General features: G+C 39.0%; 1 protein-coding gene across 5 annotated transcripts; it reads right to left on the bottom strand.

The window, feature by feature from the left end:
* Positions 1-19,046: 19,046 nt before the first annotated feature.
* On the bottom strand, positions 19,047-59,878 carry LOC121876510 (protein UBASH3A homolog). Of its 5 annotated transcripts, XM_042381653.1 has the most exons (6): positions 59,677-59,852; positions 49,787-49,924; positions 40,234-40,474; positions 37,907-38,102; positions 37,502-37,585; positions 19,049-20,327 (listed from the first exon to the last, which is right to left on the bottom strand). In XM_042381653.1, exons 2-6 carry the CDS (start codon positions 49,894-49,896, stop codon positions 20,083-20,085), a joined length of 876 nt encoding a protein of 291 aa, XP_042237587.1. In that variant the 5' UTR covers positions 49,897-49,924; positions 59,677-59,852; the 3' UTR covers positions 19,049-20,082. The 5 variants fall into 5 exon arrangements, with proteins under 5 accessions (XP_042237588.1, XP_042237587.1, XP_042237585.1 ...); XM_042381654.1 differs by lacking the exon at positions 37,502-37,585 and having other exon boundaries at positions 19,047-20,327; XM_042381651.1 differs by lacking the exon at positions 19,049-20,327 and having other exon boundaries at positions 37,200-37,585; positions 59,821-59,878.
* Positions 59,879-72,089: the final 12,211 nt, after the last annotated feature.

Genomic DNA, 72,089 nt, shown 5'->3' with positions numbered 1-72,089 from the left:
GTACTAGTAGGGGTGGTTAGGTGGCACTAGTAGAGTTGGTGAGGTGGTTAGGTGGCACTAGTAGAGGTGGTGAGGGGATGGCACTAGTAGGGGTGGTGAGGGTGGCACTAGTTGAGGTGGTGAGGTGGCACTAAGGGGGGGGTGAGGGGTGGTACCAGTAAGGGTGGTGAGGTTGGCACTAGTAGAGGTGGTGAGGGTGGCACTAGTAGGGGTGGTTGGGGTGGCACTAGTAGAGGTTTTTGAGGGTGGCTCTAGTAGGGATGGTGAGGGTGGCACTAGTAGGGGTGGTGAGGTTGGCACTAATAGAGGTGTTGAGGGTGGCACTAGTAGCGGTGGTGATGGGTGGCACTAGTAAGGGTAGTGAGGGTGGCAATAGTAGAGGTGGTGATGGTGGCACTAGTAAGGGTGGTGAAGGTGGCACTAATAAGGGTGGTGAGCCCGGCACTTGTAGGGATTAGGAGGGTGGCACTAGTATGGGTGGTGAGGGTGGCACTAGTAAGTGGGTGAGGGGCACTAGTAAGGGTGGTGAGGGTGGCACTAGTACGGATGGTGAGGGTAGCAACTAATAAGGATGGTGAGGTGGCACTAGTAGGATTGGTGAGGGTGGCACTAGTATGGGTGGTGAGGGTGTCACTAGTAAGGGTGGTGAGGGTGGCACTAGTATGGATGGTGAGGGTGGCACTAGGAGGGATGGTGAAGATGGCACTAGTAGGGATGGTGAGCGTGGCACTAGTAGGGGTGGCGAGGGTGGCACTAGGAGGGGTGGTGAAGATGGCTCTAGGAGGGGTGGTCTCTGTGAAACTAGTAGGGGTGATTAGGGTCGCACTAGTAGGGGTGGAGAGGGTGGCACTAGGAGGTATGGTGAAGATGGTACTAGGAGGGGTGGCTCCTGTGGCACTAGGATGGGTGGTTAAGGGTGGCACTCTCTAGTATCTCAGGACCAGGCATCTGACGGGCCAATGCGTCATACACACACCAAGGCTATCATCATAAAAGCCTTGTCTAATAAGAGGCGGGGAGAGGTCCATTACGTAGGGCGACGTCGAATGAGAGGAAGAGGAGGAGGAGGAGGAATAAGAGAGTAAGAGGGAGGAGGATGGAGGATGTGGACGAAAGGATGAAAAGGTAAGTGAAGGAGGGGGAGAAAGAGGAGGGAAAGATATACAGATAAGTGGAGGAGGTTTAGGAGAAGGTGGAAGAAGGAAATATGAAGAGAGTAAGTGGAGGAGGAGGAGGAGGAGGAAGAAGAAGAAGAAGAAGAGAGAGAAAAAATGAGGAAGGGTTATGACAAGATATATTCACTTATCTCCTGAAAATCACTAAAGTAGATGATAAGGGAAAGTTTACAACGAAAGGAAGGAAGAAAGGAGATGTAGAGAATGGGACGAGATGAAGGAGGAGGAGAAGACGAAGAGATGGGAAGAGAGGGGGAAACAGGTTTACAATGCAATAACTGCTGGTATTAATTGTTGGAGGAGAAGAAGAAGAAGAAGAAGAAGAAGAAGAAGAAGAAGAAGAAGAAGAAGAAGAAGAATGCTGTCATTATTGTTGTTAAGTAAATCACTGGTCACACTAAGTTCTCCAAAACAGTCCCAACTTAAACAGAAAATGAGAGTAGTTAGGTAACAACTTTATTGGCCAAGTTTGGAGTACAATTTGCCTCTTCTGAATAACTAAGTCAGGACAGAGGTTCATATACAATATAAGTCATATTCATTAGTGTTGTTTCTATTTGAGGATACCCGTCTGTCTGATCTACCATACATACATAGTAAGTCCCACATAGTGACATTACTCATACAGATACACTCAAAATAATGTACTATTTGGTGAATTTAGCTGTACTTCAAACGTGGTGAGAGTACATGTGCAAATGATGTACTGAAACTAATGATGGGTAAATGGAGAGAGAGAGAGAGAGAGAGAGAGAGAGAGAGAGACACTGTTTACCTCCCCCGGCACCGTAATGTGAGGTAGTAGACACAATAAATGGATTTAGTGGTGTGGCCTCCTGCGCGAACTATCCTTCCCCTTCACCCTCCTGGAACACTGCTAGGGCTGGTAGAACACTGCTAGCTGGTAGAACACTACTAGGATGTGGTAGAACACTGCTGGAGAACACTGCTAGGGCTTAGAACACTACCAGGATTGGAAGAACACTGCTAGGCTGGTAGAACACTGCTAGGATTGTGATAGAACACTGCTAGGGCTGGTAGAACACTACTAGGATTGTGAAGAACACTGCTAGGGCTGGTAGAACACTGCTGGGCTGGTAGAACACTGCTAGGATTGTGAGAACACTGCTAGGCTGTAGAACACTGCTAGGGCTGGTAGAACACTGCTAGGATTGTGGGAACACTGCTAGGTGGTAGAACACTACAGGATTGAGACACTGCTAGGGCTGGTAGAACACTGCTAGGATTGTGGTGAACACTCTAGGGCTGGTAGAACACTCTAGGATTGTGAAGAGCACTGCTGGGCTGGAGAACACTGGCTGGAGATTGTGCAGAACACTGCTAGGCTGGTAGGACACTACTGGATTAGAACACTGAGCGGTGGAGAACACTGCTAGCTGGTAGAACACTGCTAGGATTGTGGAGAACACTGCTAGGCTGGTAGAACACGTTGAGAATCTGGTGGTGAACACTGCTAGGCTGGTGGACACTGCTAGATTGTGGAAGAACACTGCTGGGGCTAGGACACTGCGGGATTTGGTAGAACACTGCTAGGGCTGGTAGAACACTGCTAGGATTGTGATAGAACACTGCTAGGGCTGGTAGGACACTGCTAGGATTGTGGTAGAACACTGCTGGGGCTGGTAGGACACTGCTAGGATTGCGGTAGACCACTGCTAGGGCTGGTAGGACACTGCTAGGATTGCGGTAGAACACTGCTAGGGCTGGTAGGACACTACTAGGACTGTGGAAGGACACTGTTGGACTGTGGTAGGACACTGCTGGGATTGCGGTAGGACACTTCTGGGCTAGTAGGACACTGCTGCTAGGACTGTGGTAGGACACTGCTAGGACTGTGATAGGACAGTGCTAGGACTGTGATACGACACTGATAAGACTGGCAGGGCAATGGAAGCACTGTGGTAGGACACTGGCTTGACCATGGTAGGAGACTACCATGGCTATGGTGGGGCGATGGTGAGACTATTGTAGGCCCAAAATATTATTGGATAGGTTGGACTTCTTCCAGCACGATATGTGAGGTGATCCCAACATATAGAGTGTGTGTGTGTGTGTCTCTCTCTCTCTCTCTCTCTCTCTCTCTCTCTCTCTCTCTCTCTTCACTTCCCTAATACCCCCTCCTCCCTCTCTTGCAATTTCACTTAACTAAACCAGCAGCTTAAAGGGGTATATCCACAGGTCTCAGTCGGATGAAAGACTGTAAAAGCCATCAGGATTAATTAAAACTGGATGACTGTACGTGATCACCAGTTAGAAGAAGGCCAGTGCATCCTCTAACATCTAACTGTATATGAGGGTACAGAAGATACCGACTGTATATAAACTGTACAGTCTAGATACATAAATCTGATTTTTATCAGTTAGAAAAGGGCCGGGTATATAAACTGTATAGACACGGGTACAGATACAGACACGGGTACAGATACAGACACGGGTACAGATACAGACACGGGTGCAGGTACAGACACGGATACAGACACAGTCGCAGACAAGGGTACAAACAGGTAGAAGTAGTTTGCTTTGATGACTGCATGAACGTTACTCGGGATCACTGTATGTCGGCTGCTGTCATGTCATGTTGCACAAGCTGTTATATTACACACACACACACACACACACACACACACACACACGACCCATGTACAGTACAGTATGATACCAAGTCATTTGTACTTAATAATTACAAACAGTACAGAAAAGCACAACCCAGGATCAGTGTACATCATGTTTTATCTTGTAAATCTTATTATGCAAAATAAGGACAATGAAAAGAAATTCACCGCATCGGACATCAAGGTTAGGTTAGGTTAGGTTAGGTTAGGTTAGGTTAGGTTAGGTTAGGTTAGATTTAAGACGCCAAGCCCACTTCCTCCTCCCCAGTCTTGGGAGAACAGGAGAGGCTACTGGAGTTTGATCACTCCACACCCTGCTGAGACCACCATCCACACTCCCTCACCTGTGAATCGCGTATAGAAGCTTGGCACACACACACACACACCTGCTGACGGGGGTCCTCAGCGGGACAGTTTGGCACAAGCTGTACGATTTTTTGCGAAGCTTAGGTCTTGTGATGACGTGTTTGTGTGTGTGTGTGTGTGTGTGGGGTTCAGTTTGTGTATGTATGTATGTATGTATGTATGTATGTATGTATGTATTTGTGCGTTTCTGTATTACCTTCCCATATGTACCTAATGGCCACCCACTAGAGGTGGCCATGAGGAAGGAAAGAGGCCACTGGCTTATGTAGGATCCCTCCATTGTTCTAGATAGTCTTGTCAAGGGCTGTTATGAAGCCCAGTACTGGTTTCTATACCACAGCTGGGGCTGGTAGACCGCTCCATAGGTCTACCAGCCTCTGTGTGAAGAAGTGTTTCCTTGTATTCGTTCTGGAGGATAACTTGGCGAGCTTGTAGTTATGTCCCCTCGTGTTGGTGGTGCGAGACAACACAGAGAAATGGCCTAGGTTCACGTTTTTCATCCCTATCAGGAGTTTGAAAGTTTCAATAAGATCTGCTCTATTGTTCCCTGTCTGAATGGTTGTTTGTCTGTGGGTATTTCGCACAGTGGTACCCATATATTGTCATTAATGAAAAGGGAAACATCGACTTTGAATACAAACAAAAACTTGTAATTTAAATACATTGATATACACAAAATAAAGTTGGAAACAACACAGTAATCGGACGAGTCAGACATACACAGTCCAAGACACAGATAATTTATATTCGTTTAGGCAAGTTCGTGCTTACGGCCAGACAGCACCCGAGAGACTCACCATGCAGGGGGCAGAATACCTGACCAACATCTAATATTTACAGGTCAGACACCACCACTTGGGTGACGCAACACACACACACACACACACAAAATCGTAGACCAAGAGTATCTCTCACCCATCTATCTCTAAACACTGCTATCTCTCTCCATCTATCTTTAAAGACTAGTATCTCTCCCCATCTATCTCTAAACACTTGTATCTCTCCCCATCTATCTCTAAACATGACTATCTCTCCCCATCTATCTCTAAACACTTGTATCTCTCACCGTCTATCTCTAAACAGTACTATCTTTCCCCATCTATCTCTAAAGACTTGTATCTCTCACCATCTATCTCTTAAGACTAGTATCTCTCACCATCTATCTCTAAACACTACTATCTTTCCCCTCCTATCTCTAAAGACTTGTATCTCTCACCATCTATCTCTTAAGACTAGTATCTCTCCCCATCTATCTCTAAACACTACTATCTCTCACTATCTCTATCTAACGACTAGTATCTCTCCCCATCTATCTCTAAACACTACTATCTCTCACTATCTCTATCTAAAGACTAGTATCTCTCCCCATCTATCTCTAAACACTACTATCTCTCCCCATCTATCTCTAATGACTAGTATCTCTCCCCATCTATCTCTAAACACTACTATCTCTCACTATCTATCTCTAACGACTAGTATCTCTCCCCATCTACCTCTAAAGACTAGTATCTCTCACCATCTATCTCTAAACACTACTATCTCTCACCATCTATCTCTAAAGATTAGTACTTCTCACTATCTATTTCTAAAGACTAGAATTTCTCACCATCTATCTCTAAAGACTAGTATCTCTCACCGTCTATCTCTAAACACTACTGTCTCTCACTATCTATCTCTAACGACTAGTATCTCTCCCCATCTATCTCTAAACACTACTATCTCTCACTATCTATCTCTAAAGACTAGTATCTCTCACCATCTATCTCTAAAGACTAGTATCTCTCCACATCTATCTCTAAAGACTACTATCTCTCACCAACTCTCTCTAAAGACTAGTATCTCTCCCCATATATCTCTAAAGACTAGTATCTCTCACCATCTATCTCTAAAGACTAGTATCTCTCACCATCTATCTCTAAACACTACTATCTTTCCCCATCTATCTCTAAAGACTTGTATCTCTCACCATCTATCTCTAAACACTACTATCTCTCACTATCTATCTCTAACGACTAGTATCTCTCCCCATCTATCTCTAAACACTACTATCTCTCACTATCTATCTCTATTGACTAGTATCTCTCCCCATCTATCTCTAAGCACTACTATCTCTCACTATCTATCTCCAAACACTACGATCTCTCCCCATCTATCTCTAATGACTAGCATCTCTCCCCATCTATCTCTAAACACAACTATCTCTCACTATCTATCTCTAACGACTAGTATCTCTACCCATCTATCTCTAAAGACTAGTATCTCTCACCATCTATCTCTAAACACTACTATCTCTCACCATCTATCTCTAAAGATTAGTATTTCTCACCATCTATTTCTAAAGACTAGAATTTCTCACCATCTATCTCTAAAGACTAGTATCTCTCACCGTCTATATCTAAACACTACTGTCTCTCACTATCTATCTCTAACGACTAGTATCTCTCCCCATCTATCTCTAAACACTACTATCTCTCACTATCTATCTCTAAAGACTAGTATCTCTCACCATCTATCTCTAAAGACTAGTATCTCTCCACATCTATCTCTAAAGACTAGTATCTCTCACCAACTCTCTCTAAAGACTAGTATCTCTCCCCATATATCTCTAAAGACTAGTATCTCTCACCATCTATCTCTAAAGACTAGTATCTCTCTCCATCTATCTCTAAACACTACTATCTTTCCCCATCTATCTCTAAAGATTTGTATCTCTCACCATCTATCTCTAAACACTACTATCTCTCACTATCTATCTCTAACGACTAGTATCTCTCCCCATCTATCTCTAAACACTACTATCTCTCACTATCTATCTCTATTGACTAGTATCTCTCCCCATCTATCTCTAAGCACTACTATCTCTCACTATCTATCTCCAAACACTACGATCTCTCCCCATCTATCTCTAATGACTAGCATCTCTCCCCATCTATCTCTAAACACAACTATCTCTCACTATCTATCTCTAACGACTAGTATCTCTACCCATCTATCTCTAAAGACTAGTATCTCTCACCATCTATCTCTAAACACTACTATCTCTCACAATATATCTCTAAAGATTAGTATTTCTCACCATCTATCTCTAAGCACTACTATCTCTCACCATCTATCTCTAAACACTACTATCTCTCACTATCTATCTCTAACGACTAGTATCTCTCCCCATCTATCTCTAAACACTACTATCTCTCACTATCTATCTCTATTGACTAGTATCTCTCCCCATCTATCTCTAAGCACTACTATCTCTCACTATCTATCTCCAAACACTACGATCTCTCCCCATCTATCTCTAATGACTAGCATCTCTCCCCATCTATCTCTAAACACAACTATCTCTCACTATCTATCTCTAACGACTAGTATCTCTACCCATCTATCTCTAAAGACTAGTATCTCTCACCATCTATCTCTAAACACTACTATCTCTCACAATTTATCTCTAAAGATTAGTATTTCTCACCATCTATTTCTAAAGACTAGTATCTCTCACCATCTATCTCTAAAGACAAGTATCTCTCACCGTCTATCTCTAAACACTACTATCTCACTATCTATCTCTAACGACTAGTATCTCTCCCCATCTATCTCTAAACACTACTATCTCTCACCATCTATCTCTAAACACTAGTATCTCTCACCATCTATCTCTAAAGACTAGTTTCTCTCACCATCTATCTTTAAAGACTAGTATCTCGCCCCATCTATCTCTAAAGACTAGTATCTCTCACCATCTATCTCTAAAGACTAGTATCTCTCTCCATCTATCTCTAAAGACTAGTATCTCTCCCCATCTATCTCTAAACACTACTATCTCTCACTATCTATCTCTAAAGACTAGTATCTGTCACCATCTATCTCTAAAGACTAGTTTCTCTCACCATCTATCTCTAAAGACTAGTATCTCTCACCATCTATCTCTAAAGACTAGTATCTCTCTCCATCTATCTCTAAAGACTAGTATCTGTCACCATCTATCTCTAAAGGCTAGTATCTCTCACCATCTATCTCTAAAGACTAGTATCTCTCCCCATCTATCTCTAAAGACTAGTATCTCTCACCATCTATCTCTAAAGACTAGTATCTCTCACCATCTATCTCTAAAGACTAGTATCTCTCCCCATCTATCTCTAAAGACTAGTATCTCTCACCATCTATCTCTAAAGACTAGTATCTCTCACCATCTATCTCTAAAGGCTAGTATCTCTCACCATCTATCTCTAAAGACTAGTATCTCTCCCTATCTATCTCTAAAGACTAGTATCTCTCACCATCTATCTCTAAAGACTGGTATCTCTCACCATCTATCTCTAAAGCAGTATCTCTCCCCATCTATCTGTAAGCACTTGTATCTCTCACCGTCTATCTCTAAACACTACTATCTTTCCCCATCTATCTCTAAAGACTTGTATCTCTCACCATCTATCTCTAAACACTACTATCTCTAACGACTAGTCTCTCTCCCCATCTATCTCTAAACACTACTATCTCTAACGACTAGTATCTCTCCCCATCTATCTCTAAACACTACTATCTCTCACCATCTATCTCTGAACATGTCTATCTCTCCCCATCTATCTCTAAGGACTAGTATCTCTCACCATCTATCTCTAAAGACTAGTATCTCTTACCATCTATCTCTAAACACTACTATGTCTCACCATCTATCTCTAAAGACTAGTATCTCTCCCCATCTATCTCTAGAGACTAGTATCTCTCCCCATCTATCTCTAAAGACTAGTATCTCTTCCCATCTATCTCTACACACTACTGTCTCTCACCATCTATATCTAAAGATTAGTATCTCTCACCATCTATTTCTAAGCACTACTATCTCTCACTATCTATCTCTAAAGACTAATATCTCACCATCTATCTCTAAACACTAGTATCTCTCCCCATCTATCTCTAATCACTAGTATCTCTCCCCATCTGTCTCTAAAGACTATATATCTCACCATCTATCTCTAAACACTACTATCTCCTCTCATCTATCTCTCTTGGGACAATGGCAGAAGCTTCACTTGAGGGAGTCCATTACGCAGTGAATTAAGGCCAGGTGCATCTCCAGACCTCCGAGGCGTATTGTTGTATACTGGATATTGTCATATAGTCAGTGTTACGAACCACGCCATCAATTGTCATGATCTACCTACCCAGCACTACGAACCACACCATCTATTGTCCTGATCTACCTACCCAGCACCACGAGCAACGCCATCTAGGGACGAAACCCGAGTATGACTACTCTTAGTTACCACTCCGGGGTTTCCCTTCTCCATATCCTGGTTGTTGCGTCACCTCCTCAAAGTCTTCTTCGTCAGCTCCAGTTCGAGGAGAGTTCAGTTCACTCTGGGAAGTGACCACAGGTTCACCTATTCTGGAAACCTACGGCACAGTGACTACCTACCGTCTTCTACAATACTCAGCCTTACTCGTCAGCCATCTCAGCTCCGCACTTAAGTATTTGTAATCTTATATTGCCTCCCCACCTCCACCTTGCTTCAAATTATTGTATGTTGTATAAATATGTTTATACTGTTAATGTTTAGGTTAAGTATGGTTAAGGGTAAATTATAGAAAGCTGAATATTTTGTTAAGGAATTTATGGTACTTTATTATACACAACACAAACTCGCATCCTTTGTCTACCCTTTTATAGTCCGATTGTCTTTGTTTTTTATTGTTGTTGCCTGTTGGGATCTGGGTAGACTTTTAACTATATTCTAAATCCCCCAACTCGTAACATCAGTAACCTACGTAACACAAGAGCAGCCACACTGTGTACGACCACACTATAGGTACGGTCATACTACATGTACGGCCACACAGTTTGTATGGCCAAATCACATATACCCCAAACTTTTTTTTTGCCCACAGTGGGTGAATATAGGACAAAATGATACAGAAATGAAAATGGTATTCTTGGAATCAGAAATAACTCCTGAACACCCAGAAAAGTTGACCACTTCCAACACTGAAGGAGACTGTCTAAACTGACCATAGTGTGAGCAAAGTCGAGGATTTTTTGTCGAGTATGACAAATCTTAATTCATGATGCGATATTTCAATCCAACTTTAATCACTATATTTTGTAATATATCAGTGGAAAGAATTTTATCCCATAAAATAAATTTATCGTAGAAAATGTATTAAATTTCAGGAAAACATATCACATATTTGTGTGGACCGATCACTTACAGACAATATCGTGCTTTATGCTTATTATATATTAAGTTACCATTTTGATCTACACAACATTATCACAGTATAAAGACAAATATACTGCAGCCTGGAGAAAAGTAAATAAATCATGTTATATATAAAATAATAATACATATTAGAGCGGAACACACTTGAAGTATCACATGGTTGATAACGTAACCCATAAATGTGAAACAAAAGAAATGGTTAACCACCACAGAAGGGATGTGGAGCAAATAGCTGCATAAGCGATGTACAAACTCGTATAACACAGTTCGTTGTACGTTATTAACTTCATCATCCTCACAGAGTTCATGATTGCTGACTTCCTCTGCTTTTGGTAAGTTAATACAGCCTCAACCTTGCCAACTTCCCCATGCTGAACAACATTCCATATTGTTCTTCCTTCAAAAACATCTGTTTGTACTGCAGTCTGTTGATAATTTACATCTGTTAATACTGAGTGGTGTTTCAGTAGCAGGGGGACGGTCTGTCACAAGAGGCACGAGACGACCATCAGTCTGGTGCCATCCCCAGTCAACAGGCGGGTAGGTCACGTGGACCTTTCCTTGCTGTGTTTGTAGACAAACTCGCATACTGTAATACTGTGCAGCTGCGGGTGTTGGAGGTACGGTCTGGGGAAACAGCCTGGATACAATTAGTGGTCAATTTCTCCCAAAATTTCTTGTACCGCAAAGTGTCCAAACTTTCGTCAGCTTTCCCATTATAGAGGTTAACAAGTACTGTTTCCACTGCCTAAGTAATTCCATCAAGCGACTTGTTGGATTTCCTGAATATCCAGAGTCCATATGTTGTGGTCAACATTATCGGCTGTGTATTGGACGAATTCAACTGTATGAGACGGGATATCAGTGCACTCATTGCAAATGACTTGGCTTAACTGTAAGAAGTATACATAATCCATGTTTGTGGAGAACTTCCATCACAAATCGAGTAGAGTAATGGAGGTGATGTTGTATTCCCCGGCCAGTTTGGAGTGATACAGTATACCTGCACTGCAGTATTCGCATGTCTTGATCGATGGATGCCAGTTTCACTTAATCTTTATTGGTCATGATACCATGATACCTTGTAGCTGAAGCATCAAGCATTCAGTTAAAAACTGCATTGCTGTGTCGAAACAATTTGTTCTTTCGTGGATGTATATGTCATATGCAGCGTTGTAAAGTAACAAAATAAATTTACTTGAGTACTGTACTCAAGTAACATTTTGGAGTATTTACTTTTTAAAAAAGTACTTATTTTTTTTAGTACTTTTACTTTTACTTAAGTATGGTTTTCAAATACTTTTACTCCAATACAATTGAAAAGACAAATATGGTTTCTCGTTATATGACCCAAACAAACAAACAGTTTTAATGTTTGTGGTAAACTAGTCAGATATTTTGTAATTAATTATTAACCATAGTAAAAGAGTTGTGTGGGTGGAGGGTATGCTGTGGATGAGCAGTGAAGGGTACAGTGTGGGTGTAAGGCCGCGACTTTCCTTACTTCATATTTTATCCTTCAGATTTATCCTTCTCTGTTATTATTCTTCAATACTGTACTATTATATTCTTTATATTCTTGCTTATATTCTTATATAAGTAGCTCTTATATTTCTCAAGTATATCCTGTTTAATTATATTCTAAACCTTGTCTTAGTCTAGGGAACCATGTCATTCTTAGCATAACACTTATTATACTTACAACGGTAGCCTGCCACCACCCAGACTTTTATTAGAATATAACATATCTCAAGGAATGGTTAGGTAGCGTGGTGGTGAGTTTAGGCACGTGAATTACAATAATTATTTTCTGAGAACCAATTGTGCAGAAGGAATTGAGTGGTGATACTCGTAGTTTACTAATTTAATATTTATTAACAGATGGAGTGAATAAGATGTTAATAAATTACACTCAGATCAGACTGGACCGCTTCGGTCTTACTCTACAAGTAACAAATTAAATCTTCAATTCTGGGTTACAACATTAAAACAAGCATTATATTATTTCATTGCTAATACAGCGGGCGATATGACACACTTGTCAATATCCCAAATTAACTTAGTTCCAAACACATCCTAATAGTTCGGAATGAACAACATGGAACAACGTGGTAGTACACCGGGTTGGTGAACTCAACTCCTACAATCAACAGTACCGCTGTAACACCAAATTCATGGGTTCAATACTTAACCTGGGGTCATTATAATTCTGCTAGTTAATCCCCAATTATCAATACCAATACTGCTCAATACAAATAGCTGGTTCAATGGACGGAAGACGGCGTCCACCAGGGACGAGAGTTGTTTACTGCACCCAGCTGAGCCGAGGCTCGCTGGCAAGGGAGCGCCTGGGGGTTAGACTCTCTCTGCACTGGGTTCTCTGGGTAATCTTGTCGTCGGACTCTAATCTCGCCATATTAAAGACATCCGTCAAGAATCATCTTGCCCATAGGCGGCTACCTAACCTCAGTAGTGGTGCCAACACAAACAGTGCCTGGAGATGCGTTGAGGAAGAGTCACGAATGTGTATGTCTAACTTCAACTATACAAAACATACGTCTGACAACGATACAGACTATATTTACTTTACTCGACTTATTTGGCACAGGATTATTTCACTATGTTAAAACATGAACACTGATATTCACAAAATCGACTAAGTTAAACTGACTTAACATGACGGCGGGAAAAAATCATTCACATACCTGGAGATGCGTTGAGGAAGAGTCACGAATGTGTGATTTTTCCTCATGCATCCGTATATATGTGAGCCTGGGGCACTTCCGGCCCACGTATACCTACCAGAAAGATTAATCTCACCAACAACTGACCTTCTATACAAATTGGTTGCTATACACCTAGCTGTGACCGTCAGTGTCACAGGTCAGGCTAATTTTCCACGTCTATCTTTATAATCTAATCCGAGATTGAGTTTATCGGGAAAGAAGTGAAATGGACGTTACATACGCACTAACAACTCTACTTGCCGGACACCACAGACCACAGCCAGGGAGTTTCTTCCGGCGAACAGCTGTTAGGTCTTGGAGATTTTGAGTTTGACAGAATCTTTTCGGTAGATTAATGACTTTCTAAAATAGACAACTGACACTAACTAAACTACAAACATCAGCTTCCCTGATGTTTCGGCAACAAAATAATATAACTTCAGTAGCAATCGGAAATTCATGGTTATCCCTAGGGACAATATGAGGCTGTGCAATTCAGACTGACAAACTCGACACTCACTGACAATTTTACTAATAATAAGGACAGTTGAAGCTTTCAACACCACTCACAATGGATCTTGAATGTTCCAACTGTAAGAGACATATCTAAGTTGCCTCACCAATTGCACCCACAGTTGCAATTTCAAATTCTGTCATTACTAAGGAATAGTGGAGTCTCAGGTGCACTCTAAGATTGAGAGAAAACGGAGAACTCAGGCGTCCTGAAGCGATGAGAAAACGGACTCCTCAGACGAGGGACTTAAATGAAGGCCTAGCTACGTGTTTTGTGGGCTACTGAGCGTAATATGAATCGTCTGATTTTACGTTAACTGACGTGTATGACCGTGATCATTACATGGGGAGACACCACGCGGTCACATACCTAGAGGTCTAGTGAGGTGAGGGGAAGTCAGGTCAGGTGACAGTGGCCATGACAGCGGACTTTCCCTTTGGTCTTCTTGTGTCTATTAGCACCTTGACCACCCACCTCACCCAGCCTACCCTCTTATCTCCCCTTCCCCATCGAATACCCTCTCTTCTCCCCCACCTTTCCTTCAGGGGCTTAGTCTTCCTGTTAGACTTCAGTGGCTCTTTGCATGTACTATACCTGTACCTAAAATGAATTTCAAAGAGGCTGTGAGACTGAATGTACTTAAAATCCTGCTTAAATAACAAAGTACCACTGCCCCCCCCCCCCAAGCACCCGCCAGATGTTACGTGGTGCGAGAAATTCAACCACTCATCAATTAGAATCGAATAGTTATGTCACCACAACCACTCTCAATTAGAAGGACAATTCACGGTGAGTCGTTTTAGTTAGACTCAGTCACTATGGGTATGGAGGCAACAATCATCCACAAACTCCTTAACTGAAGGAGCTTGATAGCTGCTTCGAATGGCCATGGGATTGAATGGAGCTACTGAGGTCTTTCCCGACATTATGTGACTTATCTCTGAAGTTTAACACCCCACTACCTGCATGTGTTGCTTGTAAGCCAGGGTTGCCAATTGCTCCTCCTAAAAACAGGACAACCTCTCCGTAAAAAAGGGACATGTAAGGGGGAAAAAAGGACAACTACCAGCACAAGTTTGTGGAATTAATCAAAAAGAGAAATCATATGTTATTTTTGGTTGCATAGGTCTTACAGTCAGCCGCAGGTCCAGAAAACTGTGAGGGCAAACTTTTTCGGAGTGAGAGTTTTGAATTCTTGGAACAATCTGCCAGAAAGTGTTGTGGTGGCCCCGAGTGTGAGCTCCTTCTAGACCAGACTTGACCAACACTGGAGCAGGTTCAAATACATTCAGGAGACAGGGCATGCCCAGTACTTGCCAACAGTGAGTAATAGAGACGTGATCTATGTCAGGGCTGAAACGAGCAGGATGGTTGCTGCCGCTCGTTTGCTTGTTCGCGTCCCCCACTTGGGGGTAGATGGAGGTGAGAACGTGACTGCTGCCTCGACACACAGATCAGACGAGTGGGCTGTTTCCCCAGACCTTCACAAATCGACTGTCAACCTCCGGACACCTACCCCAGCTACTACCTCGGCTGCCACGTCATCGCCACTTCCTCCACACCTCCGTACACCTGGCATTTCTCCTGTGTAGCAAGACATCGCCCGCTGGCGCCAAGTGAGGAAGCTGACTTGACCTTCCCCCTGAGAGCGGATCACTGCTTTCCAGAACCTTCCACAGGGCCACCGCGGTACGAAATATCTGTTCATTGTTTGACTTCAATTGTTTAACTTCAATTGTTTGCTCCAAATGTATCAAAATGAACTGCATGAAATAGTGCTAATGTTCTACAAAGTCGTTACTATTTCGGCCACAATTCTTGCAATGTCATGTTCTGTGGAGCGGTCGTTCAGTGGCTTACGGTGGCTAAAGGCTTACATAAAGAGTGCCATGGGTCAAAAGCGACTTAATAGCATTGGGATAATTAACAATGAGCGTGCTTACACAAATCGAGTAATTAAATCAGAAACGCACAGTATTATTGTCATCTTTGGCAGACGTAAAGGCAGGGACAAATTCTTTTTCTAAGACTGTCCAAAATGCTCATCCCTTGATTAAGGGACAGTTCCATAGACACCTTGTTCACATTCCATTCACAACAATGAGTGTTTTGAATTTCTTTTCATGACAGTGAGTAACCAACAGAGTTGTAAAGTAATGAAATAAATTTATTTGAGTACTGTACTCAAGTAACATTTCTGGGTATCAACTTTTTAAAAAGTAATAAAATTTTTTAGTACTTTTACTTTTACTTAAGTAAGGTTTTCTAATACTTTTACTGCAATACCTGTACAATTAAAAAAAAAACATTACTCGTTACATGCCCCAAACAAACACACAAAGAGTTTCAATTAATTTATTATTAAGCATAGTAAAAGAGTTGTGTGGGTGGAGGGTATGGTGTGGGTGGAGGTGTGAAGGGTATGGTGTGGGTGTGGGGAGACACCACACGGTCACATACCTAGAGGTCTCGTGAGGTGAGGTGACGTCAGGTCAGGTGGTAGTGGCCATGACAGCGGACTTTTCCTTTGATCTTCTGGTGTCCATTAGCACCTTGACCACCTATCTCACCAAGCCTATCCTCTTATCCCCCCTTCCCCCATCAAATCCCTTCTCTTCTCCCCCACCTTTCTGTTAACCATCAGTTGCTCTTTGCATATTCCTGTACCTAAAATGAATTTCAAAAAGGCTGTGATTGTAAAATGCTTGACATATGCGTGAGACTGGTTGTATTTAAAATTCTGCTTAAATAAATAAGTGCCACTGACCCCACCCTCACCATTACCTGCCAGATGTTATGTGGTGCGAAAAATTCAGCCACGCATCAATTAGAATTGAAGAGAGACGTCACCACAGACACACTCCCAATAAGAGGGACAGTTCACGGGAGTCTTAGCCAGACTCAGTCACTGTGGAGGCAACAATCATTCACAAACTCCTCAAGTGAAGGAGCTTGATAGCTACTGTACTACTTGGCATGCCCAGGGGATGGAATAGAGCTACTGAGGTCTTTCCCGACTTTATGTGACTTATCTCTGAAGCTTAACACCCCACTACCTGCATCTGCTGCTTGTGAGTGTCTATTTAATCATGCTGGGCTTATTATTTATTAATTAATTTATTACAACCCAGGGGGCAACAAGCCTAGTCACAAGACCATGTGGTCAGACACTAATATATTGATACATTACTCGTGTCTTGCAGGACACGCTATGACTTATGGTATGGAGACAATATTGATATGATTTAAGGACAATGGGAGTTAGCACCCACCAAAGCATGGATAGAGTACATGAATTAAATCTAAATTATTACAAATAAGTTGGTGGTGACATATAGTGGTTAGTGACTCCCTGTGGTAGGAGGTCCCTGACAGTGGGACAGTCAAGGCAATAGTGTTGAAGGGTGTTAACATTGGGACAGTTACAGAGTTTACAGGAAGAGAAGTGTGGGTCATCCCCCGCCTCAGATACTTGCCAGATAGGTCTGTATCCTAACCTCATGCGAGCAGAGACAACATTATGTCTGGGGACCATAAGTCCACGTCGACGATACTTGTGTGGATAAGGAAGAAAGTGATCATAGTGTTGGATGGATATATTTTCAGTCCATTCACTATCCCTGAGATGGATTGTAGGGAGAAGAGTGGCTGAACATATTCTCTTTTGGTAGGTCATGCTGCCTGCTGGGCTTACATTTAGGCCTAAAAGATCCTGATTGGACAGCCATAATTTCGATAATCAGTTATTGATTAATCTTAATAGAAATTTTTTATTTATACTTGAGTACATTGACATTTGGATACTTTTACTTCTACTTGAGTAACAATTTACCAATGTAATAATACTTTTACTTAAGTAACAAAGTTCATTACTTTTTACAACTTTGGTAACCAAAATATGTGGCACTTTTTTTTTTTCATTCAAAATATGTGGAAAATGCCAAGACTAAATTCTGGTATTATTCCTTGTAGCTACTGTACACTGCAGACACTGAGGGAGCACTTCCATTACTTGACATTCTGTGATTTTAGTTCATTGCAGAACAACTTAATATAATATTACCAGCTAAGAAAGGGAAGTAGGAGGCACCAATCAGTTCCAGTTATTATGCTCAGTTGGCACCCCAAAGGGAACACTCCTACAGTTAGTTCTAGAGAAAGAGAGAAAAATAAATCCTTAAGCTCCCCACAAACACACAGTCCTAAGGTATTGACCCAGTAACTGTTGACTGAAATAACAACTACAGAATTCAAGTTCCCTTTGAAGGATGGACTCAATAAAGGATTATCTACTGGAAGCCCAACTAAGGTCCCACCAACCATTAGGGACAAATCAGTCTGTACTTTACTCCCACATTTGTGAATCATCACTCAAACTGAACACCACTTGTTCATCTAATTTAAGTTCCTGAATTCACACTACTGTACAGTGAAACCTCCATATCATACACTTCTCTCTCCATATATCTGTGAGATAAGCGTTTCACATTTAACGAACTCTCGATATAACGGACTTTCATCTCTATATAATCATTAGATGGAGGCTACACATCTAATGGACCTTCGATTTTATATACCCTGTACTTACATCAGTATGCAGATCATTAGATGGAGGCTTCACATCGAACAAACCCTCGATATAATGGACTTTCCTCTCCATGTAGTCCATTAAATAGAGGTTTTACCTAAGTCAAACTTACAAACAAAATCCATAAGTTAAACTAAATTATATTATCCTCCAATCAGAAAAACAAATTTCATAACAAACATCACGTTACAAATGATTGTCAACCAACACCTCCTTGTGACTCTATGGGTGTGTACTGAATCAATGATAAATTGCAAAGTATGCCTGTAAGATCTCTCCTCAGAGGGTGCATTATAGTACTTGGTGAACTGAGCCTGGGAGCAACAGTGGGAAAATACCACTACAATACTAGTCACTTAAGAAATGACTTAATTGCTCCCACTGAATGATTCAATTCCAGATTGCCAGCTTTCAAATTCCTTAAAGGATCCAATTATGTTCAACCACTGAAAATAAAGGAGCATATTATTGCAGATTTTATGACTCCAGATATGGGATGAACAAAGTAAGCTTCCTGATATTCCAAGACAGACAAGTCCCACTCAAGGAACTGAAATACTGTATACAAGTACAGCTCCTCCCCGACCTACGACCTACTCGACTTACGACCACCCGCACTTACGACCTGCCTCAGTCGTACCAAAATTTGGTCAAATTACGTATTTTCGAGTCCCAAAGTCAGTACACAGACAAAATTTTTGTTTGTAATTCACTTTAAATGGCTGGCAACCTTAAAATGAGTGTTTTGTGGTGCTGAGAAGAAAAAGAGACACATATTTTAGATTTTCTATGTATTATTTAAGCATTTCCGACTTAAGACCATTTCGACTTACGACCAGAATTTGGGTCTTAACCCGGTCGTAAGTCGGGGAGGAGCTGTACTGCACTGTACCCCTATTTGTTTCAGGCCAAATCCCAGATTTAGCATACAATTATCTGATGAAATATAAGCTGTTTTACTTGCTAAGAAAATATATGACAAGTGCCTTGGGGTATTGGTCCCACAACCAACTTGTTCACTAAAATGCAACTTGGGTCGTTAAGCATATTAAATACTCATACGTACACTGAAATATATAACTTCTGTGTGTATATAAAACTAACATCTAGAACTAGATGACAACATTACACACTGGGTACTGTACTGCTTAAAATCACACTTAACAGGTGCTGAGCAAAGCCACTTTGGGTGACATACAACTGGATCTAAATCTTCTCTCTTCACAGTGTACCTTCAGGCCAGTGGTACCCTTATGGAATCTGGTATGAAGGTGAAGGATTATCTAATTTCTATATCTTATTCCTGTATTTTACTAGATCTCACTCAGGGGTCGGTTATTTAATCCCCTCAACTTTCTGATTAAATAGATTTACCTGTACTCAATCCTAATGTACAATTATAACAATACATTACCATCAGGTTATATTAAATGTACAGTCACCCACCAAAGTCCTGTTATCTCTTCTGCTGTTCCATGAACCCTGAGACTCAGACTCATGAACCCGAAGCAGTAGACACTGATGCATTATTCTATCCACAAATACTTTGGAGGAGAAGCGACAGGACTTTTGTGGGTGACTGTACACACACTCCAAAAAGAATCTTTATGGATGGGTTTGATAAATTTAAAATGAACCCTGTAACTCCTGTTGTATTGGTAGGATTGTCAAAATCCTTCATTCGTTGTGTCATATTGTCTCACACAAAATCATAATGATACATTTTGGAGCGTATGTACATACAACTGGTAAAAGAATAACCATGCAAAATTCTTGAGAAGTGGATGCAAGATGACAGAACATGCAAGTTATAAATGTTAATGATAAAGTACAAAACCTAAATCCATACACATAAAAAGATTTTGCTACAACAGACATATTAACAATCGCAAGCAGTATAAAAGAGGTGGTATAGTAAATGTGGCAACCTTTGGCAGTACCTCATTCCCAACTATTCTTGTGTCCCTCGAATACAGCCGCACCTCCCAAGCTGATGGTGCTCTAGGGTCCACTATGTCCACCAGAGATTCAAGACGAGAAAATTGTGACGGTGGGAACTGGTACGCTAAAGTGAGGTGCAAGGCTTTAGTAGCTGCCTCACCTGTGGTACCTGTTTAGAAAAATAAAAAAAAAATTGTGAAAAATACAATGTTATTTCATTAATGCTTTCTCATGTATAACTTTAAGCCTGAAATTGCAAGTAAAAAAAAAGTACAGTATATAATACAACACTTTTAAAAGTGCTTACACAGTGGTATGCTTTCATGCATCACTGTTTACAGGGTAGTCATCAGTTAGTGTTCCAGGTCACTGTGGGTTTAAGAAACAACAGCCCCACAAAATTTACCATTTTTAGACATATCCAAATGGAGGCTTAAGTCAGTTAATTTTTGGCTATCAGAACAAAGAACCTTTCTTAACAAAACTGCCTGTTGAATTTTTCCTTGTTACCTTTTCTTTTTCAAGAGTGTGAACATAATATTGTACTGCATTCAATAATTGTGGGGTTAAAGTTTTATGAGGCAGTAGAAGCACAATGATAAGAAGTGAGGAGATTTTTAATTTCCTTCACTCATTCTCATACACTCACTGGAGAGCTGATGACAGTGTGCACAGGCAGTAAGTGTTATGCATAAAAGTGTGGTAAAATGTTTTATATACTGTATGTACAGTCAGCCAAAGATGCACCGACCCCACCCTGGGTCTTGTGCTCGCAATTTTACCTGACTATACTTGGTAAAGGAAGGCTGTATGTAAAGGTGATTGTATCACTGTCAGGACAATTATTAAACAAACCAAAGGTAGAATTATTATAATAATAAACTATTCATTGTTATTTAAGGTCATGACAAGTTTCCAAATGTTCATATATTTGCTTAAATAATGAAGAAAATTATATTTATGAATTGGCAACTGAACTACAACCACAGCTTCCACAAGATTCTCACATCAAATTTTTTTCATCATTTAAGCAAATATACGAACATTTGGAAACTTGTCATGACCTTAAATAACAATGAATAGCTTATTATTATAAAAATTCTACCTTTGGTTTGTTTAATAATTGTCCTGACAGTGATACAATCACCTTTACATACAGCCTTCCTTTACCAAGTATAGTCAGGTAAAATTGCCAGCACAAGACCCAGGGTGGGGTCGGTGCATCTTTGGCTGACTGTACATGTGTTAATTTTGAACTTATTTATATCAGCATGTTATTAAAAGAAATGTAATTTATGGTGATAAGTAAATACAGTACTGTATGTAAATAATGTGACTACAACAGCATGCAGGAGAAAATATTCATCTGGGCAAGTTAGGGAGCAATGCGAAGGTGGTTGCTAAGCAGGTTACTTCTCTTAAAAATTAACTATTCACATTCTAGATAAGCATTTGTGAAAATGTTCTTTCATGTTATAATATATCTGCATGCAGTTTTTTGACTGAACAAAATGAGATGACTTGCAAAATACATTTTCATGTCTTTTACTGAACTGTAATTCTTTCCTATCATCTTCTTTTAAGGTCATTCATCCTAACATTACAGTAGTGACCTGGACTAACCTGTCCTCAACTACTGCAGCTTTCACATAGAAAAGAAGTTGAAGAAAAGGTTTTGCTTCTAGTGAAGCAATGGTGGGAGGTCCAATGAGCAAGTGACATCACATTAGCTGGTGTGCACCTCACCTCTCTTCTCTGGTTGGCTGTTATGGTTTTCAGGCTTCTTCCCTTACTCATTCCTGGCTACATCTTTCACCACACAGGTGGTCTCACTACTTGCTCTAACCAGCAACTTTGGCAGCTTTGAAAATGATTTTTTTGTTTCTGTTTATTTAGCCCTGTTTGATGTGTTCTGGTTGAGCAAATGTCCTCAGTGTTAGTATTTAGCTAAAGCTCACTGGGCACTTAATATAATTTTATAAGTGTTCATGATCATCCATTAATGATCCAATTAGGGCACAACCGACAAGCCAACTGGAATCTGGCAACAAACATTGTGATTAAGGTATCTGCTGATTTCAGTGGGTAATCCAATCTTTTTAACAGGTTGTATTTCTGGCCTAACAAGAGTCAGGTCAGGAGTAAGGAGGTAACTCTCTGGTGTGTGCTGAACCAGTATTACAGGAAATTCTGTCATACAAATGGTTTGGGAAACTCACTTGAGATTTCAAGTCTACATTATAAAAAAAATTATTTCAAGGGGATGTTAAATATTTTTCATTGTTCCATACAAGAAATTAGAGGAACCAGTCAAGGAGTCTTTTAGTCAGATATTGGATTTGATAATTCCATGTCAGCTATTAGGCCTCCCAAGTTCTGGATCTAAGCCCTCCATACATGTGCTTAGTGGGACTTCCATATGGAAGATATAGTACAGTAGTTCCAACATCTTGAGCCCAGGTCTTGTAAGAGGGATTTTCAAACTTAACCCCTTGTGTTTGGGTTCCCCTCTAAGCTGAATAAAATCGCCTGGCATTTGGTTTGGTTCTTCTTGATCTGACCTCAGTACCTGTGCCTGCTGGCAGTCCAGGTATCCCTGATTTGGCAGATGTTCCTGATCGTGATTGACAGGTGATGAGGAGGCCAGTTTAGACTATTTCAAGTCACAAGGTCCCTGTAGGTGAAAGCCTTCTGTTTGGTCTTGGGATCCAAGGGGACATTTCTCTATACTCACTAGATCAACTATGAGGAGGAAAGTTTTTATTTATATAAATTTCCTTCTTTCTCTGATCTAGGTAAGGGGTTTTGGAGCTGCTGGCCTTGAGGTGGGGCTCTTGTTGGGATGTAATGTCACAATCACAGCTGTACACTTAGTATCTCATACTTCCATTTATAGCTGGCTTCAGTAAATGAGTCACAGGAAATTTGCTGGGAATGAACTGGGTTTCATGAGTGAAAACCATCACTGCCACACCTAGAATGGTGAAGAGTGAACCAGCTGATGTGATGACAAAAGCTCATTTGAACTCCTCCCTCCAGTTTACTATAAAGTAAACCTTCACTTCTATTCTCACTTCCAGAGTAGTGCTTGCAGTTGGGGAGTGTACACTAATTGTAAGATTAAATCTGGCCACTTTTGTCAGGTCTCCTAGGTCTTGACCGATGGCTTTAGAGGGCCCATTACGCATGCTGCATAGTTTTCCTTAAAATAGGATCTCAGGGTCAACTTTTATTTTTTTTAGTCTTAACACTGTACAGTAGTAAACTGTATATAACTAGTGAGAAAATATGTAATATCATACTGTCATTAATGTAACCCAAACACAGTATTGTGTTATAAGTATAAAGCTTCAGAAAAAAGGGTTATGACCAAGCAATTTCTGATATTGTTAGTGGAGAACTGCTCCAGCTTCAGCTACAAAGCAACAGATACACATCCTCCTCTATACATTATGACCCCCGGCACATATCAAGAGTACTACACTCTTCTCACGTCACCATCACTTCATTGTTCCATCTTTATTAATCACTCGAGTTCCTTCTACATAAGACGCTTTCTAATGATTTTCTTATTCCTCTCTCTTTCCACTTAACTTCAAAATCATTTCTCAGAAAATACAGTAAATCTCAGCAGTACAATTTATATTCTGCTGCTACACCATCCATTTGGTAAACCTCACTGTGCTTGAAGACTAACTTTTTTTTGCCACAAATCTGAAATGCCTGGATATTTGCCTTTCTCACAATTTTTTATGGTACTCTGCCGAGTAATCCTATTAATTTTCCTGGCTAAAAATTTTACTCAAATATTCAAAACTTGTATCCTCTCCATTTCCTATGTAACCTACAACTTCCCCATCTGAACTTCAAATCACACATTTAATGTAACATTAAAGCTTTTCTTTTCTATAATTCAATTTGTGTTGGCAGTTTTCATTCCAATTATGTTTATAAGGAGGAGGATTATGGATATGATGGCATACAATACTTGGCTACTGTACTCAGCCAACAGCCAACATCCCAGTGGTAATCCCAAGTTTGAAGTCCTCTGAGGAGATGATGTACAGTACCAACATGAGCCCTAAGGTTGTACCTGTGGTATGACAACAAACAATGAAACTTGTCATATATGTCTACACATTAAAAGGGATACACATTATACAGTACCTATCTGCAATCACAGGCAACTTCAGGTTCAGGTTCTTAACCTGTAAATGCCCTCGGAGGGGCAACTCACAGGAAGGTGACATGTTAATGTCTATAGTGGCAGCTATACAATTCTTAAGAAAAATGTAGATCTGTGTGTGATGAAATTGTGTGTGATTATAATTACAGTATATAGAAGCGTGTTCATGTTTAAGTGCATGAATTATTGTCCAAGTTTGTGACTATGTTTAGAGTTCCTGTGGTGGAATCTTGGGCAAACTGTTTTGATCAGTTTACTTCTGTTGAGTTAACACTGATTGAGAATTTGGATTTAAAGCAACTAGAACACTGAATTCTGAAGATAATGTTTACTTAGTGTTGCTGATTGGTAGCCAAGTTTTCCTGACCTATTCAGTGACACTGGGAAACACATCAATCACAAGGAGTGTACTGTACATGGTGTTGGCAACAGCTATTTGTATCTTCTATGCTGTAACTGGGAACCTCTGAATTTTGGCAAATTTCTTCAGTAGTTTGTATTATACGAAGTTGGAGAGCTGAACCTCCAGGCCTTTGTAAAAGTTCTGTGCTGCTATATAAACTAGGTAATAATGTACAGGTGTACATTACTGGCCCCTCCAAGTTTAGACACAATAATCTACTTTAAACTCCTGAGAAGACATGTTTCATTGACATGAACTTCATGAAACTAGTGAAGAGACATGTGGTATACAAGGAGTGTAATAGTCCAGTGACTCACTATATTACCCTGAGAATTATGTTTGTTTTTATGAATTTATGCATTTTCCTGTCATGATAAAAGGTAACCAGTCAAAGACAGACCATCTAATTCTTACATTTAGGAACTCCTTTAACAAATGGTTGTTCCATTATAATCAAGAGCCCCTGATGATGAAGTCATTTTATTGCCAAGTGTGCAGCACAATGTTGGTGCCAAATGAGGGGAACTAGGTGCAACAAATATTATCTAAAAGCTTGGGGATCTTTTGTGGACTAAGCCTGTCCAGTTAACACCCTTCTTTCCTAGGCAACATCTACCATCTTAGAATTTCAAGACCAACATGTTACTCATAGTTCAATTCCTTGTTGACTACCAATGATAACACAGCTTCAGCACTCTCTCCCCTGGTTTATTGTACTACAGCTACAGCCCAAATGTGACATTAAATGACAGCTGGCATGGAATACCGCAGTTCTAAATGTAATCATGCAAATTAGACCATTATGTGGCTTACAAATATGACCATTTTTGTGGTTTATGATTATTGGTTACATATAATTTTTTTACATTTTATATCTACTTTCTTTAGTTGGTGTTATCCTTATGGTGGGGTAGTTTTAGCCTTGACCCTCAGCCTGTTACTGCCCCTCTCACATGCATGTACCTGAGTCCATATTATTGGTGGTGTTCTGGGAGGTTTGGACTTTGCCCCAATGGGGTTGATTTTATAAGAGCTTGCTTATGGATGCAGGAAAAGATAGGAGCATACCGGGTACCTGACATAAACAAACTCACTCACAACAGGATCCCTGAAAAGCTCTCCAATTTTCTGACAGAAAAAAAGAGCACACATTAACTCCAAAAAAGATGTTATGTCCAGGACAAACCAGTACTGTAGTATCTCCTGACTTGGACACTATTAAAAAAAAGGCCACTCACAAATGGGCCAGAAATCCCTCCCTGGTTATCTAAATTACCTTAACAGGACAAGCTGAACCCCGAAGGTGTCCTTGAGTTACATCATTAAATATTATGTGTGTGATCTCCACATTAATGACTTGCCAATAGATCTGAATTATCACCACCAAAATACAACTAAAGTGATATGAAGTAATAAGACTATACTTTTTAAAGGGAAACCATCTTACCTAAAGGAAAATGCTATGTGCTGTGTGTCAGTAGCCATGAATAACTTTCATAAGTACACAGAAAGCTACCAGGCACTTATCTAGTCTTAATAGGAAAATCTGGAACCAAGACAAATATATATGTCCACATTCAAAGTGTTCATGACAGACTGCTTGTTGGTGGTGTTACCAAACACGTGACCAGAAGGATGCACACTGCTTATATGACAGTGGTACTTCAACCTGCTGCTTTGAATGGCAACAGTTGTCTCTGAAGAAACCTTTGAAACACTCTGGTTATAAGAAGAAGGAATTGCTAATCTTTAGTACGAGGATTATTCTGGATTCCAACCCTTTAGATTTAGCTGACAAAACAACATCCCAGTTGTAAGGCTATAAAATGAATGTACAGTATGTTTTGGGAGTTTCTTCAATGAGCTTAGGGGTGTCCTTATGTACACTGGAAAAATAAAATGCACCATTATTGATATAAAAATGTAACAGTGTACAATACTGTATTGTCAAAAACTAATCAAGCATAAGAATATGAAACTAATATCTTCAACAATCTGCTACAATTTATCTACTGATGAAGCACACAGTAAAAATAATCCTATGCATTTTATAGACCTGTACAGCAGTTTAATATATTCTCAACACATTTATACAGGAAATATTAATTCATTTCAAATACCATGGGAACAATTATGCTATATACTGCAACATAATTCATCTCTGTTCAGTAATTAACCTGTAAGGTACTACACATAACCGTGTAAATTTCACATTACAGTACCTGTACTGTACTCTATCAGCCTATTTTCACACTCAGTACTTTTTCATCTTATCTACCAATAGTGTAGTTTCCTTTACTTTCTATCAGTCATATAGCAATGTCTACAAGTGTTCTTTCTGTATACTTGTAACATCTTAGTACTGTACTGTACTCCATCTTCTACTCCAGTAATTTTTTATTTCATAAAGTTACATAACATTTATTTCATAAATTTATATAACTCGTATCCTTATACTATAATTCTCTGTTCTAAGTCAAAACCTTCCTTTCAGGTTATCCAACAACAAATGCAGCCAGATGACTAAGCCTTTGTGTTTTGGCAAATAACAATGCCACTACAATTATACAGTTCATTTTTCAGTTGTTGCAGCATTAACTCTTCTGTATTTCTTTGTAAAGTGAATAAAATTTCTTCTCTCTATGGTTTAATTTCCTTAAGCAATTTACCACAACTTTAAACAAGTCCCTAAGACAATCTCAACTTCAACACCAGCTTATAAAATAATTAATGAAAGGTTTTCCTCAAGGAAATCTTTGTACCATGTCTGTCCTTTACAAATTTCCTTGGGGTAAGAAACTTTGGATTTTGAAGAACAGCTGTTACTCTTACTTATGATGCTGCAAGTGGCTGGAAACAAATATTGAACATCACATACTACTGACAGTGTACTGTGTCTGGCAGTAATTTAATAAGGTAAAATATTTTAAGCTGGGAAAATTTTAGCATAATATAAAGAATCCAATGTTGGCACCACCACACCAAAACAATTTAAGGATAATCCTATCATTGCACTTTTTGGTTTTCTTGTTCCTGATGTTAATTAACCTTCTGGATTTGGAATGTTTCACCCTTGCTGACAGTTAAAAATCATTAATGTACTGTATTTGTAACTAAATTCTATTTATTTATACACTACTGTACAATATATCAGATGCGTTGATTCCACAGGGAATTCTCCTGCAACAGGCAGCCAAAGGTAAACTTTTCCCCAAATGTATTAATGACTGGCCATCAGCACTCCTTCAATTGTTATTAATTTTAAACTCGGCAGACATACATTTGAAATGTTTTCTGAAAAACTGCACATGGTAGTGTGACTATAACAACAGTGAACCAATCACCACTTGCTGGTACTGACACACTTCAATATGGGAAAACAATGAAGGTTACCACAGAAAGCATAAATAAGAAAGAAGCAGGAAGGAAGCAGAAAAATGCAAAAGACACAGGCAGGGGAAATAATAAATACAATAGAAACTTTTTCACTGAAGAAACAATGCATAAGTCCATATACTGTGACAGGCCCACCAGATGGTGGTACAGGTATTGATAGTAGTCAAAGACAAGGTTTTGGTGGAAGAAAGAGATAACCCTCATGTCTCTCAACAGTGCTCCCGTGGGTGGACAAGGCCAACCACTCTCTTATCAGAAAAAATTATTTATCCTCAGTGATATGACAAAAATCAGGCTGTTTTCTGGAAGTTTCATTTTAAATCACAGTAACTTTTTCTCAGTAAACAGGAACTTCTACAATCTGGTAACTAAATAAATACCGGTAAAATAATTTTCTTGAAATATCCCAAACACACTCACACATTGTTGTGAAACAGCTGTTGAAAGATATCATCTAATTGAACAAGAATCTCTTTCCAATTTTTTTTTCAAAAAGTATTTACAGTTGGACTATTTTTGTAATACTGTACTACAATATTATTTTGCTAAATACTGTACAGTATATCCAATAAATTTGTCATTCCATGCAGACATCTTGTTCCCACAACCCATCACTATGGTTTTGAATTTCTTAAACTTATTAAAGGTACAATACCTATTACCATTACTGTGTGTACGATCTAGACTAACATAAAAAATCCACATTAAGCTTAACAAACAACAATCTTGAAATGATTACATGACTATTTTCTATACAGTGTACTGTACTGTACTGTACTGTACTGGACTGTACTCATATCTACTTTTATTGCATGATAATTTGAAAGAGGGTAAAAGCCCCTTCTTACCTTTCATACACTACCAAGAACTACATAACCCAGTCAACACCCCCAGTGCACAACACAAGGATCAACTCTTAGCTTCTTTGCTGCAGTAGAATTGGATAATTGTTTTGACTGAGCTCCAGACACCAAACTTATGATCCCCATAGGATATGAAAATCCCTGCAGAGACAGGAAATGGTAAAAATCAAATACAGTATAGTTTTTTAATAATTTTCATCACTTATCAGCAAATTAGACGTTCGGACGGATGGTCTATCTAGTGTTAGTACAGGAGGAAACCTAAGTCCGGGAAACCTGTGCTGTTTGGTAGTGAGGGTCACATTGGGTAATGTTATTCTCATGTGTGTCTGGGTCAAGCAGGACTCTAACCTTTGACGTATTGGTGAGATACGTGCATTACCGCTGTACCAGCAACAAAAGGAAGCTTCATGCGAGTGACTTTATAAAAGAAAACTAATGTAATTAACGAGCATTTGAAAAAGATGACCAATTACTTTTATTAACCCTTAGACTCAGGGCGACGTTCCTGAAAGTTCTTAATTTTCGCTGCATAGTATTTTGAATGTCCAGGTGGAAGGAAATACTTTGGATGGGATATTTATGTAACTGGCAACTCAACTCACGTGTATTTGTCTCAAGACTCGAGCTTCATGGTTAATTACCCGCCAGATATTGCAAGGGGTGCACCCCCTTAACCCTGTCTTTTGACCCACCTCACTCCTCCACACCCAGGTGCAGGCGAAGGCATTTCCCTGACAGTAGTGCTGTTCATCAAGACTTGTTTGATTTAAGTGGCATTGATGGGGAGGAAATAGAACCCATATGATGTTGAGTTTGTTGAGGTGGTGAGGACAGTGAGAGACCTACAAACTGGGGCTCTCTCCCCTCCCCACCCCGCCAACCATTGCGAACCACCACGGCACAAAGATATGGTGACTTAGTGCAAGGAGTGTGGAGTTGCTTTGTGCACTCCATGTTACAAAAACTTCCACACAATCAAGAAGTTAATATTTGATAATAGTGATAAGTTTTGTGCTGCCTGAATATTCCGACTGTTCAGTATGTTATAGTTCTTTGGGGGAAAATAGAAATGTTTTGTGTTACTTAGTAGCTATAAGATTGGAATATGATATAAAAGTGACTTCAAGTAAGAATTGTGTGTCAACATCACTTGGTGCACACTGTGAACTGTGCACAGTAGCTTCAAACAAGACATCTTTCATCTTCATGGGTGAGTACAGACTGAGGAGTAGTTACTGACAAGGCTAATATATATACATGTACAGTAGAGTGAGATCAGGTCCCTAGAGACCGCAGGTGTCCACCAAATTTAGGTCATTAGGTAGTGACCCAACCCTTTCACCTGGTTACAAATCTTGTTACTCACAAAATTATCCAACCTATACATGCCGTTACTCAAATAAATGTTGACAGATTTGGTATGTTTAATGAGACTAGATTCTATAATGTTCCTACTGACAATTAAATTACGGTGTAATATTGAGGAGGCATTAGCCCAGTCAATGCAATGATTTGTTTCGCAGTGCATGAATTACTAAACATTACATTTACGTGCCAGGTTTTCAGTTGTAGAGGAATTTGAGAGAAATTTGGGTTAAATGGTAATTCTAGGAGATTCTTATTGTCATGAGGAGGCATAGGATCAGTTCTATAAAAAAATTTCTTAGTGATGTTAAGGCAATTGTCTATAAAAGATCTAGGGTATTTTACGTTGAATCCAATATTATAGATATGCTGTATTTATATTCCTCATCAATGAATTCCGGACTGCATATTCTTAGAGCATGTAAAAACATTGATGAGAATATTGACTGTTTGACTCTATTATGGTGGGCAGAATAATAATGAATATATGAACACACATTTGTAGCTGTCCTATAAATACTGAACTTAAAGCTGTTACCTACTCTGTGGACCACACGGTCTAGGAATGGTAATTAACAGTCACTTTCTAATACCACTGTGAATTTGATTAAGGGGCTAAGTTGGTAAGTAGTGGTAGTATGGCTTTTAAGTCATCATTACATGGCCAAAGACATATTACATCATCTAGATATCTAAACCAAACTGCTGAAGGTGTATACAGTACATTAGCCTTGTCAATAATTACTCCTTAGCCTGTACTCATCCCTGAAGATGTGAATTACACGAAAGCACTTGGGAACTTTGTGTATCTTTTTTTCCTATGTGGTTATCATCATATACGTACAAGGATCACACGCACCTACAGTGATTTACTTACATATATAGTATAACATACACGGTAATATCTCCGTTAGCCGGACTCCCTCAGACTCAGAACTCTCCGCTAACTGGAATTGAAATTTTCTCAGAAAATTGTTCCCAAAGCTGGAATCTTCTGGAAAATTCAGGCTTTGGGAACAATTTTCCGACTGGCCCGACCCCCAAACTCCACTTTTTTCGACACAATACCTATGTTGTAGTAAAAATAATATCTTAATTTTATGATGGTATGCTCACACAATTAATATTTCAGAGAAATACAGTTGCCAGGTTAATGTCCATTCAAATAATGGACTCAAATCCCCCTCCCCCCCTCTTCCCAGCTCACTAGCTCCTACCTCTCTGAGAAATGTTTGGGTGAAACTACTAGATTTTAACGTTTAGTAATAAATAATACCTCAGACTAAAGTTAGGATAATATAATTGACATTTCTGGATTCCTTGCAGGTCAGGGAATATTTTGAATGTAAACTTCATATATTTTGCACAAAAGATAAAATACTTGCTTTGTGTAAAACCCAAAATTATTACATTACTAGATCTAAAATTTGTATGTCTAATGCAAAATCCATGATAAGCTATATTCAAAATGATCATCATATTGTAAGAATTCCAGCAATGTAAATTATATTCTGGCTGGGTAATTTGTAAGGAATTTTATGAGCTAAAATAAATATCTTCAGTAAATAAACAAAGAAATATTCTGCGACACTATCTGTCAATCAAAATACAGTCGGCCCTTAACATACGCGGGTTTATAATACACGGATTTGCAAATACGCGGATTGCCCCGCCGGAGGAATATTCTGTACATTGAAGTAATTGAAGTACATTCAAATCGCTGAAGGCTTCCGGGACATGGCAGAGGACGAGATTAGGGAGCTAATTGAAGAGCACGACACTGAGCTGACCGAGGAGGATCTACAGGAGTTAGTAGACTCAGACAAGGAAGAGGAAGCGAAAGGGAAAGAGGATGAGGAAGAGCACCAAGAAATAAAGTTGGAGAAGTTGGGGGAGATGACCAGGAATATTGAGGCACCGAAAAACCTGGCCTATAGTATGGACCCCTCCATGGTGCGTGCCCTGAAATTCATGCGAGGGATGGATGACGTTTTCGCTCCATACAAAAACATCATGGAAGAAATGAAAGAAAGAGACGACAACTCCCCATCACCATGTGCTTTGATCACCGAAGGAGAGATTTAACACCATCAATCACTGGCGGCAGTGAGGAAGCAGCTGAATCCACCGTCGCCCCCACTTCACCACCCGTTATGGAATTGAGTGCCGATGAGCCCGATGACCCCCGTCCTGTCGCCGAGGATAGGTACTGTCCAGTAAAGTGAAATTTTTATCTCTTTTTTTTTAATAGCATTTCTTGCCATGTTTATTGTTTGTAAAAATGCACAGCACAGTACAGTTCAGTACTGTACATAGGAAGTGGAGGTGCAATTATTCACAAAACATTTGTGTTCGTTGTCGGCAGTAGTGACGACGAGGAGGCAGAGGGGGTGGAGGAGGCAGAGGAGGGAGCGGAGGGAGCGAGTTGGGAGGAGTGGTGACCTTGGACGCAGGAGTAGGGATGAGTGGGGATGCCAGCCAGTACATTACGGGTGTATTAATTGTTTTTATAGCTATTTTTGCATTTTAATATTAAATATTGTACATTACGTTTCAACAAAACTACCATTTATTTCTGAGAACATGGAAATGTAATATTTTTGCTGAAATGATGTACGTATTACAGTGAAAAGTGGGATAAAATTGTGACGAAAGCAATGACTTTCTCTTTCTTTCGTTCAAAAGATGTTACCGTAATCGCTTTTCGAATGGTTTTCAGTTGTGGGATTATAAGGCTAATGATAGGATAGAATATTATTGTAATACAGTACGAGTACAACAGTTTTTTAACTGAAAACCATTCGAAAAGCGATTACGGTAAAATGTTCTGAATAACGAAAGAAAGCGAAAGTCATTGTTTTCGTCTTTCCAGCAAAAATATTATATTTCCATATTTATTTCTGAGAATACCTATATTCATTCAGTCACAGTTAAGGTAAAATATACTTGTGATGTAATATTTTAATGAAAATACCAGGTATTTAGAAATACGGTATCGTAGTTTTCTTTTGTTTCAAATTTAATTAACAAAGATTGATGTTTCAAATGTAATGAACAAAAATTTATGTACAGTATCTATAAATAAACTTTAAAAAATGAATACTTTATGTTTTACATCGTCCTGTGCATACCATACCATGCATTTGGCTACTTTGGGCTTGCTATGATGACGCAAGAGATCTGCCCTGGCAACTGTACCGACACTCACAGCTGGTGGTGTGTCATTTCCATTGTTTACTGGTAGTTACTGGTAAATATTTTTCAACCTAACGAAACTATTACCCGTTTAGAGGTCGACCCCCAATTTTTTGCCAAATAATTTGGTCTTAAAAACTTGAACTACACACAGGTACATACGGTAAATAAGGACATGGGGGGAACCAGGTTTTTGGGGGGGGGGGGGCAGCACATATACGCGGATTTTTAACATCCACGGGTATCTCTGTTACGTAACCCCTGCGTATGTTAAGGGCCGACTGTACCCCACCTCCGCCCTCCCTCCCTACCAGAGAAGGGATTGGGAGAAAATAGTATATTTACATTTTTAGTAATAAATAATAACCCAGACTAAAGTTAGGATAATATAATTGAGATTTCTAGATTCCTTGCAGGTCAGGGGATATTTTGAATGTAAACTTCACATATTTTGCACAAACGATAAAATATTTGCTTTGTGTAAACCAAGTTATTACATTAGATCTAAAATTTGTATGTCTAATGCAAAATCCATGATGTTTATATTCAAATGATCATCATATTGTAAGAATTCCAGCAATGTAAATTATATTCTTAAGAGTAATTTATATGAATTTTATGAGCAAAAAAAAATAATAAATAAATTATACTACCACATGTAAGCAAGGTATCACAGAATGTAGAAATCATGGGTTTCACTTTTCAAGTGAAACTGTAAAGCGGGGTATCTGTGTGTGTGTGTGTGTGTGTGTGTGTGTGTGTGTGTATATATATATATATATATATATATATATATATATATATATATATATATATATATATATATATATATATATATATATATATATATATATATATATATATATATATATATATATATATATATATATATATATATATATATATATATATATATATATATATATATATATATATATATATATATATATATATATATATATATATATATATATATATATATATATATATATATATATATATATATATATATATATATATATAATATATATATATATATAGTATATATATTTTGAACTTTAGATTATATACTGTATCTGATAAATCCCATGTTCTCTTATGGATCCCAGGTGCACTGAGATGGATGTATAATGAAGCTCATGAGGAATGTGACTGGGAAAGCCTACAGTAAGTACAGTTCTCTTCACTTGTGTGTTTACAGGGACTCATCATATAAACATTCCACAAATCATTACATTGAGATACTTGTTTTAATATTGTTTTACTTTGATTCCACAGTATGTTTACTATTGCGAGATTCCTTCTGTCGAATGTAAATAAACACAGGGCTGCCACTGTAAACGCACCAGTGAAGGGGACTGTACATCAAGTTAAAACTCACTAAAAGGCTCTCTCTAATAACTTCCCCTTTTACACACATTTGTGCCTCAATCATATGATTATGTTACCACCACCTTTCATCATCTCTATAAATATTCAACCAAACCCTCTTTCCAAACTGAATTATACCTTACCCCCCTACAAGCACACTATAACAGCTGCCCTCTTATCTTCTGATAATATGAGTACAACACTATTCCTTTCATTGCTCTCTTACTTCTTCATCTTAAACAAGACTCCTCCAAATTTCTCTTTATTTTTATACCAACACAGACTTCTAAATTTTTATCCAAGATTATGTATAGTTTTTCATACACTCATTCACTTTCTATTTAATTTACAGTACAGTGGTCCCTCGGTTAACGAGCACAATCCGTTCTAGAAGGTTGCTCGTTAACCGAAACCATTGTTTCAATGGGTTTTTGGGTAATTGGTTCCAGCTCACCGAAAATTGCCTAAATTCAACAAAAAAGGTAGAAAAGTACACTTACTTTGAGGTGTGTATTTAGAAGGCTCCTGGATGATAATGATGGGAATTAGAATGGGGGTGGAGGAGAAGGGAGAAGAGAAGGCATTGGGGTGGAAGAGAAGTCACCCCATGGTGCCATTTCACCCATAAAATTTTAGCTCTCTTGGTGTAATTCAAGATTATTTTCTTTAACTCAACACTGCACTGCATTATATATTGTCAATATGTAAAATAAATTTCAAAATGACCAATAATTTGCTTGCAAACACAGAAAAAAGCATTAAGTTGAAGAGAGTCTCAAGCAAGATGTTACCTCCACTCTCCACTGAAAAGACACAAAGACTGATGCATGTATGGTGTGTTGACAGACTGTTTGGTGCACATAAAACTAGTGAATTTACCTTCAATTATGTTCAATAATTCTTAAAATGACTAAAAAATTAAATATTAAACTTAAAATTATTGAATAGCATAAACTTTTTGATATTTGCTAAAATGGTAAGGAATATAAGCCCTAGAACCGATTACTGTATTGGCGGACTAATACTACAGCTGGTGGACCGCCAAATGCAAGCAAAAACATGTTGAGGTCGGCTCGTAAGAAACTCGTTAATAAAGGGATTGCTCGTTAACCGAAGTTAAGAATCTTATGGAAGGTAACTCATTAACCGAAATCTCGTTAACCGAGGCACTCGTTAACTAAGGGACCACTGTACTCCAAAATCCACATCTATTCTACCTTTACCCATCCTTATTAGCTTTGTTATTCTTGTTACAATTCCTACACAAGTGCATCCCCTTATCTCGAATATCTGGGCTCACTCTTCTGTAAATATTTCATACACATCCACCTTCACTACCTTCTTTATTACTTACAATGTGAACTATAACCTTTAAGGACTTGTTTTTATTTTCTTACTCTTAACTCCTGCTGCCTCAACTGTGCTCTCAGAGAAGAAGAAGAAATCAACACTGTTTCTCCTCAAGTTAATATTGTATCTCAATCTATTTTTTTATACTGGTGACTCATCTTGAATCTCTACACTGCCACTATCTAGTTTTCATCAACCTCTCTTGATTACAATACCCACTTTGTCCTTATCCTCAAATCTACTAATGAAATGTGGCGACCTGAGTCTAATAGTTTTTCCTTTTACATCCATTATTTTATTTCCTGATACAGTAATGTAATGTTATCCACTACTGCATAACCTATTAATGTCTTCTGTTTATTCCTTCCCCAACCCCTCTCTTCTCAAATACATTAATAGTGCTAAATAATGTGCTCAATAAAAGTACTGTACAGTATATACTAGTTGCAGACCTCTATATTTATTTTTTACATGTAATCATTTACATTTACAACTGATACACTCCATTCTCATATGATATTTATCACTAGCTCATTCCTAAGTCTTGCAAGCTTCATTTATCCTTCTTTAGTACCGTACTTATAAAATCCATATAAAGAAATATTTTACTACGTATACTGTACAGTATATCATTTAATTACAGTACTGTACTGACAAACTTTAACATAACTACGTCTGTAATTAATTCTCCACCTTCCCACTTTTATATACGTATACAGTAATGGTTTGCTATAACTGTACTTGTCTTGTATCTATAATTAATTTTTTTTTCAATCCCCTTAAAAAAATTACTCCCTAATAAATGCCGATATATTTTTGTCTTCGTAATATGAATTGCTTTTTAATTATACCGGACACAAGTCAAATAAATGCAATGGGAACAGTCTAAGATCTTATGATTTCCTCCATAGATTCAATGGTTTATCAATAAAATATCAGTTTATTAGTAAATATTTTATTAATAGTCATAAGCAATTCTTTCAAGGTAGCCCATGCAAATAAAGATATTCTAAGACACGCAAAAGAACGCAAATTCTGCTTTTCTGGTCCAGGAAATAATGAGACTAAGCAAAGAAAAGATGGACTAATTAGAACAAAAATCATGCAAAATTTGGCAAAAATATAGAAAAAATAAAATGAAATAAAACTACTGCAAATGAAGCCACAACAAAAATGTAACTCTTCATTCCCTTTGGGCATGTCCTGCTTACAGTATTCTTGAGCCAAAGTAGTTCCTGTGCACCAGGGCAGACATGCTGCCATCACCTCCAGTTTGTCGTAACACCCAGCTTCAACTTTGTTAAACAAGAAAGGCAAACAGCAACAATTAGCTTTGAAGTAAAGGCTCAGAACTGAAAATTAAACTCAGAATTGCTCTTTGTTTTACTTTCAAAGGAACTGCCGCCTTGCTTGTTTTATGTTGTAAAAAAAATATAAGATTAAAGACATTCAGCTAATCAATGCATTATTTAATGTAATAATAAACTTCAAAAACATTGACAAAATGTGCTTCATGTTCAATCTAGTTAATGAAACGCTTTTAATGAACTGCTGCAAACGTTGCAAAATTATAGTTTAAAAAATAAAAGTAAAAAAATGTATAAAAATGTACTTACACATATGAGCTACTTCCTTTACATATGTAACAGCAAGTTTCTTAAGAATGTCTGCTTGCTGGTCATTTAAAAAAAGGCCCATGTAGTTGGGTGATATATACTTGTCAAGTGTTAGGCTGGAGGGAAGGGAGGGCATGATGCTGTGTACGACTTCCTTCAGAGCTGCGACCAGCCCCTCACAGTTCTCATCCCCAGACTGCAATTATTATATGAGCTTAGAAAAAAAAATTTGTTGTTCACTTCTGTAACTTCTCTCTTACCTTGGCAAAGTGTACCTGGAATCATGAGCAATAAACATTCGCTTGTATTCACTATCATACTTTTTAGCTTCCTTACATACAACATGTTATACACTCACTAGATCAGTGGTTCCCAAACTTTTTAACATGATGCCCCCTTTTGCAAAGTCCTCATGCCCCCCCCCCCTTATATTTTTGTAAGTAAAATCTACATCACACCACACAGTTATAAGCAAAATTAATTAACAAATAATTAAAAGAGAAGAAATCCAGACCAAAACACACAGTTTGAGATAAATCTTAACATACTGTGACTGAAGATGAGGGAGGATCAGGGGCTGGTAGTGTTGTGAGAGATAAGAGTAGTGTGAGAGTCAGTATGGTATCCATGACATGTACAAGACGCGTCAGGAGAGAGAGATAAAATGATAGAAAACGGATTGGGGTGACTGCTACACTTTGGTTTTGCACGGATGTGTGGAAGATTCAAATGGAGAGAGAGTTACTCCTGAAAGAGTTTCTTCAGTATATTCTTTTTGAGCCAAAAATAGCAAATTTTGGCAGATGGCTTCACGCCTCCCCTGTACCCACCCCGCAGTTTGGGAACCACTGCACTAGATGAACAAGAAGAACTTTCACCTATAAATGCCAGACTAATTTCAGCTTCATCTTAATATTTCTTATCTACTGAAAGAGTTCAACTTGGCATTACCTTTAAAGAATTTTAAGAGGCAAGCAAAATGACTCATTTAATGAAAGAAAATAGCAAAATAACACAAACTACAAACCTCAAGTCTATAATAAAAGCTGTTAAGGCTTTATTGCAATCATGTTTATAATTTGAAATAAAATTAATCATATACGGAACAGGTATCCTCCCATTTACGATGGGGTTAGGTTCCTGAACAACCCATCACAGGTTGAAATATCGTATATCGGGATCATTATAACATGGGGTTCAATGGGATAAATTCCCAGGCAGTCCAACACCAATGTGTATTACCGAAAAAAAAATTCCTACACTAATAATAGACCTACAGACAACACAATTAAATAACACTCACTACATCATTAAGAACAAGCCTGGTCACCATTACATGTCCCCTTTGTGGCTAAGGGGGCTCTTGAAGGTTGAGTGGTACATGTCACTCTGACTTCCACACAGCTTCACAACGTCAAGCTTCACCTCCAGAGACACGGTTTACCTGAGTGCTTTGGCCTTCCCAGACATTTTCAAAGTCACAGTCAGAAAAATAAACAATGATAACGTAAAAACAATGATAGCGGCCGACACTACTCACACCAAAAGAGGAAAAGTACTTTACAGTCACAAAAAACAAAGCAAAAATCACTTCAGTCACCAAAACAGAGTACAGTAATATCTCCGGTAGCTGGAACCCCTCAAACCCGGAACTCTCCGATAGCCGGAATTGAAATTTTCTCGGAAAATCGTTCCGAAAGCTGGAATTTTTTGGAAAATCCCGGCTTTGGAAATGATTTTCCGAAGGGCACATTTTCCGGAAAATTTTACCGATACCCGGAAAATTCCGTGAATGAGGGATTTTTTTTTCCGGCTTTGAGAAAGTTGTCTCGTTCCCCGGAAATCTCTCATTCCGGGAAGTATTCTACACCAATTGTTCGGCTAACAGGGATATCACTGTACAATGCAAATGTTAGTAATGTCCTCTTAATGTAAGGTTAAAAACAAAAACAAAACAGATAAACACCAATGATAAGTAACAACACTGATACCGACTGATAATAATCATTGAGCTACACGATCATGGCCATGTGCAATCAACATGGTACAAGCTTGGGACTCTAGTGCACTGGGTGGCTGTGTGATGGCGCTCAGATAGACCACAGCTAACAAGTGCACCGAGAGATATGTTCCATATTCTGCGGTGGCTGGACAATAACCATCGTTCATGCAAATTTTTTATATCAAAATACATAACAATCGTTCAAGCAAAATATGGTAGACGGGGAGATCGTAAATCGGGGATACCTGACGTGTATTGTTTAAAATAAAGTATATTTCACTGGCCACTTATCCTCACATAAACTAAGACTTAAATACAAACTCACTTTAAAAAAGGAGCAGAGGGTGATGTGTGGTACCAAATTATGTGCTCCATTCCACCCACACTTCTGAAGAGACTCCTCCCAGAAGTTTTGAATCTGTTCTTGGAGGGGACCTGTAGGACACATGTATACCACATACTCTCGAGGGCAGTCAAGGTCCAAGGTTGTGTCATTTACATGGGCAAGTAACCAATCAGATGCAAGCTGAACACCCCGATGACCAGTAGCTGAGAGCGCCTTTTCCCTGTGAAGTAAACATCCATGAAACACAAGGTCTCATAACATATAGTACAGTACAAAGAGATTATAATGATTGCATGAGAGGTAAGTAAAACAAAAATTACCTTGTAACATAACAGTAGTTTTTACACAGTAGTGGTACACACAACAATAAAGAATCTTTACAGCTGGGTACAATGGATTTCAGAATGAGCACTAATGCTCCTGTTGTATCATTAGAGTTGGTATGCTTGACTGCAAAATGCATTTCTTAATAATGTCATAATAATATTTGTAGGTCATCTTCATGTTACCTTTGAAAATAAATAAACAAGTTGCTTTGTTTTACACATAATTTAAAAGGATACAACTCAAAGAGATAAACTGCCATTTAGGAATATAACATACGAGTATGAAAAAGGAAAAGTGGCTACAACAATAGTTGATATATGTTACAATTGTACTGTATTTCATTAACTGTAATGCAGACTTATAAGTGGTTGTTCTATTCATAAATGATATTCACTACAAATTTATAAAGTGATGTTTGTTTATATTTCAGAATTATTTCCACACATGGAACACAATCTTTGATACTGGCATGATCTTGGTATTCACTATGGAGAATTCCAAAGCACTATGTGCAACCATTATCACTCTCCACGGTGAGGGCCTAAGACTTCAGGAAATTGCACGGTGGACTGGCATGTCACCCCCACCATATCACTATGGATAATGCATTATCAAGATACTGGCACCAACAGGACCCATCAACGGAGAGGGAGGCCTCGCTGCACAACTCCACTCCACGTCAAGAGCTTCTAATTATGGAACATTAATAATCTATTACAATAACTCCATTCCTAATACTGTACTGCATTGTAATCTCCATTGTCTGCAATAATACTATACTGTATTTTTTCAATAACCCTGGATCAGGCCATAGTAGATGCCAGTGAAGCTGCTTTACTTATTAACCACTGCCAGCAACCATGACGAGCAAGGGTTAAAGTGCTCGCCACAAAACCTGAGCTGACTGATATAAATATAGAACACCAGATGGAATATGAGTTGCAGTTTGTGGATGATTGAGTAGCTTCTGGGATCAGGTAATATTATGTGACGGATCAACCCAGACATGTGAAAGTTTGGCAAACCAAACACAAGGTAACTCTCTTTCTCTGTTCCATAAGTCAATAAGATCCAAATAAATCCATCAATAGGTCATTTTCATTTTGTTTTAAGATATGCACTGGGGCATGAGGTGGGAAGCAGGTGGAATAGCCAGTGTTACCGCTGGATGGATACTATACATTCTAATGCTGTTGGGGAGCTGGCTGATGTAGGGCTGGACTGGCTCACTGTAGAAAGATATTGAAATATTGGAGGAGGTCCTGCTACCTTTGGTAATAGCAGTACTATTCCCTGAATCAGCACCATTCTACTTAGTGCAAGACAACAATTCAATTCACACCCACCCAGCTGCAAAGCCAGGCTTCAGGAACACCCTCAAATTACTACATCCTCCAAAATGCCCCAACCTTAACCCAATAGCCGATGCTCTACTAGCCTGGGAACAACTCTGAAGCACAGCTGGACGAGACCTGACAGATGAGTTAGCGGTCTCCATGACTCAATGTAGCAGGGGGATCCCACACAAAATACTACTTATATAAAATCTATCTCTGAATATTCTCTACCTTACCATGAAATAAATTCCCATTTATCCAAGCAACAAATGATTCAGGATTTATATGATTTGCTAATATTAGTTATAATATTACTGTGTATGCAATCATTGCCTGGAATATGACTTAACCCAATAACTGCAGTAGAGCGATTCATCAATCAACCCCCCAGTGGGCAAAAAAACATACAACGATTTTCCCTGATCATTTTAACGCTTGTGGATTAAAAGAGAGCATGTAGAAGAATGTGGAAACCTAATATGAGTCCATAATTTACCTTAGTTTGGCTGCCAGTCTCTCATAGGGTGGAAAAAGTAAATACAGTACTGTACAGTTAAAGCTTTCAACATCACTCTCAATGGAACTTGAATGTTTCAGTTATAAGTAGGTACCTGTATATATATCTTACGGTAACACATGCGCATTCATTCATAATTTTGAATATCTATACACCAACAAAATATTTTGTTCGGTTTCTGAAACGGAGGATAGAGAAAATGTATGTCTCAGTGGGGGGACTCAAGAAACTGGCAAGTGTAAACATCCCACACTTGACCCAGCGAAATATAAAAATGCTTGTGTGCAGCATTCAAAATGCTCTGAATTCCAGAATGTAAGTCACACTCCTCCGCTTATCATTCGATAATGTATGTTGCAGTTATAGGGTTAAATGCAATAACTGGCAACTTTATATGCACAATATTCTCTAATACTGTGTGAAATGTTCCATTAATTTTCTTTGTCAGGTCACTCAAACCACCAAAAGACTTATACTGTACTACAGTTGAATCTCGATTTACGCGGTTCTCGTTTACGCGTTTGGTCATTTACGCGGTACCTTGCCAGAACCGGGATGCCCCATTTACACGGTGAATTTACTCATTTTGTTTTTGACTGAAGATATTTGTTTTAGCTCATAAAATTCATACAAATTACTCGGCCAGAATATAATTTACATTGCTGGAATTCTTATAAGATTGTGATTATTTTAAATATAAACATCATGGAATTTGCATTATACATACAAATTTTAGATCTAATGTAAGAATTTTGATTACAAAGAGCCAAAATTTTATCTTTTGTGCAAAATATATGACGTTTATATTCAAAATATTCCTGGTCTTGCAAGGAATCCAGTAATGTCAATTACATTATCCTAACTTTAGTCTGAGGTATTATTTATTACTAAAAATGTAAATATACATTTCTCAGAGAGGGAGGAGCCAGCGAGCGTGGGAAGAGGGGGGTGGGGGGGGGAATTTGAGTCCATTATTTGAATGGACATTAACCTGGCGACTGTATTTCACTTAAATATTAATTGTGTACATACCATCATAAAATTAAGATGTTATTTTTACTACAACGTAGGTATTGTGTTGGTATTGTGTCGGAAAAAGTGGAGTTTGGGAGTCGGCCCAGTCTCTATTTCAATTAATCCCATATGTTGTTATTCCATATACGCGTTTCTCGTTTTACGCGCTACTCCGCGGGTTCAATTGACCGTGTAAATCAGGGTGTTACTGTATTAATTAATTCTTTAAGTCAGGGGTTCCCAAGCATTTTCCAGTGCGACCCCGTCTAGTACTGTCGCCTATCAAATGCAACCCCAAGTCATTAAACAGTATACAATATGCTGTATATATGAAGATCCTTAGAGTAAATACGGACATATTGATGTACTGAACGCATTTAACTGTTAAAACAAATTGAGAAGGTCTAAAAATAAACACTTGCAGAAACAGGTTACAACTCTGTCTTGTTTATTATGTGACATTACAGTCAACCCTCGCTTTACGCGGTCCCACTTTACGCGTTTCCACGTTTACGCGGTACCCTGCCGAACACGGAATGCTCACTTTCCATGGTGCGTGTACCCCTTTACGCAGAGAGCGGCTGGCGGTCCTCTCATGCCGCGCCATGTTTGGATCCAAACTTCCCGCCATCTCTCCCGCCATCCGCCATGTTGTGTAAGCGGCGCGTGTAGGTTGCGCAGTATATGTCTTTGTTGCGTTATCAGTGACGTCATATCACGTAGCGGACTGTGATTGGGCAAAGCATCCTTACCTCCCTCCCTGCTAGCTGTGATTGGTTTAATGTAGTACTATTACGTGCCCCGCCGTGGGAGCGTTCAAGCCCCTTGACCTACCGCGTCAGTTACACCCCTCCCGGCTACACCGTGTATATCGGTATCCGTTGTTCCATAAGAATGGCTTCCACCGGACCACCACCACCACAAAGAAACCTTGCATTACCTGGACCCAGCCGCCCTAGGCCAAAGAAGACACGACGTTCCTTAAGCTACGAAATAAAATATAAGATCATACAAGAGTTGGAGAAAGGAACAAGACAGGTTGATCTCGCGCGCCAGCATGGTGTTAACGAATCAACTATCAGGACAATTAAGAAGGATGCAACCAAGATAAAGGAGCCCATGAACATCACAAAGTCTACAGGTGCTTCTATGATCAAGTATTTCCACAACCAGGTGCTTCTCAAGACGGAAAAATGACTTGTGAGCTACTTGGTGAGTCAGGTGCGACGGAACATGGCGGTGGACACGCGCTCAGTTAAGGAGTACGCACGTGAACTGTATGCTGCAGTGTCACGAAAGATGGGAATTACAGAGCCCAAACCCTTTAATGCTTCCTCTGGGTGGTTACAGAGGTTTAAGAAGAGGAACAAAATCACCAATATCAACATTGGTGGTGAAGAAGCTAGTGCTGACCGTGTTGCGGCTAGGGAATTTCCTCCGTTTTTACGTGAGATTATGGAGGAAGGACAGTACACCGACGACCAGGTGTTTAACATGGACGAATCTGGTCTTTTTTGGAAAAAGCTACCTTCCAAGACCTTCGTTGTGAAGAATGCCAGCAAGTGTCGGGGCCGGAAGTTGCAGAAGGAGCGCATCACCGTCCTGTTTACCACCAATGCCTCCGGTACCTGTAAGCTCAAGTTATCGGTGATCCACACAGCACGCAAGCCGCACGCCTACAAGAGCATGGACATGACCAAGCTAAATGTCCACTGGCTGACCGCACGTAAGGCGTGGATGTTCTCTACTCTGTCCCTCTCCTGGTTTGATGACTGTTTCGTTCCCGATGTGAAGAAATTCTGTGAGCAACAGAATGTGCCATTCAAGATTTTGTTGCTGCTTGACAACGCACCAGGACACTTGCCCCTACTGTTAGATCGTCACCCCAACGTAAAAGTGGTCTTCCTTCCTCCCAACACTACGTCTATAATACAGCCCATGGACCAAGAATTGATCTGTAATGTAAAAGCTGCATTCTCTGCTAAAAAATTCAACCTCCTGAATGACTACACCAACACCAAGGAAGAATTGCTTAACCTGAGTGACACCAACACCGATAGCAAGAGCGAAGATGACGAGGATCAACAGTTGGCAGAGCAAGAAGTACTTTTGAAACAATTCTGGAGAACATTCAACGTCAAGAAAGCTGTGGACTTCTTGGTGGAGGCATGGGATCAGCTGTGTGTAGCAACTGTTCGTCACGCATGGAGAAATGTGTTGCAAGGCATTCCGGGTGTTAGGCAGAGTAAATCTGTGACTGGTGAGGTTCAGACTGTTGCAGTAGCAGTGGACCTTGCCAGAGAAGCTGCGCAGAGTGTTACAGCTGCAGGCTTCTCCGAGACCACCAACGACGACATCCTGGAGGTGATAAGGGATCCTGATGTGACTACCGACAAGATGGTAGATGATGATGACGTCAGTGAAGAGGCAGGTGGTGCGTCATCCCAAGAAGAACGCCGCTTATCCCATAGTAATGTAAGGGGTGCCATCGAGTGTATTGAGAAAGTCAAGCTCCTCCTTTCCGACGACCCTGACGCAAACAGGTATGAAATCTTTACTACCCAGCTGTTGCAGACTATGGAGCCCTACTTCAAGGTTTATCACGACAACATAAACACCAGCCGTCAGCAAAGCAAAACAGAGTTCTTCGCCCGCAACCCACCACAGCCAGCCCAAGCCAGTGATAGTGATAGTGGCAGAGACAGTGATGATGACTTTGAGGGATTTGTCAGGGAGGCACTAGTAAGTGTGGATGACACCGATGAAGACTCACCTGAGGGCCAGTAGCCTGCCCTCTGCCGCGGAACCAGCCTCCATTCCCCTACGCCGACCCATCTCTTCTACTAACGTAAGTGTTAACCCCAACCTTGTTTATTTGTAACCTAACCTTCAGTTTATTATTCTCTTATTGATTGTTCCCTTCTATATCATGTGTGGGTGAATACCATCACAAAGTTAAGATGTTTTTTTAGTAAAACGTACGTATTGTATCGGGAAAAAGTGGAGTTTGGGGGTCGGCCCGGTCTCTATTTCAATTAATCCCATATGTTATGTTGTTCACTTTACGCGGGCCGCCGTGGGTTCAATTAACCGCGTAAAGTGAGGGTTCACTGTATATGATCATTTAAAGTTCTATACCTGGGGATATAATTACATGGTTAAGCAACACAACATACAATTTTCTTAGTTACATCTCTCTCATACTGTATGTATTTTGTATGTGACTTATGTGCATCATCATGTAATTAATTTTCATTACAAGTTACATCAGTCAGAATTCATATGTACAGTACAGTAATGTGTGTGCATTATCAATAAATAAATTTTCTGTTTACTGGGGATAAAATTATGTGATACGGTTATGGTGCTAATTTTTTATAAACACCATTGACGAGAAAGCTGCTTCACAGACTTCCAATTTATATCAGAACCTTAATAGATTAATTTTTAATTGCTGAATGTCAATTTGATAAATAACCCAAACACTTACAGTATGTCATCATACATGGCAACAATCACCCTTGCCTTGTTGTCAGCCTGTAATTCTGCTACAGTGATATCCTAGCTAGCCGGAACAATTGGTACAGAGCACTTCCGGGAATGAGAGATATCCGGGTAACGAGATGACTCTCTCAAAGCCGAAAAAATATCCTTCATCCCCAGAATTTTCCGGGCAACGGAAAAATTTTCTCAGAATTTCAAGAAAATGCGCTTAATTTTTATCTCTCAAACCCGGAAGAAAAAACCCCATCCCTGGAATTTTCCGGGAATCAGGAAATTTTTCTCGGAATTTTCCGGCAAATGTGCCCCTCAGAAAATCGTTCCCAAAAATGGAAATTTCCGGAAAATTCCGGCTTTGGGAACGATTTTCCGAGAAAATTTCAATTCCGGCTATCGGAGATATTACTGTATTTCGAGGACAAAAGAGCCACACTGTTTTACATCTGTCTTGAAGAGAAACTGAACAAAATCCAAAGATTCAGTAAACAACTCAAGGAATCTATCATTGAAATTTGTTGCCATTTTTTGTCTATATCAATGGGAAGTACAGAGTGCATTGAGCTGAGAACAATTCATAGGTAGGAGTGTGAAGTGTCTGTTGCGTAACGTGTCATCAGCGTTCACCTTCCCTGGACTGACCTGACTTGACACAAGGAGAGTAACTGCATTATTCCTTTGACCATAATTTATGGTCCCGACTTAATGACACGGCACCTGTCGGCCACATCCTTCAGTTCTCGACACCTGGACTATGAGCTTTGTGGGACCCCATTTACCCCATGACCTCTGTGTGACTCCTTATGATGCGTCTTCCGACCCCATTTGAGGTCACGACCCCGTGTTTGGGAACCACTGCCTTAAGTTATTAATATACAGTATGTAGTAACAATGTTTCTTGTTTTATAACAAAAAGTGAGTCAAAATGAGATAAGATTAATTATGCTCAGATACAAATAGGTATACAGTGACATCTCTGTTGCTCAGAACAATTGGTGCAAAGCACTTCTGGAAATGAGAGATTTCCAGGTAATGAGACACCTCTCAAAGCCAATAAAAATCCCTCATCCCAGGAATTTCCAGAAAACAAATTTTTTTTCTGTAAGTTCCAGAAACTGCGCATTACATCATCTCGCAAAGCCAGAAAAAGATCCCTCATCCCTGGGATTTTCCAGGTAAAGGGAAAATGTTCTTGAAAGTTCCAGAAATTGCAAATTACATAACCTCTTGAACCCGGAAAAATATCCCCCATCCCCAGAATTTTCTGGCTACTGGGAAAATTTTCTCGTAATTTCCCAGAAAATGTGCCCCTCAGAAAATCTTTTCCAAAGCTGTAGTTTTACGGAAAATTTCTTTCCAGTTATTGGCAAGTTCTGGATAACAGGGATACCGGCTAATGGAGATATTACCGAGCGCAAAGAAATACATCCCTGGCATATTTACATTTTCTCATATAAGAGATAATCAGGGCTACCAACATGACATTTTATCAAAGACTTGTTCAAAATATTTTGTCCACTGTGTCATATTGTATGACACAATACATGACTGTATAAAATCATTATACAGTGGTCCCTCGGTTAACAAACGTCTCTGTTAAAGAAATTTCGGTTAACGAATTACCTCCCATGGGATCTTCAATTCGGTTAACGAACAAAAATTTGATTAACGAAATCCTTACGAAATCACGTTTTGTTGTGAGCAATAGCTGGTCAGCTGATGACCCAGTCTGCCAATTCAGTAATCTGTTCTATGTTTAAATTCGTTTCCAATTGAGTAAATATAATTTAAGTTGAGCTTTTTAATATTTTTGAATGTTTTATATTAAAATTATTTGTCATTTTAACATTTATTTAACATATTGACAATACTGTACAGTGGGGTATGCTATAACGAATCTAATTGGTTCTAGAACCTTGTTCGTTATAGCATTCGTTCGTTATAGGATTAATCCGTTCCAGGCCCCCAAATACAACCACTTAACACTGAAAAATATAATATAAAATTGTAAAAATTGTAAAAAAGTGCATAAATATGCATCTAAACCCCTGAAATAATGAGTATCATTAATACTTGTAATAAAAAAACAATAAATTAGTAAAAAAAAATAAATAAATAAAATAAATAAATAAATAAATAATGTTCGTTGTAGGAGTTTCGTTCGTTATAGCATTCTCAATTTTATAGGTAAAACCGTTCGTTATAGGAATATTCGTAGTAGGATCCGTTCGTTATAGCATACCCCACTGTACATGTATTATCTGGACATTATATGAATTATCCCTGTACCCTCTCAGTCTAGCTTGTTTAATGAGAGCAGCCATTTTGTTGGTGTCTTGAATATTTTTGCATTTTTCATTGAAATTATTGGTCATTCTGAACTTTAGTTAACATATTGATAATATACAGTACAGTGCAGTGTTGATTTAAAGAAAATAATATTGAATTACACCAAGTGAACTTAAAATTTTATTGGTGAAATGAGGCATCAAGCATGGGTCCCCTGGAGGGTGATTTTTCCTCCATACCACCTTCTCTTCTCCCTTCTCCCCCACCCCACTTCTAATTCCCATCATCATCATCAATCAGGAGCCTTCTACATACACATCTCAAAATAAGTGTACTTTACTGCATTTTTTTTTTACTTTGTGTGTACATTTGGTGAGCTGGAACCAATTACCCAATATCCCATTGAAACAATGGATTCGGTTAAAGAAAATTTTCGGTTAACAAACGACCTTCTGGAACGAATTGTGTTTGTTAACCGAGGGACCATTGTAATCGAGATAAAAGAAGTGATTACATCTGTATGAGTAGGATAGAACTGTACTGTACTTACGCCCGGTGTTTTGGAAATCCCATCTGCAAAAGGATCTGAAGAGGTGATAAATGTTGCCGTAATATTTTTGTTGGAGTTGGGTTCTTGCGTGGAGGAAGAGTTGCCATCATTTTTCAGTTCTTAATCTCTCAAGTTATGCTGAAAAAGAGACAATTTAAGTAATATACAGGTTGGCAACCCTTTATCCGAAATTCCGAAAACCGAAAAGCTCTGAAAACCGAGTTTTTTGTGGAGCAATTTTTTTTTTTTTTTGAACAGAGATTAGCCCACCCAGGCATAGATCACTGACCCACATCGGGGCCTGGGGGGCGAAAATTTAATAGTAATACTAATTATAATAATAATAATAATAATTATTCATAGTAAATAAAAATTTTAATTAAAAAATACACCAAAATAAAATAATAATGATAACAATAACACTGCATTAATAAAAATAATAATAATAATAATAAAGAAATACAAGAATGAAAAAAGGATAAAAAGTGAGTAACACGACCTAGACCTGTGAATTATTATTACCTGTATTATTATTATTATTATTATTATTATTATTATTATATTTTCGCCCCCCAGGCCCCAATGTGGGTCAGTGACTTGTGCCCGGGTGGGCCACATAAAAAAAAAAGAAAAAAATAACCATTCTGAAAACCGAAAAATTCCGAAATCCAAAATGCCTCTGGCCCCAAAGGATTTCGGATAAGGGATTGTCAATATAATATAAATATATATATATATATATATATATATATATATATATATATATATATATATATATATATATATATATATATATATATATATATATATATATATATATATATATATATATATATATATATATATATATATATATATATATATATATATATATATATATATATATATATATATATATATATAACACACACACACACACACACACAGCTAGACCCCGATTTATTTACCTGACTTATTGACCATTTAGCCATTTTTTTTTCCAAATGACACACGATTTTCTATACGAATATGTTTCCAGTTAATGTAGTTCTCATGTATAATTAGAAAATTATGGGGGTTCTATGTGCATTCAGCTGACTACATTAAAGGTAAGTGCTCAGTCACACTGTATCTATTCCTCATTATTTATTACTTTTACTGTACTGTATTTCATTGTAGATTTAAAAAAAAAAAAAAAAAAAAAAATTTATCTATGTCGGACTTACGACCATTCGACTTACGACCATTCGGACCTCATTTACCTGATTTGGGTCCCAACCCCGTCGTAAGTCGGGGTCTAGCTGTATATACATCTTGATACAATCACACGAAAAGGAAACAACAGAGAACCTTAGCTGTGATCTACATGATATACATATATATATATACACACATATATACATATATATATATACACACATATATACACACACACATATATATATATATATATATATATATATATATATATATATATATATATATATATATATATATATATATATATATATATATATATATATATATATATATATATATATACATACATACACACAGTATTACCCCGCCTAACGCGGTTTCACTTAACGCGTTTTATCATATACGCGGTGCCTCGCCAGAGCTGAACTTTCACTTAACACGGATTTTTTCCACATATACGCTGTGAGTGTCCGGCTCGAGACGCTATTTTTAGATTTGCCCCACCCGCCACCCTGCCTGACTGCCTGTTTTAGCTCATAAAATTCATACAAATTACCCGGCCAGAATATAATTTACATTGCTGGAATTCTTATAATTTGGTGATCATTTTGAATATAAACATCATATATTTTGTATTAAACATACAATTTTTAGATAAAAATTTTTCTCTAGGTAACTATATTATCTTTTGTGCAAAATATATGACATTTATATTCAAAATATTCCTGGTCTTACAAGGAATCCAGCAATGTCAATTATATTATCCTAACTTTAGTTTGAGGTATTATTTATTAAAATTTAGTGGTTATCCCACACATCTCCTTGGGACGGTTGGTGGGGAGTGGGGGGGAGGGAGGGACCGACCGACCATCTGTTACCCCGTGAAGAATTATTTTTTTTTTTATTAACTGAAGATATTTGTTTTAGCTCATAAAATTCATACAAATTACCCGGTCAGAATATAAGTTACATTGCTGGAATTCTTATAATTTGGTGATCATTTTGAATATAAACATCATATATTTTGCATTAAACATACAATTTTTAGATAAAATTTTTTCTCTAGGTAACTATGTTATCTTTTGTGCAAAATATATGACATTTATATTCAAAATATTCCTGGTCTTACAAGGAATCCAGCAATGTCAATTATATTATCCTAACTTTAATCTGAGGTATTATTTAATACTAAATGTTAAAAACTCTGGAAGGGAGGATTGGTGGGGGGTGGGGGGGAGGGTTGGGACTGACCGCGCGGTTGGAAGAGGGGGGGAGGCAAGGTGGGGTACTTTGATTGACAGATAGTGTCGTGAAGATTATTTTTTTTTTTATTAACTGAAGATATTTGTTTTAGCTCATAAAATTCATACAAATTACCCGGTCAGAATATAATTTACATTGCTGGAATTCTTATAATTTGGTGATCATTTTGAATATAAACATCATATATTTTGCATTAAACATACAATTTTTAGATAAAAATTTTTCTCTAGGTAACTATGTTATCTTTTGTGCAAAATATATGACATTTATATTCAAAATATTCCTGGTCTTACAAGGAATCCAGCAATGTCAATTGTATTATCCTAACTTTAGTTTGAGGTATTATTTATTAAAATTTAGTGGTTTTCCCCCAAAAATTTCTCTGAGAGGGAAGAGCCGGCAGTGTAGTGTGAGAGTGGGAGGGAGTTGAGTCCATTATTTGAATGGACATTAACTTGGCGACTGTATTTCTCTATTTCTCTTAAGTATTAATTGTGTGCATGTACCATCATAAAATTAAGATGTTATTTTTACTACAACATAGGTATGTGCCTTCAAAAAGTGGAGTTTGGGGGTCGGGCCGGTTTCTATTGGAATTAATCCCATATGTTCTGTTGTTCACTTAACGCGGATTTCACTTAACGCGGGACCCTCTGGGTTCAATTGACCGCGTTAAGTGGGGTACAACAGGTATATATATATATATATATATATATATATATATATATATATATATATATATATATATATATATATATATATATATATATATATATATATATATATATATATATATATATATATATATATATATATATATATATATATATATATATATATATATATATATACAGTCAACCCTCACTTTACGCGTTCCCACATTCCGCGTTTCCACGTTTAAGCAGTGCCCTGCCGGAACCTAACATGCTCACATTCCGCGGTGCGTGTACTCCATTACGCGGAGAGCGGCTGGCGAGCCGCGCCATTTTTGGATCCAAACCTCCCGCCATCCACCATGTTGTGTAAGCGGCGCGAACAAGGTGCGCACAAGGTCGGCCAGTCATCAAAACATTACCAGTTCTTCACCCGCCACCCACCACAGCCGGCCCAAGTCAGTGATTGTGATAATTATAGTGAGGATATGGACTTGTATGAACTTTGGGGGATTTGACAAAGAGGCCCTGCAAGCCTCTGTGGTGGATAGTGATACAATTGATACAAGTGATACAGGTGAGGGCCAATAATCTGCCCTCTGCCTCGGAACCAACCGCCCATCCCCGTGTGCCCAGCCATCTTTTCTACTAATGTAAGTGTTAAAAAACCTAATATTATTGATATTTCTCTTAATTATTAATTGTGTATGCATACCATCATAAAGTTAAGATAATATTTTTACAACAACATATTTGTGTGTCGTCAAAAAGTGGAGTTTGGGGGTCGGCCCGGACTCTATTTCAATTAATCCCATATGTTATGTTATTCACTTTACGCGTTCCTCACTTTCCGCGGCACCCTGTGGGTTACATTAACCGCGTAAAGTGAGGGTTGACTGTATATATATATATATATATATATATATATACTATATATATATATATATATATATATATATATATATATATATATATATATATATATATATATATACTATATATATATATATATATATATATATATATATATATATATATATATATATATATATATATATATATATATATAAAAGGTCTTAATGAACACCCTGAAGAAAATAGACCAAAAGGGCAACACATCCACCCAGAATTTAGAAAAAACTAAGATAATTTATGTCTGGTTGGTTCATGTCTACTGTATCATAATTTATGTTTTGGCATCACTGTCAGCAAAATTAGCTTTGTTACTAAAATTGTGACCCTTCCTCAAGAATTTAACAATATGATGACCAAATTAGTCTTGTGCTGGAATAAACCATGTATTATAAAGTACAAAAAAGATCATTACAGCTTTATTCCTTACCAATTCAGTTTACCTCAATAAAGAAAACTTGTAGTCTCGTTGCAATTATAATATATTTTACAAATAAATTCAAGACAATGAGAAAAATATTTAACTACAGTAGAAGTCCAAAAATCCGGACTGCTTGGGGATTGGGTCGGTCCGGATTTTCGGATTTTCCGGATTCTCAGGCAGTACTTTTAAAATTCAAATTTAAGGAGAAATAAAGAAGAGATGAAAAGGTACATTTTGATAGTTTATTCATTAGCAAATATAGCATGCTTCATTTATCAAAACGAGCAGTTTTAAGGAAAAAGCTGTGAATTCTAGAATTTTATTCTTTGCCTTTTTTATATTATAAATTGTAGACTTTCCAATGTCGTATGTTTCCATTAGAACAGTATTGCTCACACCATGTTCTAGTTTCTTAATTATTTCAAGTTTGTCACTCAATTTCAACGTGTTTTATTTCTCTTCACACAACGAAGTTTATCTACTTTAGGAGCCATTATTATGGGGTTGTACAGTATACTCTGTAAATGGAAAGAGTAGGACTCAAAATTACATACGTTGTCACAGTTTGATTGCTCGTTTTAAAGTGTCGACCTCGTGGTCGCTTGTTGTCGCGGTGCAGCTGTGGTGCTCACGCATGCGCATATACACACAAAAGCCCGCTAAAAAAAATAAATAAAAAATAAAAAAATAAAATTGAAAAGTCCGGATTCTCGGGTGGTCCGGATTTCTGGCATCCAGATTTTTTTACTTTTACTGTACCACAGTAGCTACAGGTAATGCCAGTTACTACTGTGGCATGTTGCCTAGACTGATATACTTAGGGCGTGTCCTTGTTTTGCTTTCAAATTGCATACAGTTCTCTTAATTTGCCGGGAATACAAAGCCTCGTGGCTACTAAATTGAAGAAAAATTATCTATGGTAACTGTAGGCTACCTGCCCCACCACCCATTGTGGACACCACCTCACCTCCTGACCCCTCCTCATTACCATCCACCTTGTCTGCTCTTTCACCAGCATTATATTGTACATGTACTATACTGTGCAGTATATCTTTGTGTTTTCCATGTTCCTACACATAATTTTTTTACCAATGTGTGGTAGTGGGGTGAATTGTTCTGCTTTCCCAGTCCACTAAGGGCATGCGCTGGTATTTTGTATTATTTTTACACAGTCTACAGACTTTTTTGTACTTACGGATAAGTCCAAAAATTACATAAATTTTTTCTATTATTTTTCGGTATTACTTTCATTTCAGTCATGCAGCGAATTTAGGTTTAAGTTAGGTTAGGTTGAAATTATGTTTTTCCAATGCTTTTTATGTTTTGAACAAATCTAACCTTCGGAAAATAGGTGCACGAGCAGCACAACCGAAATGATTATTTTATTTTATTTTTACCCTGGGGGTTCCCAGAATGAGTGAAGTGATCCACCTTTGATGTTCCACTATGCCACCATGCTCCATAAACTATTTCCTACAAACCCCTATAACAAAATATTATGATTTTTTTTTTGCATCTGGGAGGTACAACACTGGGGGTGATTTGTGTACAGGGTACTTTAGGGGTACAGAAACTACAGATACTTTCCATGTACAGTACCTGTATATTGTACAATGTCTAGCTAATAGATAGGAATTGGTGCTGTCTGCATTTCTTAACAAACATTGGAGAGCAGGTTGTTAGCAAAGTTTGCCTTATCAAATGAAAAGCTGAATTAAAATATCAATTAATATTGCAGGAACTGACAATGTTGTTAAAGTGGAGTAGTTTCTGCCTGTAAAAATCAAACATAACTGAGTGATAATTTTATTCAGGAGAATGTGCACTAAGGTATGTGGAGCAAGCAGTCTGCTCTCGTTTTTCCAAGAAATGCATTCTTAGCAAAAACATCAGTAAAGCGCCGAGTTCTACTGTGAGTTTGTAATGCTTTATTACAGTATGTACCTATAAATTTCTAGTGATTTTATACTGTACAGTACAGTATTGTATATTGTTTTCACTACTACAGTTGACTACAGAATAGCAAGTGTTCATGTCTTCTTAGCTATCATTTTACAGCATTTTAATTATCAAGTTTATCAGTAGTGATATAGCCACCAGGGCCATTAATTGAACTGTGAACCCTTAAAAAAAATTCCTGCCCACAACTCTTGAGTGTAAATCTTGTTGATTTAAAAAAAAAAATCTTCTAAAAGATAAGGCAGAATTCTGAAGAATATTGTGCGAATACTGTACTGTATATAGAAAGCTTCAGGACCATGACCCAGCAACAAGACCCAGTTTTTCCAAAGGTGTATTCTATGCTCTATGCACTGGTGATGAACAGTTTCTTGTGCAAATACTTCATTTTTATGTTATGTTCCATTTCCCCTCCTTCAATATTAATATCCCACACAGTGGGCAGAGCTTGGAAGAAGATGGTGAAAATGTGGGATTAAAACATGTACGTAAAACATAGGACTTTAATAATAATAATACCTGTAATAATAATAACTGGTCTTTTGTTTCTCAAACGCCCCAGTTCTTCTAAAGAATTCGCTAGTACTCGAAACACTTAGTGACACTACTTTATTTTTATCAATATTTAGGGTAAAAGTATTCTCTTCAATTATTCTTGGCAGTTGACAGCAGCGTTGGTAAAATCAGACCTCTCCGTGAAAAATAAGGGAAGTGTTCCAAACACTAATGTAACATATCCTTAAAAAACAAAAAACAAAAAATAACAACAACTAAAGCTCTGTCCATTTCGTGGATTATTAACATTAAAGGGGGATAAAGAGGCCGCCATAACTGAAAAATGAAGGATAGAGGTTAGTACCAGAAGGACTTAATGGAATTGCACCATATTTTCAGGATATGTTTGGATGATACCGAGTTAAAAATTCTAAGCAACTACATTGTAGTTTTTTTTCTTTTTTGCCTATCCTTTGACCATAAATTACTCATAAGTGGGCATGGCATGAAAGAAGAGGAAAATAACAGGGTAAAAATGCTGTGAACACTGATCATATGGCAGTAATTTTATATCTTTACATCCTTTGTGGGTGAAGAAATAAAATATTTACCATAATTATGGTGCTGGTGGATCTCCCATGGTAACCATGTTTTGGTGGTATAATTATAGTTTCACTACTACCGTAATTGGTTTTTGACAAGAAATCTAGGGATTTTCCCATGGTATTTGGTGTGATTCATTCCAATTTGACCTCAATTGCCATCAGAAATGAGTCGTTTTTGAGTTATCACCCTTCCCTACAACAATCTTGAGAGACCTGTAGGAATTCGGGGTTTTTGGGTGGGGGGAGAGCAAAAACGGAAGCTAATCTTATCTAACCTAACACAACTTAGTCAAAATCTAACCTAACCCAACCTAATCAAAACCTAACCCGGTGTTCTCAGAAAAGAGTGATAGAAGCCGAATTACTCTTCCACAACTTGTGAATAAGCTCAAAAGGAGGAGGAGAGCACCCAATACACAAAGCAGACATGGCAAGAATGAAATAAAAAATTTTTATACAAAATTGTATTCTTCCCCGGGGCCATACCAATAGCTGAATGGTTGAAGACAATGGAATCAAAGCTAAGAAGTTCTGTGACTAGTCATTTTAGGCCCTCCAGAGGATTCTGATGGGACCATTTTTAACTTTTGGGAAAACTGCTAGATATCTCTCATAATCACAACCATTGTTATTAGCCATTTGTGATGGAATTAGTATAAGAAAAAGTTGTTGCAAATGACGAGATATAACGTCTGGTGAACCCCAAATTGCTCTAACCCAATTGGGAATGAAACTGCAATAAAGGTGTTTTGGTTCACATTGTCTGCTACATGGGAGCCTCCGCGGTCTTTGTTTACATGTCTAGAAATGAACACGATCACATCGTGTATGTTTATTACGATTAATATTGAATTAAATGCGTTCATTTTTTCTAGAGATGTTGTTTGGATGATAATGAGAAATAAAATCAGAATGACAATGCACAGATTAGGAAGTTAAGTAGGTTAAGTGAGGTTAGGTCAGGTAAAGTGAGATTAGGTCAGGTTCTAATTGGCTCTGTGCATTCTCACTTCCATTTTTGTGTTCAATATCATGCAAATAGTAATTCCAGACATTTTGGTTCAATTCCATAAGTTATTTCTGGTGTCAACGGTCTCCTCCACCTTTACCAAATGAAGTTCAGCACAGTACATGTACAGTACAAGATATGGTTATCACCAGCGGATTGACAATAAAAAACACCTCTAGAAAACTTGGTATTATTACAGTTTCAGCCACAACTCGGTAAGAGCAATTATGTGTACCATTAGTGTAGTTATATCTTGTCAATAGGAACAACTTTTCTAATACCACTACCATCGTAAATGGATTTTAACCAAGACAGTAAATTCACTTAAGAAATTTGCGTAAATCTGCAGTCACCTCGTGTCGTCTGTTTGTTTACAGCCGACCCGTTCAGTCTGAGTTCACTCTCATGTCCACAAAAAATGTAAAATTACACCATGATGCTGCAACAAAGTTGCATTCATTGGTACCAGAAATAAAAATAAATACTTTCTATTTAATATAGCGGGGACAGCTAGGACGTAGGTAAGGTTAGGTAGTTTTCATTGATTGGTTAGGTGATTAGTCCTAAAGGACTCATTTCCAAAGCATATGAAGGTAAATTTCCTGATTAACACCCAACTCCTTTTGAAGCCTAAAATTGTCTTTTTACTTAAGTTTTTAGAGTGATTGTAACATCCATTTCTGTCGGAAATCACTCATTTCCGAGTTATGACCCCCCGATAACCGAACCTAACCCTCCAACCCAACCCAACCGAACCTAATCGAGAAATAACCATTGTTCTGCCTACTGTTTACTCTGATGAAGGCCCGGGCTGAGGTTGAGGATTATGTTCGTCTTCAAAGGCAGGGATGGGAGGTAGTTGTCGCACTTGGTTGCCTTCCAAAATTATTTCTTTAAAAAATCAATATTTTGACAACGACTAATTTGACGCATGTTTATAGAAGAAAAGTTGCTTAGAAATGCATAAGGTAAGTGATATGGCCATTAGTATTGTGCGTGACTTGGGTGTTAATACGGAAAAATACCAGAATGAATTACACTAAATACCAAAGGAAAAAAAATGTGGTTGAACAGTAATTGTAGCTGAAATTGTAAATTTACCCAAAAATCATGTCTACCTTTAGTTACTGGGTCATGGAGACAGTGTTTGCTATATGTTAGCCGGATAGTGAGGCACTGATCATCTTTAATTACCATTTTATATGGTACACAGGATATACATACCCACCAAAAAAATTTGAGTGTTGGACCCACACATCTGGACCAGTCTTAAATAATCACTGCATAAGTTTTAATGTCAAAATTAGATACCTTTTAGACGAGCCTTACATATCAGATTTTGTGTGAGTTTTGATGATCATTTCCATTATCATCAAGTGTCTCTGTCTTACCTGTACTATCACAGAGTGGTGCATATATTCACCAATCACTGGGTTAATTCTAAAGAGGTTATCAATTAACTTGTTGTCTTTATGAATTCATCACCTTATAAACCCTTCAGTAGTGTTAACTGTTAAAGTAAGACCAGTGTTCACCTTAAAGGCCCCGAGGTCCTCTGGTGTTTACCCTCCAACGATCACCTTCTAAACCTGGCCCTCAGTAACTGGCAGCCCTAATATAACATTTATACTCATCACAATTTTACAAAAATATCCAAAATTATGTTATTATTAAAAATAAAGATAAAAATATTATAATAGGTGAGAAATATATATCATTAGAATTATTATAACTTTAGGTAGACATAGTGGGATGGTGTAGAGGTGGGCGGCCACAACAGCTGAGGTACACACCGCCAGGCTCACTATGGCTGGGATTCTCTTCGAAGATATTTTCGACGTTAAAGACATCGATCCTGATGGCAAAAAATTTGATCGAGGTAAGTCATGGATATATTTAACGAGTTTGAAATTCTTTGTTGTATGTGTAAAACACACGTGGTAGGTAAGTCACAGTCTGCAGGTCTCCACTGATGGACTCCTCAGCTCGGTCACATCACTGTTGGCAGGTACTGGGCATGCACCGGCTCCTGAATGTACCTGAACCTGCTCCAGTGTTGGTCAAGTCTGGTCTTGAAAAAGCTCACACTCGGTGCTGTCACAAGACTGGCAGGTTGCTCCACAGTTCACAATTCTCACTCTGAAAAATATTCTCCTCGCAGTTTTCACGACTTGTAGCTTTTTCACCCTTAAACTGTGACCCCTTGTGGTGCGAGCATCTGCCAGTTCCAGGTATGGACACTCGATTGAGTAGTGCCCTTTCAGATGTTATACTTCGATTAGGTCGCTTCTTGCCCATCTGTTGTATAAGCTAAGCAGTTGCAGGCGTTCCAATCTTTCTGGCTAGCTGAGGTTCTGTAGAGCAGGCACCAGTCTGGTGGCCTTCCTTTCGACATTTTCAATCAACTGACAGTCTCTAGCATATCTCGGGGACCAGACGGGGTGACAGTACTCCGGGCGGGGAAGCACCTCACTCTTGAAGATTGTTACGAGGGACGGACCGTCTAGATATCTGAATGTCCTTCTTATAAGATGTGCTAGTTAAGTTGCTTGATTCACCTTCTCACAATGGCCCGAGAACTTCAGTTCATTGTCAACATACACACCGAGGTCCTTATCGCATTCGGTCTAAATTAATGCAGTTTCTTCATCCCGTTGGGACATATGATATGCCTCCTTACTGTTGGTACGTCCCAGGTGCAGCCTCTTATACTTCGTGACATTTAGTCTTATCAGCCATTTCTTTGACCATTCTTGGAGCTCGCTGTGATCTTTCTGCAGCTCTTCACAGTATGTTTGGCTCTTATTTTCCCTGAATAACTTGACATCGTCTGCAAACATTTGTATGGAGGAGTGTATAGCTTCTGGCATGTCATTTATGAAATAAGCAAACATCAATGGGCCCAGTACACTGCCCTGTGGTACCCTGCTTGTCACGGGTACACAGAACAATTTCGTACCATTTATCACCACTCACTGTTTGCTGTCATGCAGAAAGTCTCCGATCCACGCAGGACACTTCCTCAAATTCTGTATCCTTCCAGTTTAATTTTCAGCCTTTCATGAGGTATGCTGTCGAAAGCCTTGGCCAAATTTATTTATTTTTTTTTTTTTTTACGGGATTAGCCCACCCGGGCACAGGTCACTGACCCACATCGGGGCCTGGAGGGCGAAAATGTAATAATAATAATAATTCAGATTGGTAAAATTTATAATAAAAAATAAAAAATAAAACTAATCAAATAACAGTGATAATAATAATAATAACAACACTGCCATAAAAATAATAATAACAACTCTGCAATAATAATAATAATAATAAAGAACCATAAAGAAATACAAAAGTGAAAAAAAGATCAAGAGTGAGAAACAATATACAGTGAACCCTCACTTTACGCGGTTAATTCAACCCACGGCGGCCCGCGTAAAGTGAGAAACGCGTAAAGTGAACAACATAACATATGGGATTAATTGAAATAGAGACCGGGCCGACCCCCAAACTCCACTTTTTCAGACACATTACCTACGTTGTAGTAAAAATAACTTCTTAATTTTATGATGGTATGCACACACAATTAATAATTAAGAGAAATATCAATAATATTAGGTTTTTTAACACTTACATTAGTAGAAAAGATGGCTGGGCACACGGGGATGGGCGGTTGGTTCCGAGGCAGAGGGCAGATTATTGGCCCTCACTTGTATCACTTGTATCAATTGTATCACTATCCACCACAGAGGCTTGCAGGGCCTCTTTGTCAAACCCCTCAAAGTCCATACAAGTCCATATCCTCACTATCATTATCACTATCACTGACTTGGGCCGGCTGTGGTGGGTGGCGGGTGAAGAACTCGGTAATGTTTTGATGACTGGGCAACCTTGTGCACACCCTGCTCGCGCCGCTTACACAACATGGCGGATGGCGGGAGAGGGCGGGAGGTTTGGATCCAAAAATGGCGCGGCTCGCCAGCTGCTCTCCACGTAAAGGGGTACACGCACCGCGGAATGTGAGCATTCCGGTTTTGGCAGGGTACCGCGTAAACGTGGAAACGCGGAATGTGGGACCGCGTAAAACGAGGGGTGACTGTATATGTATGTTGTGTTGTCAATGGTAAGAGAAACAATTGAGACCCTTCAATTGTGTGTAAATGAGGCAGAAAGTCAGAGCAACAACCTGGGACTTGGTCATATATGGCAGCAGGGTCTATCATTAGACAATACATTATGCTTCCAATATCTTCCCAGGCGGTAGTACCTCCCTGTTTGGTAGCTGCCTACTACCTACTGTGCATCTCGGCATATATTGTCGATATTGCCACCTTGTTGCAGAATATGAGTCCAAATGTCCAGGACCCTGAGAAATTGTTTTAAGCAGGAGCATCCTGTCATAAAACCATGTTGGCAGTCCACTACACTACCTGGAATCTTTCATATCAGATCTGGGAATTTGTTAACAACTCCCCCTGGCCCCTGCTGCATATTGGTTGAACATACAACAATACGGCCAACTGCACTAGCTAACCAATACTCCAGAACAACATCCACAAATCAATTAATATCCAGGTCCTCAATTACTGATGGGTAGATGTAGGCAAATTGTGGAAGGAAACTTGCCCACAGCTTCACACTGTAGGGGGATTGAACCCGGGACCTTTTGCTTGTGAGTTGAGGTGAACATGCTGACCATTACACCACAGATTGCCATGCACAGTATTGTACTGTACAGTTTAATATATATGTGATAATTTTTGTTTTGTTTTTTACATTAACATACAGTGACCCCTCGTTTAACGAACACCTCGGTTAACGTAATTTCGATTAATGAACTGCCTTCCATAAGGATCTTCAATTTGGTTAACGAAAAAAAATTCGGTTAACGAAGTTCTTACGAACCGACCTCAACATGTTTTGGCTTGCACTGACCGGGCAACCAGCTTTAGTATCAGTCCGCCAATACATTAATCGGTTCTAGGGCTTAAATTCCTTACTATTTTAGTAAATATCAAGAAGTTTATACTATTCAATAATTTTAAAAGTTGAATATTAAATTTTTTAGTCATTTTAACAATTATTGAACATAATTGAAGGTAAAGTGACTAGTTTAATGCGCGGCATCCAGCCTCTTAACACAGCAAACAGGAGTTAGTCTCTCTCTGTTTTCACTGGAGGTAACATCTTGCTTGAGACTCTCTTCAACTAAACGCTTTTTTTCTGTGTTTCCAAGCAAATTATTGGTCATTTTGAATATATTTTACATTTTGACAATATATAATGCAGTGCAGTGTTGATTTAAAGAAAATAATCTTGAATTACACCAGAGAGCTAAAATTTTATAGGTGAAATGGCGCCATGGGGTGACTTCTCTTCCACCCCAATGCCTTCTCTTCTTCCTTCTCCTCTACCCCCATTCTAAATCCCATCATCATCATCCAGGAGCCTTCTACATACACACCTCAAAGTAAGTGAACTTTTCTACCATTTTTGTTGAATTTAGGAAATTTTCGGTGAGCTGGAACCAATTACCCAAAAACCCATTGAAACAATGGTTTCGGTTAACGAACTTTTCGGTTAACGAACGACCTTCTGGAACGGATTGAGTTCGTTAACGGAGGGGTCACTGTATTAATTTTCCTGATGTTCTTTGGCAATTTACTGAACTTCTTAGCACAGCATACAGAAAATGGTGTCCTTGTAGACATGCAGTTCCATGTTGTAGCAGTAAGTTTGGTTCTATTGATTGTTAAGCATATGTAGTAGCCATTACCCAGACTCATGGCATAACAGTCCCTCCTCTCAGTCAGGCCTTTTCTGGCCTGACTGAAAATAATTGTCTCGTATAAAAGTCTTTATCAAGTACTTATTACTTATGTTTTCCCTTGTATTTGTTAAGAACAAATATGCTCTGTGCCTGCAAGGATTCAATATTTATGTTTAAATTGTTGGCACATTTCCTAGTGGCCAACCCATCACTAGGCAACCAAATGCTTGCCAGCTATGTGTCCATACGACAGACATCTACTAGCCTCACCAATATTCAATAAAATATTCAACTAAAGAAAATGATTTTGCCATTTACTCCTTGCAAATACTTTTCTTTACTGACCACCTCAATAAGTTAACAATATAACAGCCTAACCTGTCCTAAAATAATGCACTGCCCTCCTAGAGTAGGTAAGGTAGGTTAAGTTAGGTATATTTAGTTAGTTTATCTTAAATATAATACTGAAATTCATTGGTTGTTGGGAAGTGTTTTCGGGTATAAAATGCTGTTCAGGGCAAAATTGTCAAACTAATATGAAAATTGCAAATCATTATTATTTGTTATATTACTCTGGTAACATAAGATGGAATTTACTGACTTCTATACAAAAATGCTGCCAGATTATCTTCACCTCCAGTGCAGTCAGTTATCCAAAAATGAATGTGATACTTTAAACCAAATTTGAGATAAATTATCCATGTGATCCTTACAACATTAAGCAGAATATTAATGGGGTGTTCCTCCTGTGGGTTGGAAAACCATAACAAGATTCTCTTCAAAGCTGTCACTTTGACATTTAAAACATTACTATACTGTACAGACATTTGGGTGATCATAGTGACTATACAGTACAGTGATCCCTCGGTTAACGAGCGCCTCGGTTAACGAGATTTCGGTTAACGATTTACCTTCCATAAGAATCTTAACTTCGGTTAACGAGCAATCCCTCGATTAACGAGTTTTTTACGAGCCGACTTCAACATGTTTTCGCTTGCATTTGGCGGTCCACCAGCTGTAGTATTAGTCCGCCAATACAGTAATAGGTTTTAGGGCTTAAATTCCTTACTATTTTAGTAAATATCAAGAAGTTTATACACTTCAAAAATTTTAAAAGTTTAATATTAACTTTTTTTAGTCATTTTAACAATTATTGAACATAATTGAAGGTAAAGAAACTAGTTTCTGGCGTGCCATCCAGCCTGTTAACACACCAGACAGGCGTTAGTCTCTCTCTGTTTTCAGTGAAGGTAACATCTTGCTTGAGACTCTCTTCAACTGAACGCTTTTTTTCTGTGTTTCCAAGCAAATTATTGGTCATTTTGAAATTTATTTTACATATTGACAATATATAATGCAGTGCAGTGTTGATTTAAAGAAAATAATCTTGAATTACACCAAGAGAACTAAAATTTTATGGGTGAAATGGCGCCATGGGGTGACTTCTCTTCCACCCCAATGCCGTCTCTTCTTCCTTCTCCTCCACCCCCATTCTAATTCCCATCATCATCATCATCATCCAGGAGCCTTCTACATACACACCTCAAAGTAAGTGAACTTTTCTACCATTTTTGTTGAATTTAGGCAATTTTCGGTGAGCTGGAACCAATTACCCAAAACCCATTGAAACAATGGTTTCGGTTAACGAGTTTTCGCTTAACGAGCAACCTGCTGGAACGGATTGTGCTCGTTAACCGAGGGACCACTGTATATGCCAAGTATGAAGACGTATTGTAATCATTGCTGTTCTTGAAACCTGAAACACACATGAGCTTACAAGCACTCTCTGCAGAGGAAAATTACCCAAATACAGTGGTCCCTCGGTTAACGAACGGTTCAATTAATGAAATTTCGGTTAACGAATTAGCTCCCATAAGGATTTTCAGTTCGATTGACGAACAAAACTTCGATTCACGAAATCCTCACGACAAATACGTTTTGTTGTGCGCATCAGCTGATCGGCTAGTCCTCCAATACAGTATGGTAATTGGTTCTATGTTTACATTCGTTTCCAGTGAAGTAAATATCAAGAAAGTTGGTCTCGTGAATATTTCTGCATTTTTTATATTAAAATTATTGGTCATTCTGAAATTTAGTTAACATATTGATAATTAATATACAGTGCAGAAATTATGAAACATGAGGAAGGCATTAAAACCAATGCACTCTGTAAAGAATATGGCATGTCATCATCGACTGCCTCTACAATCAACTGTTTGATATGTAAACAAAGCTGCCGGTAATACGACATACACACCTCAAGGTAAGTTAAAATACAGTATCCTATTGTTTTTTATTTATTATTGTACAGTATACTGTACAGTACAGTACAGTACAGTACTGTATTTAGTTTATATTTAATGTTTTGTAAATTCTATTACTTGTATATAGTACTATGTATGTACAGTCACCCAAAAAAGTCCTGTCGCGAACCATGAACCCCGAGATTCGGACTCTTGAATCCGAAGCATTTATGGACAAAATAATGTATCAGTGTCTCTACTGTTTCGGGTTCACGAGTCTGAATCTCGGGGTTTGTGGTTTGCGACAGGACTTTTTTGGGTGATTGTACTTTTTCTGTGAGTTGGAACCAATTACTCAATATCCCATTGAAATACAGTAATTGATTCGGGTAACGAACGACTCTGTGGAACGAATTGTGTTCGTTAACCGAGGGACCACTGTACTATGTAATAACCTTCACCTTTGACCCAAAAATATTATATTAATTCTAGGAGTGTAATTGAATTATAACATGTATGACCTGTGTATGATCTACCCTGTACAGTTTTGCTACAGATATTCATGCCACACTTATATTTATACTTACACAGAAGTACTTTTGGGTGTTGGTCACAGGCAGAGTTGTAAAGTACTGTAACTGAATATATTTACTTGAGTACTGTACTCAAGTAACTTTTGGGGGTATTTACTTTTTAAAAAGTACTGAAATTATTTTGTACTTCTACTTTCATTTAAGAACAATTTTCTAGTACTTTTACTCCACTGCAATTGAAAAAACAAAAATCGTTACTCGTTACATGGAAACTAGTAATATATTTTTAAATTAAATAATTAATTATTAAAAATAGTAAAAGAGTTGTGTGGGTGGAGGGTATGGTGTGGGTGTGGGGAGACACTACGTGGTCACATACCTCGAGGTCTCGTGAGGTGAGGTGAAGTCAGGTCAGGTCAGGTGGCAGTGGCTATGACAGCGGACTTTCCCTTTGATCATCTTGTGTCTATCAGCACCTTAACCACCCATCTCACCTAGCCTAGCATCTTATTCCTCCCCTCCTCCATCAAATCCCTTCTCCCCCACCTTTTCTTCAGGGGCTTGGTCTTCCTAAATTGAATTTCAAAGAGGCTGTGACTCTACGATGCTTTACATAATTCCGTATTAGATATAAAGCCTGTATCTATACATATATGTGTGAGACTGAGTGTTTTTAAAATCCTGCTTAAATAACTAAGTACAGTACCACTGCCCCCCCTCACCACCCGTCAGATGTTACATGGTGTGAAAAATTCAGCCACTCATCTATTAGAATGAAAAAGTGACGTCACCACAGCCACACCCCAATTAGAGGGACAGTTCACAGTGAGTCTTAGTCAGACTCAAGTCTTTATGGAGGCAACATTCATCCACAAACTCCTCAACTGAAGGAGCTTGATAGCTACTACTTGGTATGCCCAGGGGATGGAATAGAGCTACTGAGGTCTTTCCTGACATTATGTGACTTGTGTCTCAAGCTCAACACCCCACTACCTGCATCTGCTGCTTGTGAATACAGTATCTGTTTAGCCATGTTGGACTTATTATTTATTACAGTCAACCCTCACTTTACGCGGTCCCACATTCCGCGTTTCCACGTTTACGCGGTACCCTTCCGAAACCCGGGATGCTCACATTCCGCGGTGCGTGTACCCCTTTACGCGGAGAGTGTCCGGCTCGACGCTATTTTTAGATTCGCCCCTCCCGCCTGCTCCCGCCTCCGCCTGGGCAAGTCGCGCGGTAAGGTTGCTCAGTGCATGTCTCTGTTGCGTTATCAGTGACGTCATATGACGTATCGGACTGTGATTGGTCATGCATCCCTACCTCCCTCCGCTGCTAGCTGTAATTGGTTTAAAGTAATATGACGTGTCCACCCGGGGGAGGGAGGAAAGACGACGCTTGACCTAGCCGCGGCAGTTTCATCCCTCCAGGCCACACTGTGTAATCGTGCATCCATTGTTCTGTAAAATGGCTTCCGCCGGACCACCGCCCCCAGAGAGAAACCTTTCCTTGCCGAGACCCAGCCGCCCTAAGCCAAAGAAGACATGACGTTCCTTAAGCTACGAGGTGAAGTACAAGATCATCCAAGAGTTGGAGAAAGGAACAAGACAGGTTGATTTGGCGCGCCAGCATGGTGTGAACGAATCTACAATCCGGACGATAAAGAAGGATGCAGCCAAGATAAAGGAGCACATGAACATCACAAAGTCTACAGGTGCTTCTATGATCACGTATTTCCACAACCAGGTACTTCTCAAGACGGAAAAATTAATTGTGAGCTACTTGGTGCGTCACGCGCGACGGAACATGGCGGTGGACACGCGCTCTGTTAAGGAGTACGCACGTGAACTGTATGCTGCAGTGTCACGAAAGATGGGAATTACAGAGCCCAAACCCTTTAATTTTTCCTCTGGGTGGTTACAGAGGTTTAAGAAGAGGAACAAGATCACCAATATCAACATTGGTGGTGAAGAAGCTAGTGCTGACCGTGTTGCGGCTAGGGAATTTCCTCCGTTTTTACGTGAGATTATGGAGGAAGGACAGTACACCGACGACCAGGTGTTTAACATGGACGAATCTGGTCTTTTTTGGAAAAAGCTACCTTCCAAGACCTTCGTTGTGAAGAATGCCAGCAAGTGTCGGGGCCGGAAGTTGCAGAAGGAGCGCATCACCGTCCTGTTTACCACCAATGCCTCCGGTACCTGTAAGCTCAAGTTATCGGTGATCCACACAGCACGCAAGCCGCACGCCTACAAGAGCATGGACATGACCAAGCTAAATGTCCACTGGCTGACCGCACGTAAGGCGTGGATGTTCTCTACACTGTCCCTCTCCTGGTTTGATGACTGTTTCGTTCCCGATGTGAAGAAATTCTGTGAGCAACAGAATGTGCCATTCAAGATTTTGTTGCTGCTTGACAACGCACCAGGACACTCGCCCCTACTGTTAGATCGTCACCCCAACGTAAAAGTGGTCTTCCTTCCTCCCAACACTACGTCTGTATTACAGCCCATGGACCAAGAGTTAATCTGTAATGTAAAAGCTGCATTCTCTACTAAAAAATTCAAGCTCCTGAACGACTACACCAACACCAAGGAAGAGTTGTGTAACCTGAGTGACACCAACACCGATAGCAAGAGCGAAGATGACGAGGATCAACAGTTGGCAGAGCAAAAAATACTTTTCAAACAATTCTGGAGAATATTCAACATCAAGAAAGCTGTGGACTTCTTGGTGGAGGCATGGGATCAGCTGTCTGCAGCAACTGTTCGTCATGCATGGAGACATGTGTTGCAAGGCATTCCGGCCGTTAGGCAGAGTCAATCTGTGACTGGTGAGGTTCAGACTGTTGCAGTAGCAGTGGACCTTGCCAGAGAAGCTGCGCAGAGTGGTACAGCTGCAGGCTTCTCCGAGACCACCAACGACGACATCCTGGAGGTGATAAGGGATCCTGATATGACTACCGACGAGATGGTAGATGATGATGACGTCAGTGAAGAGGCAGGTGGTGCGTCATCCCAAGAAGAACGCCGCTTATCCCATAGTAATGTTAGGGGTGCCATCGAGTGTATCGAGAAAGTCAAGCTCCTCCTTTCCGACGACCCTGACGCAAACAGGTATGAAATCTTCACTACCCAGCTGTTGCAGACTATGGAGCCCTACTTGAAGGTTTATCACGACAACATAAACACCAGCCGTCAGCAAAGCATAACAGAGTTCTTCGCCCGCAACCCACCACAGCCAACCCAAGCCAGTGATAGTGACAGAGGTAGAGACAATGAAGATGACTTTGAGGGATTTGTCAGGGAGGCCCTGACAAGTGTGGATGACAGTGACTCACCTGAGGGCCAGTAGCCTGCCCTCTGCCTCGGAACCAGCCTCCATCCCCGTATGCCGACCCATCTCTTCTACTAACGTAAGTGTTAAACCTAACTTATAGTTTTCCTAACCTAACCTTTATTTTTCCTAACTTAACCTTTATTTTTCCTAACCTAACCTCTTCTATATTAATTGTGTGTGCATACCATCATAAAGTTAAGATAAAATTTTTACTACAACATAGTTGTGTGTCGTCAAAAAGTGGAGTTTGGGGGTCGGCCCGGTCTCTATTTCAATTAATCCCATATGTTATGTTGTTCACTTTACGCTTTTCTCACTTTCCGCGGTACCCTGTGGGTTGTATTAACCGCGTAAAGTGAGGGTTGACTGTATTTAATTTCTTACACCCCAGGGGGCGACAAGCCTAGTCACGAGACCATGCGGTCAGACACTAATATATTGGTACTCGTGTCTTGCAGGACACGCTATGACTTATGGTATGGAGACAATATTGATATGATTTAAGGACAATGAGAGTTAGCACCCACCAAAGCATGGATAGAGTACAAGAATTTAAAATAAAATACTGCAAATAAGTTGGTGGTGACATATAGTGGTTAGTGACTCCCTGTGGTAGGAGGTCCCTGACAGTGGGACAGTCAAGGCAATAGTGTTGAAGGGTGTTAGCATTGGGACAGTTACAGAGTTTACAGGAAGAGAAGTGTGGGTCATCCCCCGCCTCAGATACTTGCCAGATAGGTCTGTATCCTAACCTCATGCGAGCAGAGACAACATTATGTCTGGGGACCATAAGTCCACGTCGACGATACTTGTGTGGATAAGGAAGAAAGTGATCATAGTGTTGGATGGATATATTTTCATCCCGTTCACTATCCCTGAGATGGAGTGTAGGTCATGCTGGGCTTATATTTAGGATTTAGGACTAAAAGATCATGATTGGACAGCCATAATTTCGAGAATCAGTTATTTTTTACACTTTTACTTTTATCCTCTTTGCCACTGATTAGCTCGTTAGCTGCTTGGGTGATTGGTCACGTCTCTGTTACGCACTGTTGGCAAGTACTGGGCATGCACCGGCTCCTGAATGTACCTGAACCTGCTCTAGTGTTGGTCAAGTCTTGTCTTGAAAGAGCTACACTCAATGCCGTCACAACACACTCTTGCAGATTGTTCCAGGAGTTCACAACTCTCACTCCAAACAAGTTTTCCTCACAGTTTTCTGGACTTGCAGCTTCTCCAACCTTGAGCTGTGACCCTTTGTGGGGTGGGTGTCTGCCAACTACAGGTATGAACACGCGACTGAGTAGTGCCCCTTGAGATATTTTTACACCTCAAATAGGTCACCCCTTGCCCACCTGTAGTATAAGCTAGTCAATTGCAGGTGCTCTAATCTCTCTGGGTAGCTGAGGTGCCAAAGTGTGGGCACCGGTCTGGTGACCATCTTTTGGACATTTAAATTCAACTGACAGTCCCTAGCATATCTCAGGGACCAGACGGGGGAACACCTGATTCTTGAAGATCACATCCTCTCTTGTGAACTCCGAGGAAAAGAAACTGTTCAATGCCTCAGCTTTGTCCTGGTCAGAATCTGCTTAACTATCATCTTCAAGCCTGAGGTCCGATACACCTACTTGTGATTTTAATTTCGATCTTGTGTAGCGGTAAAACGCCTTTGAATTTGACTTGACCTCGCTCGTAATCTGCCTCTGGAACTCTCTTTTTAGCCCTTCTACACTCTGACTTTGCTTGATTCCTTGATCTGGCATACATCCTCCTGTCCTCCTAATCGTTTGTCCTAACCTACATCTTGAATTTGTGAGTTTCTTCTTAACTTTGTCGACTGCTGCATGGTTCATGTCTAGTGGTCTCCTTGTATTCCTGGAGGCACTGGGTTTGGTCTTTTGTATATATTTACCGATCAAATGGTTCAC

This window comes from Homarus americanus, unplaced genomic scaffold (genome assembly GCF_018991925.1).
Source record: "Homarus americanus isolate GMGI-L3 unplaced genomic scaffold, GMGI_Hamer_2.0 scaffold43608, whole genome shotgun sequence".
Classification (NCBI taxonomy): domain Eukaryota; kingdom Metazoa; phylum Arthropoda; class Malacostraca; order Decapoda; family Nephropidae; genus Homarus; species Homarus americanus.
This window is presented reverse-complemented; position numbering and strand designations above follow the sequence as displayed.

Coding starts and splice junctions, on each gene's coding strand:
- LOC121876510 (XM_042381651.1), bottom strand. CDS start 49,896: ATGATGGCAACTCTTCCTCCACGCAAGAACCCAACTCCAACAAAAATA. Junction 40,475..49,786: donor GGATTTCCAAAACACCGGGC/GTAAGTACAGTA, acceptor TTTACTTCACAG/GGAAAAGGCGCTCTCAGCTA. Junction 38,103..40,233: donor CCCTCTGCTCCTTTTTTAAA/GTGAGTTTGTAT, acceptor TAATAATTGCAG/TCTGGGGATGAGAACTGTGA.